The sequence below is a fragment of the Poecile atricapillus genome, chromosome 25, assembly GCF_030490865.1.
Source record: "Poecile atricapillus isolate bPoeAtr1 chromosome 25, bPoeAtr1.hap1, whole genome shotgun sequence".
Taxonomy (NCBI): domain Eukaryota; kingdom Metazoa; phylum Chordata; class Aves; order Passeriformes; family Paridae; genus Poecile; species Poecile atricapillus.
The window spans coordinates 540,611-612,500 of record NC_081273.1 but is presented as its reverse complement, the minus strand read 5'-3'; the positions used below and the strand labels follow the sequence as shown (position 1 = coordinate 612,500).

The 71,890-nt window shown below is 43.0% G+C and overlaps 1 protein-coding gene across 1 annotated transcript; it reads left to right on the top strand.

Moving 5' to 3' along the window:
- Positions 1-14,687: 14,687 nt before the first annotated feature.
- Positions 14,688-47,514, top strand: BARX2 (BARX homeobox 2). The gene is made up of 4 exons (XM_058857040.1): positions 14,688-15,142; positions 43,639-43,936; positions 46,353-46,437; positions 47,214-47,514. Exons 1-4 carry the CDS (start codon positions 14,932-14,934, stop codon positions 47,469-47,471), a joined length of 852 nt encoding a protein of 283 aa, XP_058713023.1. The 5' UTR covers positions 14,688-14,931; the 3' UTR covers positions 47,472-47,514.
- The last annotated feature ends 24,376 nt before the right edge of the window (positions 47,515-71,890 follow it).

Genomic DNA, 71,890 nt, shown 5'->3' with positions numbered 1-71,890 from the left:
TCACCAACCAGAGCAGTCCAAGGACATTAGCACTGAGCCAGTGGATAACTTTATGGTACGTGCCTTGACTCCATGAATGTGCTGCCATTGCTTGGTAGGAGGGTGACTGGAAAAAGGAGAAGAAAAGGCCGGGCTGAGAAGGTTCAAAACACGCAGTCTACACTTTTGTCCATGGAAGGAAGTCGCTGGTGGTTGTTCCATGAGCCTGGGTAGCTCTGTGGATGTTTTTTAAGGAACACAGTGACACCAGTAACACCACAGTGCCGGGTCAGTTACAATGGAATTGGCTCTAAGTACAGCTCAAATGTACTGCTACAAACTGACCTGTCCTCCCAAGCCCTAAATCAGCCTGTGCCCACTCAATGTTTTCCAGTGCTTTTATGAAAATCATACTTTGACTGATGGAAATCGAACAGAACTGAGTCCTCTGTGGACTTAATTGGAGGGAAGACCATTAGTGTCTTCCCCTCTTTCTGGGACACAAGAATGTGATTCATGAGGCTGTTTCTGTCTGTGATGAAGAACTATCCAGAAACATGGATATATGCAGGATAGTCCTGATATTTATGATGGGCAGGAACTGAAGATAAGGCTGGTAATGACTTAGGAACAGAAGAAAGAAATGACCTAGATTTAGGCAAGATGGTTTCTATAACAAGTATAAAATACTCATCCCAGGCTCGTTCCCTATCTATTCCCCAATTTTCTATGGTAGGTCTTGTCCTGGTTTAGGGCAAATTTGGGAGAAAACCTCCAAAGGGCCCCTCCTGGGAAGCAAACCCACGTGGCCCTTTTCTCCCACCCCCCAACCAGTTCTGGAAGAGATTTCTCTGAGAGAAGTGGAAAAAACCTGTTTATTGCACAGGCACAGCACTACCCAGCACAAAAATGAACAATATCAAATTACAAAACCTCTCGCCCTTCAGAAGAGATGACAAACTTCAGAGGGTCTCTTTCCTGTGGGTGTTTGCTCTGTTATCAGTCCCTCTGGCGCTGGAAAATGCCGCTGCCCAGGCTGGGCTCCCGGTAGTCCACGGGTGCAAGCTCCCGGTGCTCCCCCGAGTCCCCAGTCCAGAGCAGGTTCAATCTGTTCAAGGAAAGGGAAAGAAAACAGTCCAGGAAGACCTCTCTGCTCTGGGTAGATGGAAAACCAAGGCCATCTGCCCCTTGTTGTCTGTCTGTGCTGTAGTCAAAACTCCCGATGCGGGGGGAGCAAGTACAGTCTGTGATAACAGACTTGGTGCTTCTTTTCCACTCACTTTTACCCTCAGATGAAGTTTTAAGGATACAGAACCTATTTCTGGGCTAGGTGGATGAATGGGGATACAATTTAACATCACAATCACCCCAGAACACGTCTCTATCCAACACTGTTACTGTGAGCCTATTGCACCTTGAGTGTTTTCATAACTTCTTTGACCAGAAGGATGCAGACTTCGGCTGTGATTTTTATTTGGTTCAGCTGGTGAACCTGTCCTTGGCTTGTCAGGAGACAAGGGGAAATGCTCTATTTAGATGAGCAGAGCTCCTGCAGGGAAGGACTATGACACAAGACATCTGGTTACACTTGGAATGCTGCCGTGAAAATCACTCTTATTTCCCTAGACAAATCTCATCATTCATCTTTGCCTCCAATTCCCCACATGTGAAAAAAAAAAAAAAAAAGATAATGTTTACTGACTGTAGGTGCTGGGAGAATGAATCCACAACTACTTGCAGAGCACTCAAATGCTGTGGAAACAAGCTCAAAGAAAAGCCAACCAATAAAGAGAGTGATGAAGAACACAGGCCAATGTAAAGCATTCCTTGGCTGTGGTACAGCTCAGGTTTAATGACCCATGGTCTCATGCAGTATGAAACAACACCTCAGTTTCTGATAAAACAATAGTTCTATGTTGCATCCTGCATCCAGTGTTCCCACACATGCACAAGGAAAGGCAGTTTTATACACGTTTGCTTTTCAACCTTCAGAAAGATTTAAGGGGGGTTTATTCCAAATCTGCAGCAAAGACTGTGTTTCTTCCTGAAGATTAGTAATTAGATCCTGTGGCAGCACTTAAATATTTTGGTGATGGGTTCTTTAAAAGCATCTTAGATTAGATAGTCAGATAGGAATGCACGATAATAAACTGAGCAGACAGTGCCATGTGCTGAGTTACTTGTTATCACTTCAATCCAGGCTGAATTGTGTGAACACACCAACACTAAAAAGGCAGAAAAGTGGGCTTCTTAAAAGTAATGCTATTTTTTGCTCTCCATAATTGATTATATACACATTACTCTAGAAAAATCCAGAAGATAGGACATGGAATACATCATTTCATCCTTGCCTGTCTTTTGCTGACTTCCTAAAAAATTGCAGCTTTGAGTAAATATGATGATACTCTGAAAGTCTAAATTATGTTCTATTAAAAACTTTATAAATGGGCCCTCCATGAAATAGCAGCTCTGATGGCAGCAAGGCAGGCTATGTTTGAATGGATGTTAGTGGGAGCTCTGCTGCCTCCAAACACAGGATTGGACACTTGTAGAGGGGAACCTGATCCCAGGAAGGGCCTGTGGGATGCCATTCACAGTTATGATTAGAAATGTCCCAGGAGTGTGTGGGGAAGGATGAGTGCACAGCCTGCCTGAGGTATGCCAGCATGGTCTCCAGCTCTCTCCCAAGGAGCCAGATGGCATTGTCTCTTTTTCACAGTGATTTTGATTCGATAAGGTTGCATTTTCCATGTGCTCCACAGTAACAGCTCCCTCTGTCTGGCTGCAAAGGACCTGGGAGAAGGGGAACATCTGACTCCAATCTTTGCTGTGGGGTTCTCTCAGCATTTGCTGCCAATGCCACTCCCCAGTCCCATCCTGCACCATGCTGCAGCACTCCAGCAGCACAGGGACACCAGCCCGGACCTTCTCAGCCTGACAGCCAAATTTCCATCCCATCTTTTTCCAGGCTCTCTGGCAGCTAATGAATCTTTACAAGAGGTTTTCCTTCCTTTTGCAGTGTAATAAATTTAAAGCCTTGAGATCACTGTACAAAGACCTAACAGCACTGCAGCACTAATAATGTTGTTCTCAAGGCTAAATCAGCCAAGGCTGAGTATCATTTCTTTGACTATTCGTCATTATCTCCCTATATGCTTTGATTATTTTTTTCCTTGTCAGGCAGACTTTGTGATTTGTTTGACATACTTACCTTTGAGCTTTATTCAGAATGAGCCCTAACCCAGCTTTGGATTAATTGAAAATATATATTTATAATTTAAATCCAGTTTTTTAAAGAGACTTGCAACTGCAAATTTTGCCAGAAGGTGGAACTGAAGCTCCATCTCCAGCACAGCTGACAGATCCATTAGATTAGAGCCTTTTTACCAAAATCCAATGATCTAAACATCATGTCAGGTATGAAGGGCCTTTTAGTACTCATTTAAAATCATTATGAAAATCATCATTAAAATTAAATTAAATTAAACTTAAATTAAATTCTATTTAATTTTAATATAAATTATTAAATTTTCATTAAAATAATTAAGATTTAATTATTACAGATACTTCCTGAAAGAAGCTTTTTTTGTTCAGTCTTTTGGTACTTCAGTTTCTCAGTAGAGTTTATCAGGCAGAGATGTGACTATTTCTAGTAACAGAACTCAGGGAGCTAGTACTTTTAGCAGAGTGTCAGCACATTTTGCAATGAATTATTGGGTCATATTGTTCAGTGAGAGCTCATTCCAGAGGCATTGATCAAGATGTAGGCTCTGCATGTGAGGTTGTTCCTTTCCAGCTGTATGCAGAGCTCTCCAGAGAGCTGTCAAAGCAGAGAACAGCAACAAAGAAGGTGTGCTGCAACTTTCCTGGGGTCACGGTGCTGGTAAGTGGCACAGCAAGAATTGCATCCCTCTCCTGAAACAGAGTTCTTTGCAGACAGCACTGTGCTTTCCCAGAGTACAGCATTTATTAGTAAATATATAAATTATATATAAAATATAAATATATAAATTAATACATACATTTATTAATTGTTCAGTTTAGCAACAGATTCATTACCCGTCCCTCCTGGATTTTACTTCTCTCTCCCCTCCCTTCACCCACAACTGATTCTGTACCTCTTTTTGGGGAAGAGAACTGCTCAGAGACACTGACAGCCTTAAATGTAATGGAAACATTTGCTAATGAATGAGATCTCGTTATGCACATTACAAGGAAACAGTTAATTGACAGTGGCCACCAGATAAGAGGGTTTAATTAATAAATCTATGTGGCGTCACATACACCACAGGAAGGGATTACAGGGGTTAAAGTGTCTGTCTGGTGGACTTTTATGGAAGAGTTGTGTTGCCTGTCTTTTAACATGAGTAACCCGCGTGTCTGTGACCTAACACTTGCAAAGGGAGGTTCTGAGAACACGGCAACCCGTCTGGGTGTTTGAACATGGCTTGGATGGCATCTGAAGCACACCAAAGGCACATTTGTTTTCTTGCCTCTCCAGCCAGCATCTGGGTTCCTATGCTGCTGTCTATTCTACTGTACACACAGCCCTGAGTTGGACAAACAGACTTCTCAAAGTCAGCAGTCAATGACTGGGTCATTAGTGCTTCAGACAGGCTGTCAGCACCTACTCCCCCTGGGAGCACGTTCCCAAAACAGGGTCTGGATAACTGTATCGATAAAATAACGAAGCTCTGCTCAGCTTCCTCTACTCATACAGTGAATCCATACCCAGTGGGGAACAAGGCTCTGGAGATCCCACTGCAGTCTGTTAGGGAAGATGGATTATTGTCACTCAGACCGGCAAGCTGTTCTCCATGTTTGCAGTGTGATGTGAAAAGGTCACAGGGAGTCCAGGACTTCTGATCAGTCTGGTTTTTGGTAACACTGGAAGGTTCAATGCCAATGAAAGGGGGTGGAACAAGGTGAGCTTTCAGGTTCCTTCCAACCCAAACCATTCTGTGAGTCTGTGATTGTTATCCTCTTCTATTTGCATGCTCATTTTACAGCTGAAAATGTGTGTTTGTGACACACAAAGGGGTAACATTCACAACCACCACCAGCCCAGGAACACTCACCTTTACCCACTCTGCTCCTGCTCAGGTACACATCACCCTCAGAAATCTCTGCAGAGGGATCAGAAAGCAGCAGCTGCCCACATGGACCTTTGTCCAGGAGAGCTGTACTTCTCAGTGTCAGCTGGCCAAGCCCTGTGGAACCAAACAGAACCAGCCCCATTCACCCCAGCCCATGGGCCAGGCAGCACACCTCCTGTTACTTGTGTGTGCAGTGACAAATGGCAAGAGGGGAACAAAGGCTCTCTGCCTGAAGTGGTGCCTCAGACCCAGAGAGCCCTTTGGGACATGGCAGAGTTGTTTGTTCTCCTGCACACAGGAGCATCTCAGAGAAAATCTCATACCAGTTCTGCTCAGAACAAATAGGGACAGAAACCACTTTAATGTGCTCTTTGCCTTCCCGTTAATCAGTTGTGGCTTACCAGTACAACCCCAGTCACCATTCTTTGCCTGAATAAAGATGTCATTTTCCTGCCTTTAGTATAGATATTAAAAATATAAAATAAAAATCACACTAAGTTGAAAGGAGCAACTTTTCTCAAGGATGCAGGTCTTTATTGTTAACCAGTTACTTATTCAGCCAAGAAAACAGTTGGACCATGGAGACCTAGTTAGCTGGTAATTATTCTCAAGCTTTGCCTTATCTGGATCACAAAACAGATCTTAATCCTCTATCAGTAAAATCCCATTGCAGGCAATGGAACAGGAATAATCTGTTAAACTGGATCCTGTTCACATTCCCAATATTCTGGAAGAATGGGTGTTTTCACACTGAGGTCTGCAGACACATCTCACTGCAATTACTTTATTACTATTAATCACTATCAGGCTATGAAGGAGTAGTAATAAGTTGAAAAGAAATATGGCTTAGTATGAAAAATTGTGTATTTTGATTTATTCTCTAGCTGCAGCTGAATAATTTCTTTCTACTCTTCTTAATAGAAGACTTTCCATAAGCCTTGACACTTCTTCCATGTGTTAATGTACATACTTTAATGCTTCTATATTAATATTCTTCCAAACTTAGAACTACAGCTGTGGTAAACCATGATTTTCTTCAATACACAAAGCACAGAATAGAACACAGAGAATAATTAAGTCTAAGAAGTCTCCAAGTGCTCCCCAACCCTTGTAGCTTATAAGGAGATTTCCTGCCTATGTAGCTGATGAAAATGAAATTTCGTGTGAGCCAGAAAGACTTCAGAAACTAAGTCTTAGAACATTCTTTTTTCAGTGCTAAAAAGTACATTCATGGGAAATTTAGAATTGAGGAAAAAGAGCTCTGTATGATAAAGAATGATCTATAATAATTAGCCCTTACTATAAGAGCTCAGACCTTTCTTTTCTTGATGGCATCCTTCTAGGCCAACGTTGTGCAATTATAACCTATAAAAGCTTGTTTTACATTAGCCTTGCCTATTGTAACAGTTAAAACACTTTCTTTTCAATTGCTGAAATTAACATAGAGTTTTAACACAATATAACCAGCAACCATAACTATTACAGCTCTCTTAGACTGTCCTGTCCCCTTCTTACAGTGCAGAAGGCACTCAGCACAGACCCCTAGTTATTGCTTGCAGGTGGAAGTACAAGGACTTGGACATCTTATGAAAGGGGAAGATGAGCTTTCCTTCTGTTTATTTTTTCTGTTTATTTTTTTATCTTTTTTTCTTCTCCTTCCTAGTCTTAGGAAGACTTTCAGAGCTAAACATGAAGTCCTAACTGGGGAAGGAAGGTGTTGCCCCAAAATGAGAGCATAAAATGGAGCTAAGACATGAAGAATTTAGGGTAAAATATTAGTGCAGTTAAGTAGGGACATCTCTGGAATATGAAGAAATGTTGATGGCAGATTGGTGGCAGACAGGGAGCAGGGACAAGCTTTCAGGCTGAGTCTAGAAACCTTTCTTTTCTGTGTTAAGGATACTCTGCAATTGCTGCTGTTGTTTCCTCCAGAAGGAAAGTGGAACTTTATCTATCCCGAGAAATCTTTGAAATGGGTGGAAGGCTAATGAGAACAATTCTGCCTTGCAAACAGATATGATGAGGATCTGTGCAGTCTGGGTTAAGCCCTGAGTGAAAGACACTGCTCAGTTACCAGCTGAAACAGCCCTGAGGCTCCAGCAGCTGTAAAGATCCGTGACAGTATGGATCCATGGCAGTATGGTAATGGTGAGAAGAAAAACAGCTCAGGATCAAGCATAAAGCTGAGACTATGGGCAGAAAAATGGGACAACTGAGTTAAAGGACTTGGGAGTGCTCCTTAAATAAGGAAATCAGACACACTGGACACATAGTAGGACATAGTAGGACAGTTGCTCAGTGTCCTACTCCCCCCTTGAACTGATAACACAGTCAAAGCTCTGGAGCTTAACTATTGGCACCAGGGTCTTAACAGCTATGTGTATTTTAACATCCTAATTACACAGAATGGCAATGGAATTAGAGCTGATTCCTCCCTGTTCCTCACTGGCTGGTTTGTCTGATGCTGAGGCTGGGGTCGAGGCCTGTCTCTGCATAGAGCTGGGATTACCCAAAAATCTCTGTGTTGCAGGGAAGGGAAGTGAGGCAGAGCCTGGAGCTGAAGAGAGGCACAACCTGATGGATTGTGGATTTCTGCGGCTGCCTCAGTGCTGTTAAGCAACCTAGAGTGTAACAGATTTGGTTACAGAGTGACACTGGTGCAGCCAGGTCGTTCTTCAGGCTCAATCCTTTTAGTCCAGGGTTGCTTTGAGGGTTTCAGTGCTCTGAGCAGTTCTGACTGAGCTGGGGATGAAGCCACGGTCAATGCAGAGTGTCCTCTGCAGCATTCCCAATCCCCTGGAGCTGGGTGCTGGCTCCCAGCTGATGTTGAAATACCCAACTGCTGCAACCCAGGCAACAAATACTTCTGGGAATGGCACAGTTCTCCAGCTCTGGTGATGAAATTGATTCCCGAGCTGTTACACAGGGTCTGTGACTTTGTGGAAGGTCGAGGAATGACACAGAGCATCATAAGGAGCCAAACTAGGCACTTTTAACAGGAGAGAGACTCTCTGTGTTTCCAGCCCCAAAACCTGCCTTGGCTGGTTTCCACACACACAGCCTGTCTTCTGCTTGCTCCTCAGCTGGGTAAATTTGGCTGGGACCTCCAGAAAGGACTTCTCACTGTAGCTGAGGTTTTGCTCTTTCCTTGTTTAGAAGGAATTAATCTATTTATAGGCATGATCAGGCCTTCATCTCTGTCCTTCCCTTAGCATTAGGCAATGAAAGTCCTGGCCTTACCTGTGGATGCAGAAATGCTAGAGTTAATTTTGGTATGCTCTGTTATTTACTGAGTCACAGAGCCCCTTTATCTCCCTTTTAGTCCTTGTATTAATTAAGTGCAAGTTCATCTACAGCAGTGAATTGCAGCAGCACTTGTAAGTGAAGAGCAAGTCCTGGGATGTTCCAGCATACTGGGATAACTGGGCATCTGGCTGGCAGCTCCTGAGTCTGCAGCCTGTCAGGAGGGGAAGCTTCAGCAGTTCCTGCAGGACACTCAGCCTCTGGGCTCTCTAGAAATGGGGGTTCTGGTTTCTCTTAGATAACTGTACAAAGATCCATCTGCAGGTTTGGATTGGGGGTCCTGCAGAGCCCAGAATGATGAAGTCTGTCTTGAAACCATTAATAAAGATCAGAACTTGATGGCATTGATAACTCCCTTTGAGCTTCTTGCAGGTTGAGATAGTGGCAGATTGTCAAAATTACTTAATGTCCTGGAACACCACCCATTCCAGTATGAATAGGTTTCTTGTGTACAACTCACATGATCCTGGTGTTTTCCTGGTGTCTCTATGGAGACTGGAGACATTATTCTGATCTACTGGTTGGGGATTGCTGCTGCTTTCAGGTAAATTGTTTTGTAGAAAAAAAGAAAGCAATGATAATCCTCTGAATAATGAATAAAGCATCAGTCACAGAACACCAAAACATCCTGGCTGTTTTGTAGAAGGAGTTGCATATATTTTGATTTTTCCTTTTTAACACACTACCAGCTTGGCAGAGATTTAGCAAGACCTGTGCAAAAAATAATTTACCTTAGGCAAAGCTGGATGAAGCATTCACATGTGGATCCTCATCCAAATGAGGCTGGAGCATGGATTAAAGAGTGGAAGCAGTGTTAGATTTGGGAAGCCTTCCCTGCCAAAAATTGGAGGTGTTTTTTGTAAGATGTTCCAATTCCAAACACTCTCATTCTCATGAGATTACATACTTCCCCTTTACAATTGGCTTTAAACAAGATTGTTGTCTTGGCCATATTAAAATAGTTGTCTCTGTTTTCACTGGCATCCTGGAGAGGACAGAAATGTGGGTAGGAAGAGGATGATGCTTGGGTGCTTCCTTCCCTTTAAATGTGAAATTCACTGGAGAAAGGGGGAAAACACTGTTTATTGTCCCATTAATATTTGGGATGAATAGTAGGGGACCAGGTGCTTCTGTCTTGCCCAAACTGGACTCTTAGGTGGCACAGAATGCTCCTTTGCATTCCTGGTTGCCACTCCCAAACTCCTTAGCCCTAGTTTATCAGTCCAGAATGTAGCTCTTAGCTATAGCCTGGAAAAACAAATCCCACTTGCTGAAAGATGGGCTCTGTTCCTTGGCATAACCTCTGGTGTATGTGGTGTCTGTGCAACTCCCAGAAAATCAGAGCCACCCCATAAATATCTCTCTAACTGCCTTCAATTCTGGCAGTGGCTCTGTCTCAGGATTCAAAGTGACTTATGAATCCTGAGATTCTGCTTTGGTTCCTTGGTGCCCTGTGAAGTGGCACAGCAATGCCCTGGGAGCTTACTCCCACTCCAGTGCAGAGTCTGGTTGGCTTTTGGTAGCAACAGAGTCTAGGGAAGGAGAAGCTGCTCAGGTGGTGTGTGTCCTGCAGAGAGGTAACTGTGAAAAAATTAACACATTGTCTCACCTCCCCTCATGTGCTGTGGGGGAAAAAATGAGGTCACAGAGGAAAATTCTGAGATTTAGATTCTGCTCTGCCTGGAGAGGACATGATGGTGAGTGAGATCTGGCTTCTGTCCCAAGCATTAACAGAGGGAAACTTTGCCTCAGTTTCTCTGCATGTAGATCTGAGGCCATATCTAGGTCTCCTTTTTAAGGCATTTTGCAACTGTGTCATGAACTTTATGGCTTGTGTGTTCTGAGCATGCACTGATAAAAATGGTTATTAGCTGTACTATTACTTTAAATGAGAGCATCTTAACTCATTTGGGGACTGGCCAGTGGCTCCAATCACATGATGAATACTCTTATGCTCTATTTCTAGACGATTAAAAGCTGCCTCTAGGCAAGGGAGATTAGGTTTAGGGCTTGAAGCAGAGCAGGAAATAAAACAAAGGTGTCCCAATTGATAGTTCAGCCTTCAGTATAATTTTTCTGTAGAAAGTAACTCAAACTTTGTTTTACCCTGAGCATGTCAAGGACATCTTTGTAGTGTTGCTACCCTAAGTCCAGGGCTGTCCATTAAGGGACAAAACCAGAGCTAGGAATGGTTTGAAACCACACAAATGCTGCAGCATCACAGTGGGAGGACAGGATGGGAATCAGTTGGACTCAGAGTGAGGTCTGGTGACACTCAGAGAGGTTGCAGACAGATTAAGGTGACAGGGGAAATAATGTAATCAAGGATTTGAAGATGGGCTCCGTAGCCTCGGGGGCTGAAAAAAAAAATTCAAATGAAACTGCTGGACTTGGAGCAGTCATATTCCAGTCACTTAGGCCAGGAGCGAAATTTGGTTGTAAAGATAAGCTGGGAGCAAAGAGCCCCCCTGAAGGTGATGGGGTTTGTGAGCTTGTGTAGTTGCTGCTCTGCAATTTCTGTTTCCTTGGCTGCTCAGAGGTATCATCTTTTCATCTGCAAAGGGGCCAAGGTAAAGTGAAGGGTCAACAAACACTTTGGTTTCTTTTTCATCCTCTGCCTTTACAAGGCTTTCCAGGAGATGGGGAGGAGACCTTGCTCAGAGGTGTCTTTCTCTCAATGAGCATTTCTGTCAGGGGAATGCACAGGACTGAGGGGATCACTTAGCCACCCATCAGATGGTTTTTCCTTCTATATGTACGTGTGGGATGTTTTACACTCTCCCTGGCTTACAAAGAAAATCTTTCTGGGTAACGCCCTTTTCTCTGACATAGGTTAGATCCTAGAAACTCTATTTATGTGAAGCAGATGCTGAGATCTTTTACTCAAAGAGATTTTTATGCACTGAGACCTTTCATGCTGAGAGGACAAAGCCTCTGGATTCCCTGGAGCGAAGCACTGGCTCAAATTGTGCCTTCCTCTTTCTAGCCACACATTTGATTTTTCTACACTGGATCAAGTATCAAGCCCAATATCATGCTGAAAAAGGCACACACTTGAGATCAGAGTGTCGGTGTTTAGCACAATTGATTATGTCTGTACATCTGTTTACATCTGTAGATCTGTTTACAAAGGTGGTTGCATTTCACTGGAAAAGTGACTTTTCTAGTGATCAAAAATGATAATGTCAGGGCCTTGCGAAAGATATCTTTGACTTTTCAATATGGAAACAGGAACTCAGACTGAGAGCCAATGCACTTTCAGACTTTGGCACTTTAGTTCGTCCTGCTCATTCTGTCAAAATAAGCTTGCGTTTTAAATTCTTGTGGAAACTGGTGAGCTGAAAACCCAACAGACAGAATTCTTCTCTTATGGTAAACAATCCCAGTGTGCTTGGCAATGTACAAATACAGCAGCAAGTGATCACAACCAGCTGACTCTGCCTTAAGCAGAGCCACTTGGGTACTGCTTAAATCACAAATTTAGTAATACAGCAGCAACTTAATTCCTCTTGCCTTAATCACTGTCTCTCATAATAATGTTTGTGCTGGGACTAAACAAGTCAACGCGAAGGTGTTTAATCATTTTCCCAAGGTGCACCACACCTGTGGGGCTCTGGCATTGTACACAAAAAACCTGGTAGCACAAACTGACTCCAAATTAAAACCAGTTGTCTCCAGAAACCTCAGTTTAGAGAGTTTGCTGCCATTATCTCTCCTGATTGAACACAACTGCCCTCCTGGACAATCTATTTCCAGTTCTCTGCTGCTGGGCTGACATTCCTGCTTTTCCTTAGAAATGACTTGTTGCTGATTGACAGGCTCACAGCAGTGTTATTTTCCTCCTCAATTCTGACTGAAAAATGCTTTAGTCAGTGAAATGGAGGATCGTGTCCCTTGGATTAATTCCCTCTTTGAAAAGGGCAGAAATCCTGGTCCGTGGCTGCCTGGCTGCCGTTTGTGGCACACACAGACTGCATCCAATCTCCCGGCCTCCAAACCTTCCTGAATGTGCCTTTCACTTCCCAGCCTCCCGTCCGGTCCCAGCTCTCAACCATGAGAGAAACCTCAGGGAGAAGCACTTATCAGTAAGGCCATCCTACATGGGAAGAGTCCTGGGGCTCCAACAGCTGCTCAGGGTTTGAGTCCCCTTGGCAGATGTTTGCTATTCCAGCCACTTCATTAATTTTGAAAACAAAACCCCTGATTATTCCTGACCAAAGCACCCCCTTTTTGATTGACAGCCAGTGTGTGTTTCATCGGCATAACTCACGGTATTGCTCTGGCCACTTGCTTTTAAAAAAATTAATAAAATTAATAAAAAGAAATAAAGTTTCTAGAGATGTGTCAGTGTAGGCTAATCCCACCTGCCAGTTCGTCTGCTTGGGCTCAGGTGAGGACATTACATTTCTAGAGTATGGACTGAGGTGCCAGCCACACACCTCTGGATGGATATTCAGCCTTTCAGATGTGAGAAAGAAACATTTAAAGACAAGCAGAGTCTCTTGTCCTGCTGTCACTTGTGTGCAAGCTCGACGAGCCCACAGTTTGCTTCTCCTCTTGATTTCTGGGCTGGATCAGTCAAGCTCCTGGAATACTCTTCAGGAAACATTCCCCTGTTGTCTTGTGTCAGGTTTTACAAAGGCAAGAAAAGCAGGAAAAATTTGAAGTGGGGGTAGGGGGCTGCAGCTCCTGGCTGGACCCCGAGGAAACACAGAGCAGTAAAATGCCATTTACTGCTGCTTTAGGGCTTAAATCAGTGGTTTGTGCACTGTTGCTTCCAAAGTATTCATTTCAATAATTATCGGCAACTACTAATTGCTGAAGTTAATGTTGCTGGTAATTACTTTGTTTCCTAAAAAAGGTAGAAAAAGTGTCTGAAAAAGATGAAGAAAACGTACTCCTGAAATGTTTTATGTATGAATGAAGAAGTGAGTACTCATAAAACTACATTCATAACGAAGTCAGTTCATCTCAAATATCCGTAGTTTGTTTAGGAATTAAAGCAGCAGTTTAAGTAATTTTAAAAGACTTATAACGTCGTGGAGGAGAGGAGTTCTTGAACTCCTTAGTTGTTATCATTCTAGTTAAATTCCTCATTTAGTTTCTCAAAATAAAAATAAATAAAACCATTTCCAACCAATTTATTTTGAATAAGAATGTCATCCCAATGGTTTGAAATGAACACTTTGCTTTACCTTTAATATAATTTGCTGTGCTATGTTTTAAAAAAAATGGAATGAAGTTTTAAGAGAAAAGTTCAATGGATATATCAAAAGTCTGATATATATTTGTATCTGCCTTCCAGTTTTGACAATGTGTAGACAATTGTCTTATTCTGATTTTGAGTCTCTATAAATGAGCAATTGTATTGCTGAAGTTAAATGAAACTTTGGATTGAAAAAAGAAGTTGTGCTTTTACAAAAGAGCTTAAAGACAGTTCACAGTGTTTTGAATGCTTTTTAAAAATACAGTTAAAAAAATAAAAGTTGTTCAAATTGTTGATGAGAGTTTGAAATGGTTGTTGCCTTTTGCATAAACAGATTGAGCTTTCTGTTACTAAAATAAGTTTGCTGCCATTTGGATTGCCAAAGCATGAGAACCGAAGGATGGCTGATAATTTTTTGCAGATTATATTTAAATCCTTGTGTGAAACCTGCAAATAATATTTTTTAGGGGGTGGTAAATTTCTATAATGAGCCTTTCTTTACCCATTTAAAGCTAGCGAGCTGGCTGTGGGTTCTGGAAAACCTGCAGCAACCAGTTAGTCCGGAGTATTCCTCCTGATACACCTTTCCCTGAGTAGGGTGTTCTGGTGATTCCGGTCGGAGGCCGCGGAGATGAGAAATACAACTCAGCCCACAGCCTGATAGGAAAACTTCCAGTGAGGAATCCTCCAGCACCCGTCAGCAGAAGGGGCTGAAAGCTCGTGTTTGCAAAAATGCAGCTGAACTAAGCAGGGATCTGCCAGAAAATAATCTCAGACTTGGGTACGAGGTAATGCTGCTCCGGAGGAAAAGAACTTCTACTCGCTGCTCCTGCAAGGCACCTATAAACAGGATTTTTTTTTTCCCCTCTGCCACTCTCCAGCACTTTGCGGCTTGGGAATGGGTTTCACACTGCTCGGGAAAAGCTGTCGGGGCCGGGAACGCGGCGCTCTGCTCCGGCAGCCCGCATTTTAACTTTGTTAGATAATTACAATCTAGAGAAGAGGAGGAGGGGGAGGGAGAAAAAAAAAAAAAAAAAAAAAAAAAAAAAAAAAAAAAAAGAAGAAGAAGAAGAAGCCACACACCCCAGTATCTTAAAATAGCGAGCAGGGAGGGGAAAGGAGCGGCGGATCCTCCCAGCCCGGCGCAGGGTAACAATGGTGCTGGCGGGGAGCAGCGGGCGCCCTGATTGACAGCCCGAGCCTCCTAAAAAAGCTGCGGAGCAATGGGAGAGATGCTTATCGGCGGCTTTATATAGCGGGGAGGCAGCGGGGCGAGCACAGCGGGGACAGGCCCGGGGAGCCCATGCGAGCCGGGCGCGGCTCTGGCCGCCCCGCAGGGCTCCCGCCATGCACGGCCAGCCCCAGCCCCAGCCCGGCCCGCAGCCCCCGCCGCGGCTGCCCGTGCCCGGCCGGCCCAAGGCAGGCAGGAGGCGCTACAAGACCTTCATGATCGATGAGATCCTCTCCAAGGAGACCTGCGACTACTTCGAGAAACTTTCCCTGTACTCCGTCTGCCCGTCGCTCCTGGTCCGGCCCAAGCCGCTGCACTCCTGCGCCGGTAAGCCTGAGCCCGGCGGGGCCCGCAGCGAGGATGCGGCGGGGCCGGGGGTCTGCGGCGAGCGGCCGCTGCTTTCTCGCTGCATCCCCCCACGCCCTGCCCGAGCGAATCCCGGCTTTCACACTCCATCCCCACTCCCTGCGATTGTTGTGAGCTGGGAGCAGGAACTGGCAGCTGTGGGTTACTGTCAGCCCTTAGGTACTGGCAGTGTGTAGTGCTGGGTTCAGCCGAGTCGTCGTCGCGGTGTACACTGGAGCCCAGCTAAAACCAGTGCTAATGATAACGAGTTAAGGAGCCCAGATAGAACCAGTGCTAATGATAACGAGTTAAGGAGCCCAGATAGAACCAGTGCTAATGATAACGAGTTAAGGAGCCCAGATAGAACCAGTGCTAATGATAACGAGTTAAGGAGCCCAGATAGAACCAGTGCTAATGATAACGAGTTAAGGAGCCCAGATAGAACCAGTGCTAATGATAACGAGTTAAGGAGCCCATATGTAACCAGTGCTAATGATAACGAGTTAAGGAGCTCTACGGAGTCCAGCTCCTCTAGAAATCGTCCTTCATCTTACGCTCATTGAAACCTTCAGTGTTTTTTCCATTATGTCTGTGTGAGTACAAAGAAATTACTAGAAATATTGTGAAAAGGAGAAAGAATCTATAGAGGCACTTTTTTCTACCTTAAATTCTCTTTTTCTTTGAAAGAACGTAGGTTATTTCTAACAGCAAAGATGGGAAGATACTTGTAAAGATTTTGCAGACACCACAAATAAATACACACAAGCGGCTCTGCCCTGCACAGGCAGCACGATGAGCAATCAGGGCTTGACCATGGGCATTATAAAATTTCACAAGCAGACTGGTCTAATGTGGGCGTTTAAAAATCCACATTAAAAGTAAAAATAGTATTCTTAGAATACATTACAGATTTTAAAATTTATTTTTAAAACTCCCCTTTTCTGATGAAGCAGGCAGTTTTCCAGATTTCTGTTCTTCCCATAAGGCCGTATACTTCTAATGCTGATACATATTGTATCAAGAGAAATTAGATGATGAAACTGCAACTTAAAAATACAATCTTCAAAAATCTTAGCTATTGAAAAATATTTGTAAAGGAGTAATTACCAATAAAAATAATACCTATTTCAAGGTCACAGAATTCTATTTTTCCTCCTTCTCTTTGCTGGAAAAAGTTAATTTTGCCCTTGTATTAGGTTGTGTTTAAAACTTCAAGGCTTGTTGTTTGGCTTAGGTTTGCTGGTTTAGTTTGTGGGTTTTTATTGCTGAATATACATAAGAAGGATCTTTTCAGCTCTTAGCAGACCTGTGCTGATAGAAAAGTTGCTGTTAGGGTACTCTAAGAGTTTGACAAGTAGAGTAAATCCTTGCTCCAAGCATAAATCTTCCTTCAACCTCACTATTTATTTTGTAAATACTAGTTATTAAAGATCCAGGAGGGATTAGGAGGCTGGATCAGAATTAAGACCCATGATGACCAGCTTTTGGGAAGAAGTTGCATGAACAATGTGATCTTCCGTCAACATTTATTTCTTCCAGCCAATTTGTGCTTGACATCCCTTGCCTTCCCTAACTAATTACTGACATATTTTATATAAGAACTAGTTGTTAATCAAGATATTGCTGACAAGGGAATTTTTGAGAGCTGATCCCTCGCTACTGCGTAGTGAAATTCAGTGCTTGGCCAAAACATCCTGAAGGGGTTTGGTGTGTGACAGTGACGCATGGAGCACCCGATTCTGCCTGCAGACCTCAATCCACCAGGACAAGGAAAGAGGCTTTTCTCTCTAACTGTACAGGAGGAGGAAGAATTAGAAAAGCACCCAAAAGGAGTAGTAACATGGATATTATCAGTGCTCAGAAGCATGTACAACTACCTCAGCATAAAAAAATATGTCTGAATGTCACTTAATAGATCCTTGGGATTTTGGATGGGTGAGGTGCTTCCTAGCAGCTGGTTTGACTCTGGAAAAAAAGAGAAAGATTTTTAAAATACATAGTTCTGGGTCAAGTATAGCTAGCAGTGTCATTGCAAGAGTGACATATATTCAGTAAATAATCATTAATAATCCTCATATGATTCAGCAGTGGATTGAGAGTAATGCTAGTGAGTCTCTTGTGGTCACTCTTCAATTAAAGCCTTATTTCTCTTTGTGCCCAGGATCTTTAATGAATTTGCCCTCAAGGTTGTGTTTCTAGCCCAAGCCCTGGCTTGTCCCTATGTCAGGCCAGGTTGTGAATATCTGCTTCTAATGGACTAAGCTGTATGAAATTGAAGCACTTGTGAAGTACAGAGAGAGATTTGCTTGTGGAATTAAAATCATAGGGGGAACTGCTACCAAAGTCCACACTTCCAAACTGCTAGATTCTAAGGTGTTACAGGTGCAATTCAAGTCTTGCGTGTATTAGGAAATTGGAATTTTGTTTTTTATGAGAGGAAACTATTGGCTAAGAAATGTACAATACCACAAAAGATATCTAAATGTGAAAGAATTTGAAAAATATCCAATATAAATCTGTAAATAAACTAAACTAAAATAAAAAAACAAACGCACAAAGACATACAGAGTGAAAATAAACTAAAAAAACCCTCCCAAACTACCTGGGGGCTAAACGCTGTAGAAATACAGCATTATATATGTGCTATATTTTTATATACTAAAACTATATGGCATTTAACTTACTGCCTGAGTTTCCTTTGCCTCCAGAGTTAATCAGGAAGGGAGTGAGCATGATCTCACGATCTAAGAAAATTAGTCTTAAACCACAGAGATTTGTTACTGTACCATCATAGCTGCGGACTTGGGAGCATTTGTAACAGTGATGAGTAACGAGTTACTCCAGCTGAACATCTCAGTGGCTTTTTCTCAAGGCAGGAGTCAGGGTTTGTAGACATTTTCATGGGCTAAAGAGTTAATATTTCTTTCATCTTGGGTGAAGTCAGAGAAGGCCGATATGTCTTTATAATTCATTTGGAGCTGAAGGACATAAGATGCTGTACGTGTGCAGCGTACGTACAGCAATATCCCCGGTTAAGTGAAGAGCGATCAGAAAACTTCGCTAACTCAATAGAAAAGAGTTTTTCTTTTGGCTGTGATCGAGTGTATCTGAATTGGAACAAAACAGATTTATCAAATAGTGGCAGAAGAGGTGGAAGAAGCATTTGGGACTTTTCTGCTGCATCTTGAGATTAAAGATTGACATTTTAGTTGTGGGGAGCATTTGTGAGGTCTAATGCAAAGCTCACCAATGTCGCCGGGGAGATTCCCACTGAAGAGAGCTTGGAATAAGCCCCAACCAAAATTATTATTTTTTTTTTTTAAAGAAAACTGCAATGCCCTGTGAAAATGTTCCATTATTAGTTTAAGGTTTGGTATATGAACATGTATTGTGGTGTTTATTGAGCCAATAAACCAAGGCTGAACCAATACCAAATCTGTAACAAAATGCTAGTGTGGGTTCAGAGCCATTATAATTAAAATTTTAAAGACTAGAAATATTTTCAGATGGTGATTAATGCCATTTTGATGTATGACATTTTGGGCTGTGATGGCTGAGCGAAAATACTATTTATCTTGTTTCATGACACTTATATTTTTATTGGCTTTTCCTATCACAATAAATTAATTAATTTGTAAAAGTAACGATACACTGTTCATGTACTTGGTTTGTTACAGTGATTGCTGCTGGTTCCTTTTTGACTGAGCAGAGTCCTATAGGAATCACTTTTGAAATTGCCTTTATATAATTTTTCAGTTAAAAATATTTGTAGCATGCCTACTCTGATTCTAGTTTGTTTCCTCTATTTTTTATTACCTTGGTTTAGAGATAGATTTAAAATCCAGTTGCCTTATTGTTAGTTTTGGGCACTTTGATAAAGAATCAAAGAACACTGTCAGTGTGCAGTATTACAAGGCCAAATTAGAAAAGTTCCTTATTTATCAAAGGAACTCAAATAGTTTGAAAATGAAAACTAGGCTGGGGTGTGTGGAGAAGAGTTGGGTGCGATCTCTGGTCTTAGTGGAATATTTGACATTGTGTGTTAGTAATCAGTAATACTGGTATTTAAAAAGGATGGACTTTTTAAACTCCCCATGTGAATTGAGATGGCTGGATTAAAAAGAATCGCGTTGCTTCCAATTGCAGAGTTCAGTTATTTCAGCAAAGTTGGTAATGCAAATCGTTAATTGTCTGTGCCGTGTACTCATTTGTACCAGGCCCTATTCCAGAGCTCATAAAAAATCCCTCAAATTTTAATGTATCTTAGTGGTTTATAATTTAAATCCTAATGAGCAGCAGAGTAATAATTTATGTTTATGCCAACATTTTTTACTAGTCCATATCTCAGGTAGGGCTGTGCTGGTTCCTCTTTAATTGCTACATCAGAACAACACCTCGCAAGGCAGAAATATACCTTGGATCAGTGTGGCCTTGCTTATTTTCTGAGAGAATTTTCTGCTAAGATATAAAATATTTACCTAGGTTTTAGGGGAGTTGTGCTGAAAAGGATTCTATTGCTTTGTGTACATTTAAAAGCGCCACAACTTCAGGAAGTGAATGCAATCTTATATTTCTCCACTTGTTTTTTTGCTTTTTTGAAAATTTACTACTCTGCTTGCTGGTCTGTGCAAAAAGTTTCCTTTGAAGAACATTAATAATAATTATTATTTGCTCTCTTGAGATTATTATTTGTATTTTTAATTTGGTGATTGGATTTTTTAGTTTGTTTGAATTTGTGGGGGGGTGGGTTAAGTTCAAGACAATCAGGATTTGTGTGTGGTTGGGATTTTAGTGAAGGCAGGTATCAAGTATAGAATTGTTCAAATCTTGAATTGTTCTCTTCCAGTTCCATTTCTGTCTTCTGTTGTTTTATCTTAGGATGCAGTTGGGAGCTGGTTATTCTGAAGAGGTCTTATGAACTGTCATTTGCCTCATATAAATATTTTCTGGATTAAACTCAGCAGTACCTACAGATGCTGGGGCCTTAGGGGAATCATTTCTTGGGAGATAAAGTATGAGATTTGGTCCTTCTGCTCCTCACCCAGTTTCTTCAGCCTTTTTTGGAAACCACGGTGAGAAAATAGATTTATTGTGACTTAAAATAGCTCAGGTTTTATGTGCAACCTCACAACAAGATTCCTTCTGATTATCTTATTCCTTCTGCTTATCTTCCAAAAGGCCTCATTATGAGCAAGGCTTGTTTTTGCTGTGGAACATTACTTAAAATTGGAGTGGGAGCCATTTGTTTTGCTCAAATATTTGCTGAATCTTCTCCTTTAAACTGAACAGATTTTGTTATGGAATTCCTGGGGGAAGGCAGAACGCTTGGGAAAGGAAAATGGAATCCGTGTAGTGCGTGTGTTCCAGCACAGGGAAAAATGAGATGCCATCCATTCATCATGTTTCCAGTGTGGAACATGACAGCTGGATAAATCCCATTGAATAAAGCTGATGTGGGGTGGTGGGGGCACCTTCTGCCAGGCTCACTTGGCCTTGAGTGCGTCCCACATTCCCCGAGCCTGGCATCTGCAGCTGGGGCTGCATTGTCATCCCCAGGACACTGCTGGGAATGCAATGGCATCCCAGGCAATAGTAGCAGGTCTTGGAAAGGGTTCTGCTCCTGTGCTGTGTGAAGTGAGTGCTCAGGAGATCTACATGTCTTAAATGGCTTCGGAGTCCATGAAAAACCTGTGTCCCAAAATGTTGAGGGAAGCAGGCCAGAATGAATCTGTGTGTTTATATAATAGGTGCCAACCTAAATTGCAAAGATGAAAATGTCTCCGTGTGGAAATCTGCATTTCTGCAAGATTGTTTGGGATTTTTGCTGATTATTTGTGCAAACATATGAAGAAGAAGGGAAAAAAAGCTGCTTTGAAAACTGCCTTTATTTATTTGGTTGAGTATACAAAGATTAGTAGAATTCTATAGTTGAGTAGTAAAAAGTGAAGGCAATATTAGAAAGGAATTCTATTAATCCTGAGAAATATGAAGTGCTTCCTCTGTAGATGTCTTTGATCCAGTATTAGTGAAGCTATTGAATATGTTTAATAGACATTAAGATAGTTCAGAGATGACATTTCTGACTAGAAATGGCAGAAGGTGCAGTCACAGTTACACTGCTGTCTCTGAAAACCCAGAAAAGTCAGGATTTCCTGTCGGAACTGTCTCTCTGCTCCTGTAGTGAGATTTATTCAGCTGCAACTTCGGGAAAATCTGAGTTCTCTCAAATTCCCCGTAACTCCTGGTCTATTTTAGATCTACAAGGGAATGCCTGTCTGTGGATGAGGAGCACTTTATCAGCTGAGGTAAATGAAACAAATCTATGGACTGAAAGTGGATTCCTCCATAATTGCTGTAGATTGGGCACAACAGTTAATTTTAAAGAGCCTAGTGTTTTTAAGGGTAGCCATTTTGGGTTTTAAATGTTTTTATGTTTTTAGCAGAAAATCTAGGTCAGAAATGCCAAAAGTGTCATATAGGGGATAATAATGGGCTGGATGATGATAAATGGATACTTGGAGAAGTGCCTGTAAACTTCTCTGTTGGATTATATGCAGTACTAGATGTGGCATTCCAGAAGGAAACCCAGATTCGAATATGGATTTGAAAGCAGATCTCAGGACTGAGCAGAGAAATCTGTCTCTGAATAAATTTCAGTGGTAGATATTAAAATATCTGTAACAAAGACTAACTTTTGATGTCTTATCTCAGTACTGTTAATAGTGAATAAAAGGAATTAATGGCAAAACTACAGTGAACATACCAGAAGATCACACCCCAGTGATTGCAATAAAACCTACTGTGGCAAGTAATCAGCATTGTGGTTGTGGTTGGGCATGAATAAGCATTGTGGAGGAATGCTATAATAGGAGGCATTAATGAATCTGGGATTCCACTGGGAAAATTGACACCTACGCTTCATTTTCTAAAGCCTCACAGCTGGCACTGAAGCACTGTTTAAATCCATCTGCACAGTGAGTTAGGTTTAAATGAAGCACTTTTGTTAAAAGTGTCCTCAATTTGGCCGCTGCTCATGGAGACGGCGCAGTGCAGACCGAGTGCCATTATTATTTTGAGAACTTTTATTTAACTTGCTTCTGTAGAATGCAGGAAAAGACCATCTCATCCTGTAGAATCAATGACCCCCAGCATTGCTGCCTTCAGAGCAAGCTGGGTATGAGCAAGGGCAAAAATCCTTGCTGGGGAAGGTGAGGAAAAGGAGTCGAGAGTGTTTAGAGCTGATGCATTGTGTTGAGCTCCTATCACCCCAGCAGGCCCGGGGAGCAGGGCAGGGCAGTAACTAAGGAGACTTTGTATTTTTTCTTCTATTGTGTTAACAGTATATTCCTTTCCCATCTGAGTGTGGTGACAGACAGCTCTCTGGATCACAACTCTGGCAGTGTATGGATCGGGGCACTGATCCACCTTCAGGGTGGATTTTCTGCTGATAGGAGCGCTGTGAGCAGCTTTGGGTGATGGAACAAAATCTGTGCTTTTCCAGCTACCTCCAAGGCATTTTCCTGCCCTCGGTGCAGGCCTGTAGGGAAGGCAGATTTGCATGGAATGCACACAGTGGATGGCAGAGACAGAATTGATCATCATATCAGGAACTGAGCTCTGGAGGTACTTGATCAGTGCAGTGGCTCGAGTTTTTTCTAAATCCAATGCTGTGTTGGAGAAAAGCTCTGCTCTGGTTGCTCAAATGATTTAATTGCTTGATTCTGCTGATCTGTTTCTTCTGCTCAGCCCTTGATAACTTGTCCAGTGTCAGAAGTGACTGCGGCCCTGCTTGGAGCCAGTGGAAAACTGGGTTTGCATTTGCAGGCCATGTACAAAATCTCATCATATCCAAGTGAAAATAGAAGAAGTCAGAAAAATTAATGGTTTGGATTGTTGGTAGATTGAAGAAATAATCGTTATGTGTCCTTTTCAGTTCAGAGCAAAGCAAAATGTTATAATTTAACTTGACAAGGGAGAGGTTTAAAAAGTATGTGTACGTGCAAAATCAGTCCAGAAAAAATACTCAATAAGGAGTAAAATACTGAAAACTTACCTTCTAAAGGCTGAAGCAAAACTTTGTGGCACTTTCCTTTTATGAGACATTCGGCAAAACAATGAAGTCACTTTCAGTAGTGCAAAATTTGATTTATTTTTCTTTTTCTTTTATTATTCTTTTATTTTTCTTTTTCAAGAAGAGAAAGTAACACCCAAATATTTTCAGTCATTTCTATGTAAGAATTGCTCCAACTGGATTGCAGAACCCAGAACATGTTCAAGAGCTTCACTTGATAGGAAATAACAGTTCCTTGGAAAATTTGGGACCTATTTTGTGATCTCAGTTGTATTTGTGTAAAGTTTGTCATAGAATAGGATCACAAGGACAGCTTAATGGAAGCTGAACAGTAGATGTCTGATGTTATCCATTATTTCTTGGGTTCCCAGGATTGTAGGATAACTTAGCTGAGAGATTTCTAGTCCAGAATTCCCAAAGTTACACTTTAATTACATCTTTAAAAATACAGAGATTTGGTATTAGGACGTGTCTAAGACAGTAATACTTAATATTTTCCATTTTATAGTATTTTCCCTTTTCCTCTCATGCACCTTTCTTCTTGGCTAGAACACAGCTCAGAACACCCAGATACCAGCTGCAGGTATTTCAGATGTTTGGGAACAGGTGAGATCCATTTAAGTAACTGAAGAGAAGGGTGAAGAACAGTCTTTCAAAAAAAACCTCTATCTGAACATGGACCCCTGCACTCATATTCAAAATCTTCGGACTGAAGGTAACACATCCAGAATACTTAAGCTCTGTCTAAAACTCAGAACCTGAAAGAACCTTAACAGACAAATCTGCTTTGTTTTCCATTTTGCTCTTAAAAAAATCACACACTTTTTTTTTTTTTAAAATGAATAAATGAAAGAAAAAAAACAGATTTCCAGAACGTCCCATACAACAAAATTGCAATTCCTTTTGGATATGTGATAACAGAAAATTTGCAAATATATGGTCTTTTCTCCAAGCAACAACCTTTCAGTGATCTTAACCTTTCAGTGTTTAAATATGTATGTTCAGGTCATATCTTGTAAATTTTTTGACATGCCAGTGGTTTCTATTCCTATATTTTGTTGTCTGACTCCAACAGGATGACTCATGCAGAGAAGGGGTTGAATTGGAAGTATTTATATTTGCCCTGTATTTTGGATAATCTTACTACTCATTTTTAGGATTTTCATCAGAATAAGACAGCTTTCCATGTAGTCACTAAATCATCTTTAAACACTTGGCCACCATTTGCCTTTGGATATTTCTTTTAGTGAATATTTTGCAAGTCACAGAGCAGTTAATGGCTACTTTTCCTGCCAGTGAATTTTATTTTTTTTTTAACTGGGATTTATTTTACCTTACAGGGGTTGAATTTCATCTGCATTAAATTTTAATAGACATCTTGAGAACAAATGTTGAAGCAACAAGTTCCTGTACCTTTGAGTGTGCAGGTGCCTATTGCCACATTCAGTGTAGAGCAGCCTACGTAGAGCCATTAAAAAACAGAGCTTTGTTGTGTAAGCACAGGAGGGTTGAAGCTTTAATAAAAACATGTCCTTTCCTCTTAGAAGACAGAGAAATGTGCCTGATATGTTTGTGGTTATTTAAACAGGGTATTCTATGACAGATTAACCTGTCATATTTGAAATAAAATTATCAGTGGTGGTACTTTATTATGGAAAATGTCTCATTGCATGTTGCACATAACATGATATGCCTTATGGAAGGCCTATTTCTCTGGATGGTGTTTAATCCTTTGGCTCAAAGAGGAAAAATATGACAAGGCCCCCTGAAATAGAAACCAGTAATGTAATCATTGATAGAATAAAATGGTGAGACGTCTGAAGCAAATGGGATTTTTTTCGCCAGAAATATTTGCAAGTGTTTGTGAATGCATTTCACTTCACCCTTCTGCCTGTTATGTTCCAAGCCTCCTCTTGACAGTTTTGGTAACAGTTCATTTTGTTCCTGTTGTGACTAAGCCATGGAGGAGCTGGTATTTGGAGGTTCCTGTGGATAGTACCAGGAGGTCTGGGCCTCAGCTGTGTTGTGCTCTTGGCTTTCCTCGAGCAGGTCTGGTTTAGGTGGCTGCATATGGTGAAATTCTCCACTGAGGGTTAGGAAGCCGTGCCAGAAATTAAAAGGGTTGGTTTCACCTTGTTGCAATAAATTACAGAGCAATCATAAATGATAGGAAGGAGTTTGATGAAGTGGGTGAGGAACAATTGATGGATTACTTTAGTTAAAATTACTTAGAGCCCAGTCCAACTCCCACTGAAGTCAATTAAATCACAGCTGGATCAGGGCCAAAATGAGTCAAATTCAATTATGCCTTAACTGTAAACATTTTAAAGCGCATTACTGTAAGGCAGTTCAGCACTTGAATTACATTAAAACAAAAGCATTTATGAAATCCCAACTGATTTGATTTTATTTGTACAGCCCTATTAAAAGCCTTTTTCTTGTGGCTGTGACAGAGACCTCTTTGGCTGGTGCCTAATCCCCAGAGCACCTGTGTGTTATGAAGAGATGTCACAGCCATTGATACTGTAGATGAATTTATCCATCACAGACTTGCTGCTGAAGTGATTGCATCAGAAGAGGCAGCAAAGATGACTGAAAGGAGATTGTAGAAATCCCGCTGCTGTTTCATCTAATTGTCAAGATTTAGAGAGCTTACTTGTGTAAGTATCAGCTCATAAATTAACGAAACTTTTACATGAGCTAATCCCAAAAACTGGAATGGTTATGGATATTCATCTGTTTTTCAGCTGAACAAAAGTATAGCATCCAAAATATTATTTAAAAATAAATAATCTACATGATAAAAGGGTAGATTTATAAATAAGTTCAAGTATGGCGGTATTTTCACACAATTGGGCAGGTTATCTTTTAAATTGTAATTCACAGGCTTCCTTTTCTTAAAGGAATTTAGGTATTTTTAATACATTTTGGATTGATTATTTTCATTCTGTCCTCAGAATTTTTCCTCCCTATCCATTTTCCAGCAGAGCCAGGGAGCAGCTCCAAGTGCAGATGTAGGGTTTCCTGGCTTGCATTTGTCTGAGTGTCATGGGGGGTCAGAGCTCCACATCCCGAGTGCCATCCCATCAAAACCTTGTGTTATGGCAAGCTGTGCAGACAGCAGGGAATGTCTGTTCACTGGGATCATTCTCATTTCTGGCTGAACTAAATTTGTCTCTGCACAGACGATCTCCCAGTCCATGCCAAGTGCTGGAAGTACTTCCGCAGGTGTGGGATCGGTCTGGTTTGGTTTCTCTCTTTGCAGCGGGTGTGCTAAAATGAAAGATAAGGGCTGATCCTGGTTTTAATGGCATGACATCACTGTGGCTCTGTGAGAGGTTCTTTGTGGAGGATGGAGGTGCTGGACATGTGTGGAAATGACTTGACTGCATGCTCAGCTGGCATGGGAGTGTTAGAGTGTCTTATTGATGTGTATCTGTCTCCATGGACTGGGCCTTGGTCTGGAAAACTCAGTTTGGCAAATCATTTCCTTTTCTTTTGTGCTGTCACAGTTTTGTAATTGTTTTGGCCTTTCTGTTTTCCTTGTTTTCTATTATTAGAAGGATCAATTAATAGCTTCCACTGTCACATTCTACAGAGTTGGCAACTATGAAATAGAAATTTGGCCTTTGGAGAAGGGGAAAAATTATACCCATCCAGCAGCTTTAATCAGGAAAAAGGGACAGAGCTGTGATAAACGTTAGTACAGGACTTCTGTGGCACATACTCTACCATGGAAAAATACTGTCCCTTTTTTTCCCCTGTCACTGAGCAAAGCGACTGCCATGAGAGCAGTGAGACACTTTGATGGCAGCTGGTGACTCTGTGGCTTTAACATGTTTGAAAAAGATGATTTCTGTGATCCAGGCCTTATTTCTTCCTTTTCAATATTAGCACAATTAGTCATTATGCAACTTGTAAAAATGCATTAAAGTCGGTTGGCAGCTTTTTAAAACCTGAGCATTGCTGTTCCCTCCTCACAGACGCTGCTCAGCACAGCCTTGGCTCACCACCGAGCTCAGCTTTGGGGCTGCCTTTGAAAAAGCAAACACATCAAGAAAACTCTCACCTGCTGGTGGTTTTCATCTCTGAATTTCCACCCACAAAATAAAACTGGTGCTTTCCTGTAGTAAATTACAGGATATAAAATTCTTTTGGGAGTGAAGGATACTGGGAAGCCTTTCATTCATCATAGTGTCTTGACAGTGACTTTGGTTAAAGAAAACCTTTCCTTTAGAAGAAATATCTTGGAAAAACTCCTGATAGTTCTACTTGTAGCAAGTAGAGCCAGTGCTGAATTTCTGCGTACCTCAGGTGTGATTTTGCCCTGTGCAGGGCTGGGAGTTGGACTTGGTGATCCTTGTGAGTCCCTTTTAACTCAAGCTATTTTTGATTTTAGCTCCTTGCTGATGATTTGCTGGGATGTATTCCTCTCTACTCTGTACCAGTCATGCCTCTGAAGGGTTGACTTACATATGGAGTAAATTATAATGGAATTGCTGCCACCACCCATTGCTGCAATGTTAATTAACTGAAAAATCCACCCAGAAGAAAGTTAAGTGTTCATTTCCAGTACCTGGTGTGTAGCTTTAGTATAATTTAAAATGTGACGGACTATTAATTTGTCTTTTCAAAATGTTTGTTTTCCCCCAAGCCAATCATGGGTCATTTGCCTCCAGTAATTGATACCAACATTGGAAGTACTTGTCCAGTTGATGACAAACTTAAGTGTTTGACAAATTACCAACTCTGGTTAACCTGGGGCCAGTTTATACCTCAGGAGAAAATTCAAATACACACCTCATCTAGTTTTTCTCCGCAAGAATTTTCTTCATTTGGGTGTTTCACTTGTTACAACTATCAGTAAATAGTGGGGCTTAGATGTTTTTGCCTGCTGCATAGATGTCCAAACACTGCTTTTCTCGGTACATTGATTTCCCTTCTGTCCCCACTTATTTTCTCCTTGAAGTCAATAGAAGTTTTGGGTGTGTGGAAAAAGAAAAGGAATTGCATCAGTCTGCAAATAAATGAATGCTCAGCAGAAAATGGTCATTTATCTGGCAGCTTGGGACACACCGTGTTGGTAGCAGGGATAACTGAGTGCAGTTGGCTTTTGCAGAGTCCGGGGAATGGCTGAGAGGTTTGCAGGCAGTGCTTTGTGCTTGGGCCATCCCTACTGGGCTTTGTCCTTGAATTCATATGTGACATGGACCCAGCTGAATTCCTCATTCTTCCCGTTTTTTAAAGAAAAATGGTGATTCATTGCACATTAGTGTCAAGTATTTTAAAATCCTTTGCTAAGAAATGAAGAGAAACCCAAAGTCATGTGGTCAGTGGGGCTGTGTATGTTTAACTGTGCTCTTCATGAGTACTAATTACGTACAAGTAAAATCCTGTTTTTTTCCCAGCAGAGGGAATTCTGTAGGAAGGGACTTCCCCACAAATCACTTTAAGATAGGTGTTAAGACAAAACCGTGTTTATTACTTTGCAAGAATTTCAACTCTTTCATCACAATTTTTTATCCATCGTTTGTCTCTTAGTGGATTTTTACACTTAGTCCATGCCCCATAGGGTTGTTCAGTTTGCTCTTTTGCTATCTTCCTTCCCTTACCTCCCCTTGAGCTCTTTGTTCCCTCAGCACAAACTGCACCTGAGAATGTTTGAGTTCAAGTCGAACTTTTGAACCCATGATGTCAGGTTGGTTTGGAATTAGGCAAAACCAGTTTGCCCATCCCTCACTGCAAAAGGGTTAATCCTCTAAACTATTGAGAGACAAGGGCAGGGAATTGTGAAAGGAGCCCCTGTTTTATAAGCATTTATATTGCCAGTGCTTGAATGCCCATAATAAGCAGGTTGTGCTGTGATTAATGACTGTTTTACATGCTGACAATGGATGATGTGTCTCATTGGAGAAGCCATTTATTTTTATTCAGGCTTCTCACCCCAGCAGCACTGAAAATTAGATGTTAACGTCCTGGTGGGAGTGTGTTTCATTCGCAGCAATTTAATGAAAGGTGACCCACAGAGAGTAGAAAATAATTTAAATTTGCCTTTTCCTTGCCTCCTTTTAATGTGTGAGAAGACAGCTTACAAAATTATTTTTTCATACCGGATTTTTCTTTTCCCTTCAAGATTCTTACTTTGTTCCCTCTGAACTGGAAACAAGTAGGAATGTGTTGTCATTCTGAAACTTTATGCATTTGGAAGGGGCAAGCTATTCAAATGCTTTAAACTTTGTTTTCTTAATTTTTTTTTTAAAATAAAGGACTAAATGAATTTGAAATCTTTAGGTATTTGAGCCAATTTTTGTATCAGATTATAAGTTTCTGATTTTGCTGCAGTTTCAATTGCATTTTTCCCTCCTCTTTGTCAGTTTGTAGGTGTAAAGAATGTGGTGGTAGAGTGTTTACAGTGGTTGGAATACACAGAGTAAACACAGAACTCACCTTTTTATTAACCAACTATATGTTTCTATTCATATGGATTCAGCATTGCATCCAGTGTCAAGGCTTTAACTTCTGTAGAATGGCTTAAAGTAAGGAAGAAAGACTTTTAAAAGCACTTTTTATTAATTGGAGAAAATCTATTTCAAGGCAATGAAATGGGATGCAGTGTTCAACCAAATCTTTTGAAAGCTCTACATAAAGTGAAAGTCCTTGGATTTCCTTCCCAGCAGATCTCCTGGGATGGAAACAGAAACAACTGAGGGCATGGCATCAATACTTCAACAAAGAGGAAAAGATGAGTTGGATGTTTAAAAAAAAAAATTAAAATTGAAACAGTTTTCATATGTGGTTCACCAAATGTGAGTTATAGGCTCTTTTGGGTCTCAGAATTTAAAAGCTCCCTCAGAACTATCACACCATTGCTGAGCAGAGCAAAGCAATTCCTGTGATGGGTCAGCAGTGTTGGGTGTTTTCATCAGAGAGCAGTAATTGCCAATAATTGCCTAAGTTCTCTGGACAGATTAATAATATTCCAAGTGGGATACAGCCCCCTATTTCTGAGCTTAATCAAAACACTGACAATGTAAAGATCTTGTCTGTTTGCATGTGGAAAAGCCAAATCTAAGATGCACTTCTTCCCAGCAGTGCCAAATCAGAGTCTGGTAGTGGTGAGATTTGGGAGATACATAAAATATTCCCAGCAGAATTATTTAGATCAGCATCATGTTAAAATTGGCAGGGATGGCTGATCCTGGGCAGAATGTCTTTCTTCGGTGAGGAGAACATTTTAAAAATTGATCTTAAAAACCTATTTTTGTTGGAAAAGCCGCACACTGCATCTGTGCCTGTTATTGGAGGAGTTCCTGTGGAAACATTGCTGCTTGCACAAGAGCAGGACACAAGTATTCCTTCAAAATTAACATATATTTTAATAGCACATTAAGGAATTTCATAATTGTGTGACACAAAAGAGAGTTTTCAACACAGCACTAATGCACTAATGCAATGTATTAATGGGCAATGTCTGCAGAGAGCTGGGAGATAGCAACACCTCTGCCTTCCCTCAGCAGCCATGCTGTTGAGTCCTTTCATATCACTGGTGTGGCTGGGGTTATCACCCTTGTTTTGCATGTGGGGAAAACAGAAGTCCAGTAGGATTCAGAGTGTTGGCTAAGATTGAACATTAAGGCAGTGCCAGAGATGGAAATACTGTGCCTGAAGTCCTATTTCCCCAAAATCTACACCTAAGTGAACGCAACTTTGTTATTTTGGTGCTTTTATGGGGCAAAGTAAAGTCAGTGGGAATGTGACAATATTCCCATCAGGCTGGAGCTGTTTCTTATGGTAGTGGGAATTATACAACCACCTACATGTGAAGGGAAAAAAGGGCTGTGTTGTTTTTTACCTCTTTTATAACTGGCTTTGGAAGCCCCAGCATCCCTGTGGAGCACAGCAATGCCACATTTCCCAGTGACAGGGGCTATAGGAAACTCTGAGGTGAATCCATGAGTTGATGAAACCAGAGGTGGGTGATTGTTGCCGCTGGATATGAAATAGATCACACGGACACAGCTCGAGGTGTGGTGAAAGGAAGAGCAGAGTTTATTTTTCCTCCCAGGATTTACAGGTTTCTGACCATGGCCAGGGATTGGATGGTCAGGATAACACTTTCTCACTGCACTGGCCATGAGAGATGCCCATCACAAGACGTGGAACAGAAGGAATGTATACCTATCTCTCTGTTTACAGTTACTGTCCTGGGAAAGTCTTAGAAAACTATGTCAGCAAGCTCAGAAGCTGAGTTTTCAGGGAGACAGGTGATAACCAAAGCTTTGACTTCAAATCTTAGCTTGAGGGAGGCTTTTCCACCTGAATCTCTAAGTTTCCCACCTAAATCCCTAAATCAGAGCATTTCTAGGGGCATGTTTGTAGTTCTAGATTGGAGCTGTTTGCAACAACACTTGTCCTTCTAACATTTCTGTCCATAAGGGCATTAATTCACAATTAAGGCTGAATTTGAGCACTGTAGAAACCTAATTCCATCATTATGGAATTAGGGCCTTACCTCTACCCAAAGTCTAATCCCTAATTAGGGACTTACCTCTACCCAAAGTCTAATCTAAATTTGTCTGGGGATGTGAAAACAGTGTTTCCTTGACTGACTTCCTGTCAGAACAGAAAAAAATCACACAGACTAATGTTGGACATGAGCGAGGGCTTGCATTTGTTGATCATTGAATCATGGAAATCCAGAATGGTTTTGGGTTGGAATCTCATCCAGTTCCAGCCTGGGCAGGGACACCTTCTGCTATCCCAGGTTGCTCCAAACCCCATTGAACCTGGCTTTGAACCCTTCCAGGGATGGGGCAGCCTCAGCTCCTCTGAGCAGGAGGAGGTCAGGACAGCTGGAGCTCACCAGCTGGAATCTCTGGCTCATCCTTCTGTCAGTGCTGTGGTATGGACTGCCTGGTATCTGGGAAAACCTTGCCATCACTTTTCTGGCACGTACCTGGTTTCATGCCTCCGATGTGTTTTGCAACTCTGATATTTTTCTCATGGAACTGCTTATTGGTTACACACTGGGTGTGTCCTTTTGGGGACTGCCCATCTTTGAGACACATTTCATCTTATATTTTGAGATGAGATTAATTTCTGTAAGAGTAAAACTCGCTTTGTGTTTCAGCTGAAAAACCCCAATATGCTACTGGCCCTGGAATGAGCACTCTGGGTCTTGGCTCCCATCAATCAGTTTGCTGGGAGACTGGGGTATAACTGGTGGAAGCATCCACCTCCCCATGCCCATATGGGACACTCATGGCTGCAGGTAGAGGATGAGATGGAGCCATGACTGATAGTTCTTTCAACATCTTCAGCTCATGACTGACTTTATATAACACAGAGAAGTCCTGAAGTCAAGGAAGCTGCTTCAGGAATGAAGTTGCCAGGACTGATTTTTATGTTGTAGAATGGTTGGCAATGAAAAGTTTCTGTAACCTGGAAATCCAGCTGTGAATTTTTCCCCATCCAAAAAGTGAAAACTTAGTTGTCCTCAATTCATTCTTTTTCGGTCAAGATTGGATCTGTGAGGTGACATGTGTGTGCTGTTATTTGATGTGAAGATAAAAATAACCATGCTCTGTGCTTATGGAAGCTATAACATAGTCAGCTTATTAAAAAAAAGGATCAGGTTTGGAAGAAATCCTCTTCCAGGGTGCTCTAGATTCTGTTAACAGGGTTTCAGCTTCCTAGAATAACACTGGGATCTCCATTATGCTCATCATTGTTCCCTGTGCATATCTCCTCCTTACCCCAGCCACCAGAGCTGGGTTAAGACCACTGAACTAATTGGCAACCACAAAGGATAGGCAGGCTGTGAACAAAACCTGCTCATGTATCATTTGCATCCTTCTAAATTGCATTGTTTGTGCAGCTGTTCAGCCAAATTGTCCACAGAGTTTATTTTTGTCCATAGAGGAAATAGAGACGGGTTTTCTCTGTGTTAGGGCAGATGCAAAATCAAATAATCATATATGCAGCTCAGAGAGATTAAGCTCTCTGCTAAATGTGTCCAGATGGGGGCAAAATTGTTAATAGAGCAACCCTTGAAATTATTAGCCACAGCTATAAGAGGCAGAGGCTTTGCCAAGATGTGACAGGTCTGTTTCAGGTTAACACTGGCACTTGCTGAAGTCCCCCTTTCATTTCAGTGGGGAGGAAAAGAGCGGGACGTCTGTGTATTTTAAACACTGATCCAGTATTCTCCTGAGAAGGAAAAAGTGTTTTCCAAAAGATCCATCAGGCAAAATTTACAGAGTCTGGTGTTGAGAAACAATTGCACTCTCTTTCTTCCCATGTGTCACTCAGCAGTGTGTTTTAGAGCCTTGGGGCAGGAAGAGGTAGTGATATTTATGGCAGACTTTCTGCTGAAGCTCACACAAGGGTGGGTTTGAGAAACCTAAAGAGTGCTTTTGTGTGCATGGCCAGTCAGCTGGCCAAGGCTGGCTTTTGCTTGTGGATGCTGTGATAATAACTAACAGAGAAGGAAGTGAGGGATGATTGATTTATGCAATCATGGCATTGTATGTTTGAACTTGGCCAGAAACTGTGAAATCCTGAGAGAAGGCAGAATCATTTGTCAGATGTGTGAGGATATAAGAATAGCCATAATGTGTTGGCCCAAGGTCCATATAGACAAGACTCAAAGCTTGGGCAGTGGCCAGGGAGAGATGCTCAGGGAGCAGAACAGCACAGGACTTATCCTTCTATCAAACTCCACCCTCTCAGCTAGGACGAGCTGTTTATCCATCGGAGTCCAAATCTTGCTCCTTGACCAGTGACACCATCTGGGCAGAGGAATCTATTTGGCCTCTCCCAGTGTCCCATGATGTCTGCTCATGTCTGTCATTGGTAAATTGTTTCAACTGAAGCTGAGATATTGTGAGAGTTCTGGGGTCTCAATGCAGTGTTCCCCTTCCATCCCCAACAACCAAGACCAGGAATTTCCTGTAAATCCACTCCTCAGAGCTGTTCCATTCTCTCAACCTTTGACTGCTCCACCTGTGAAGTTTGGGTCCAGTGGGTGATGAGCTCTAGTGCTGAGCCTTTTCCTCAGTGATGGAGGGAACTCTTGGCTGAAGTATTTAACATGACTCAATTCAAAAGAGTTTCAAGCTGGTTGGTTTAGTGGACCTAAAGTGTCCTTTGCTACAGATCTGGGCAGGAAGCTGGCAGATTGTATCCCAGAACTTCCTTGCACTGCCTGAGTATTGTTTATGGAGATGTGCTGGTGTTTATTTCTCTGGGATTGATGTGGCCTGGGCTTAGAACTCCCTCTGAGTCCAAGCAATAAGGGTCTGGAATGGAGGTTCACTTTCAAACCTGCCTTCCCTTGGGAGCTGTTTGAAGTCACAATGGCCTTGGGCCTATGTATCCAATAAATATTAAGGCAGATCTTGTGTTCAGAGAACCTCCCTTCCCACTGAGTAGGATTTAAAGGAATCATCAGCTAAAGATGAAGAATCCCAGAGTCCCTTTTGTAAAGCCTTAGGCAATGAACAGGACCTCTCTGAGTCATGCTCAGTTTGGCTGGAGGGGGCAGGTTTGAGTCAAGGGGGACCCCCATCAAAAAGGCAGGTTGTCATTTGAGTACATGAAGCAGAATAATTCAAAGTACAGAAGTGGTGTCTGTTGTGATTCATTCTCTACTGATGAAGCCACAGTGCCATTACATTTGCCACAAAGGATTTCTTGATTGCTGGCCAAGTAGATTCTTTAAATGCTTCTTTAAAACAAAATAAATCTTCTTTATATATAAATTTTCCTCTTCAGTGGGGATCTGACAGGGTCCTGGCACACTACTCTGCTTGACTGACAGCCTGGAAGAAAGGCTGCTCTGTGCAGGGACAGCAGCCTTTAGCACCAGGTGGTGCTGGATTGTGTCTTTTCAGCAGTTGGGAATAAACTCACTGGCCAAACATTGTTATCCCAGGATATCCCAGTGATCACCCCAGGATAGCACAGCCAGGAGTTTCCACTCCAGCTTCAAGGTGTATTACCATCCCCCCCCCCGTATGGCCCTGAACAAAGCCAGTTTGTCAGAATGGTGATTGCCAGCCCTGCCAGAAGATCTTTGGTGCCATCCTTCAGGGATTTGGCATCCCTGGAGACACTAGGGAATAATCCAACATTCACCTAGTTGCTCTAGGTGAATGTTGGATTATATTAAAAACACAATGAATAGTTGCCCCACGTAGAGCCCTGTCCAAGGCAAGGTGTTCTACATCTGCCTGTGGCAGGAGTGAGACAGGTCTCAGTCAGGGAGGTTCCTCAGCTGTTCAAGGCCAATTTCTTACTGTGTGCAGGGTCGTAAACACACAAAAACCACAATATGAATATCAAATGTCATTAATAGGTAAGGATTAATTATTTTTCTGTTGGTTTTTGTAGAGGCCTACAGCATGCACAATTTTCATCATTCAAACTTACTAATTGGTGTTATTATTGAGAAGTTGTACAGCAATGTGTTGATAAATCACTGATGGGGACAGATTTATAACAGAAAATCTGGATCCTACAGCTCCAAGAGCTGAGAAAATTTCTCCTGTGGCTTTGAAATTGGGCTGAACTCAGCCACAGCTCCAAGTATCCCAGACCACAGAGAACAGAAGCTGGAGCTGTGTCCAGCTCCAGTCATTCCTGGGGAGTTGTACTGGGATTTGCAGAGTGACAGATGCTCTGGGGAGGATTATCTTTTGAGTCAACCACCACCACCATCAGTGATTTTGTTTGCAACAGATTTAGCTGAAAACCTTCTCCCCCACAAAAAAGTGATGGAAGAGAAAAGGGACGGTTCTCAATGATCTTGAAAGTCTCTTCCAATCTAGTGATTCTGTTTTAGGGATTCTTCTCAGGGAAGGTTAAACATGACTCCAGGTTTTCTCCCACCTGAAAATCTGAGGTCAAAAATTTCTATTTGGTCAGATGCCAATTTTTTCTTCCATTCCCACTTGACTCATACAGAGGTATAAACTCCTGAAGAACTGGCTTTCAGACAGAATGCCTAAAAAAAGGATTTTGACTGTGCTAAAATTAGCTGCACTAATTTCCTTTCTTTTGTTTTGTCTTCTGTTTTCTTTCTGTGGGCACATGTGGGTGAAATCCTGGCTCCACTGAAACTGATGGGCATTTTGCCATGGACATCAGTTAGGTCTGGATTTTTCCACAATGAAGAGTAGCCATTTGCTATATTTTTTGCTGTGTTGCTGAGTTGCATTTAATGTTTGCAAGACTTGTTGTCCTTGTCAGATTAATAGGGTTCATTGAAGCAACAGAAGAATCTAGTGTCAATGTACCTGCAGTCTTTAGTTGAGGAGCAGTTGAACTTTACTGCAAGGAGCCTCACTGGTGCTATTTTAGAGTACCAGTGGTTTCTGTTAGTGTTCCAGCTCTGCACTTAAGATTTCAGGGTTGATTGCTCTGCTTTCCTGTTGCTTCCGTGACGCTATTCCGATGGAAATTTTGTCTCTGTCCATTTGATCCGAGTCTTGGGACTATTTTTGGAAGCTTTCAAAATGTCCCAGAAGTGTCCTTCACCTCTGCTCTTGTGCAGAGACTTTAGCTCTAGCTTAGCTACAACTGATTTCCACACGTATCCAAAGAAAGAGAGCAGGTAGAAAAAGAAACCAAACCAAGACAATTCTCCTCTCCCAAAACAGGGTTAACTCTGTCACTGAGCTTTGAGGTGCTGGAGAAGAAGAATGACAACAGAGAGTGTTTTCAAACACTCCAGTTCCAGGATCCCCATTTAATATGTAAGAGTCACAGAAAAATCTGCTTATAGAGCTGAGCTATGGCACTTGTAAAGGCCCAGAGGATTATCTGCAGGTTTTCCAGCTCTTCCAATACTGAAAGAGGTATGGGAAATGGAAAAGAGTATCTGAGGGCTGTGTTACAGAAAGACTAGAAAGGATGAGAAGAGAATCAATGCCTGAACTGGTTGATACAGAGGGTTTCTGACAAATAACTTGTCTCCAGCTTTCTGGCCAAGCCTTGTTTGAGAGGGGTGCTAAAACAACTAATTCCATACTTAGGTACCACCTCTAGGTTCAATTGCCTTGCTCAGGCACAGCTTAGGGAGTCTTTGTTGCCATGCCTGGACTTCCAGCTCTGAAGGACTGTCTGTGCCAGAATGTTCCAAGGGCTGCTCCATGCATATACATGGACTCACTGTTGGGAAGTGCCAAACTGTCAGCACAGTGATCGCACCCTCATTAGCCCACTTCTGCCCAGGCCATAATTGGCTCAGGAGCAGCCATCCCCTGGCATGGCTCTGCTGCTTCCCATTCTGGAGACAGCAGAAGGATCTGTTCCCACCATGCTGCATAGCAGAAGCATCACCCAGGTAATTTTTTAAACTTGGGATTCAAGTGTTCATGACAGTGCTCAGTGGGCCAGGCACCTTGGAAAGGGCTGGATCAAGGAAGTCTGATAGACCTGGCAATTCCCCTCAACCCTCTCCTATGCACATGTTCCTGAGAGGAAGTGAATTTTTCAGGGATATGCAAAACCTGTTGCTGTTCTTCCCTTTCCTCTTGCCTTTATGTCCGTATCAGGGTGCTTGGTGGAGCACAGCATTGGTCTTGGGAAGAACCTGATGCCTTCTAACAGTTAATAAGACAGAGTCTTCCATGTCTGGGGAACTTCTCAATGCCTGAGCCTGATATAGATGGAGCAGGGAAGGTTTAAATCTGATGTCATAAAAAATAGATGAGATAAGGTCTAACCTGAGTGCAAGAATTACTTTCCTGCCCTCAGTGGGACTTCTAATGGACAAGAGAGGTGCTGCAGGTCCATGTGCTGCCTGAGGAAGCTCAGCAGAGGAGCAGAGCCCTTGTACAAGGGTCAGATTTTGTCTCTAGTCAGCTTTTGGAAGGTTTGGTAACCATAAGGCAGAGTCCCACTCTGACTGAGGGGATGTTGTGTGTGGTGCAGTGCACACTGGTTACCTGGCTGTTGTCTTTAAGCACTTGGCTCCTGGGCCACATCGACATCCTGGATTGTACCAGATCCCTGCTCAGCTCTGGATGCAGTGGTAAAGTCTAGCTGAGATCCATGGAATTGGTATGGTTGGAAAATCTCTGCTTTTTGGGATCTATGGTGAAAAAAGTCGATGTAATGTCCTCCCCACTAAAGAAACTATGTGTGGTTCAACTAATTTTCAACGTTTCCGTGCTTCTTTTGTTTTCCTTGCTTCACTCAGGGTTTTCTTATTCCTGTCAGGAGACTGCCTGCTCCTTCAGCAAAATCCAGTTCTTTCCTAAATGAACTCAAGTCCTTTTTGGTTCCCTTTGTTCTGACACTCAGGAGATGAGAGATTTATAGACCTTCCTGAGTCGTAAATTAATTTTCTTTTATTATTTACCTTTTGCTGCAGCCCATTATGAGTGAGAATCATTCTGCCTCTGAGCAGGGCTGACCTGCCAAGAGGAGCTAATCCATAAATCTTTCCTTCCTTTTTCTTTCTTGCTTTCCAAAATAACATTTGGAAACTGAGTTTGCCTGGGAGGAAAACTGTTCTTCCATTGCCGGCAGTCAAACTGTGCAACTAATTAGTGCTTTCCCTTTTCTCTTTCTTCTGCTCTGTGTCTGCTGGGGTTGAAATTAAGCCAAGGAGGAGAGGAGGAGGGGGTATATAAAGGGAAAATATTTCTTTCAGGTATTTATTTTTAATTACAACTTCTGCAAAGTGATCTGATGCAGTGGTGGTGTATCCACTGTGTCTTAGGTAGCGGTCAGAAGTTTAAAAGAAATTTATTAGAAACATCCCAGAAGATGAGTGGAGAGGGCTTCAGGTTGGTCTTCTTGATGTAACATCTTCTCGCTGCTGAAAAGAAAAACAAATGACAGAAAAATCTTTGGATACATCAAACCATGATACATTTTTTGCAGAAATATCTGACATATAATTAGGAAACTGGAGTCAAGGGCTCTCCTAGATCTGTGTGGCTTGCGTAAGCCAATTCATGCCAAGGTGATGTGGACAGTGCATACTGCAGATCTGTTATTCACTGTACAGTGGCTGCCAGTGCAGATTTAAATAGCAAAGCAAAATGTTTTCAGATCGTTCAAAATGCTCTGGAGATCCAATGTCTTTTATTTTTAGCCCTTGGTTAGTTTTAGCAAGAGTGGCCAGATGTTTTTGGGGTGGACAGAAATCAGAGCTTTCTTGCTGCTTGAAACTGAGATTATTCAAATCCTTAAAAAAGAACTACAGGAAAAAATCTGTTGTTTAGGCAGCACTCCTTCAGTTGTGCATGGTATGAAGTATGGGATTATACTTATTCCCAAATATTTAAGAAGTATTCAGAAGCAGAATGAGCCTGAAAATACCCTAGGCTTTGAGGTGATTGATTATTCTAATAGATAAAACTGTGACTTTTCTGCAGAAAACCACATAGTAAGAGACCACTGTCCCTGTGAAGAGCAGTGAGACCTCCTGAGCCCTAAACCACTGGTGGTTTCACCACTGGAGTGTGGGGCCTCTTGACAGTTTTAGATGGAAATAGTAAAATGCTTTAGGTGTGTTTCTAGGGTAACAAATTCCTTATTTTCTGGTTTATGTGGGCAGCTTTTGGGTTTTCATGTACAAAAGAGCGGTGGGTCAGAAAAAGTGCTCACACAACAATGCAGGTGAGAACGTGTTCAGTGGAACCATTGTGAAAGGCAGGTATGGAAAGAAAGAGCTCTTCACTCCCATTCATCCCAGTTCAGGAGACAGAGCATGTCACAACAGTGCTGAGCAGACAAGAGCTGCTTGCCAGCATTTAATTTGTTGAAGATTAGGAAATTATTCTATTCTTACAATACCATGTCAGTCTAGAAGTACCTTTGAACTCTGGGGGATGTGAAGTTTAGATCTCACCTCAGATTTCGTGGTGCTTGGAAAGCAAGGCTTCATTAGGGTGAGTAGTGTACGGATAGTTTAAGGGGAGTCATGTTAACAGTGTACCTAGAGAATATGGACTGGCTCAGCTTCAGCTGCTTTGAACTTTGAGATAGCTGGTCCAGAGCAGGACACTAAACTTGGGCTTTTTTCTCCAGGAACTGAAAGCTGGCTCATGCAATGTAGGGGTCGGTTATTTCTGGTTTGCTCTGTATGCAAGGGGCTGCTAAAGCATTGCCCCCTTTCTGACCTGTAGATTTCCCAAAAAAAAATACCTGCAGCCTTGACCCCCATGTCGTTCCTAGATGCCATCCTTATTCTTTACGCCATGCCACAAACATCCTGTGTCCTCACATTCTAAGGCTGGGGGCACAAAGCAGACCAGTCTTGTGTAAGCTCAGCTGATCATGATGCTTTCATTATTTACAGTGGCTTCTAAAAGCAGTGTCACAACTGTTAGTGTCAAACTATAAACAAAGGTTACTTTTACGAGCACAAATAATAAACATACTCAACACTTAGTGTCAGCAGTCTCACAAATCTGTTCAGCACCTGGAACTAGAATCAGCTTGGCAGTTGTGAACCATGATTTGCGCAGAAGCAGGACCGTGGTTTCAGAAGGGCCATAAATAAATTTGTGTCCTGACGTGGGCACCAAAAATAAGCATGTGCTGAGCTTTTCTGTTTGACCAGGGCACAGCTGCTGGCTGTTGAGAATTTTGGAAAATGTATCCCCTCATTCAGGTGCTCAGCAACTCCAGACCCAAACAACTTCAGTGTCATCTGCTTCTCTAATAACCACTGTTGTACCCTGCAAAAATAGCCAAGGCCTTGCTGCTGATCTTGAAAAGGAGTTCCTTTAATCCTCATCTTTCTCTGTTTGATGAAGGTAGATCTTAAGCTCTGGGACAATTGTCACCATCCTCCCCTCCTTCAAGCACTCCCATGTGCTGCTGCCATGCCATATAGGAAAGCAAATATCCCTGGTTGCTCTGATATCAAATAACTTTGCTGACCTCCATTGAAGAGAGTTCATTGTAAAAATCCTTTCATCCAGAGGTGTTAGTCACCTGGAGCATTGCAGGGGTTTCTGAGCTCTGGCGATTTATTATTCATGAGTAAATTTGTGCTTTATGAAGAGCCCTGCTGGAAGTACATGAAGGTACAAAATTATTGGTTTATCAATGATCTGGTGCCAAAAGCCAGCCATGAGCGAGGACAGGAATGGGCTTTGGGAGGATGAACCTGTAGAGGAGCAGGAGCTCTGTGATGGGTAGGGTTGAACCAGGACCCTATAGCAGTGGGATAAGGGGATGTAGAAAGACTGGATCCACTCCTTTCTGGAGTAAGCTTAAGGTTAAGTCTCCTTATTCAGAACAGGGTAGAACTGGGATCCAAGGAGCCTCTTGGACTCTGAATGACCAAGAGCAGTTGTGTACTTGGGCTTAGTCCCAGGACTGCTGCAAATGAAGACATCAACACATGATGTCCTCATGAATCTCATGGCACACCCAGGAACACCTCTCGTGGTGGAGGTGGCCTCAATGTTCCTTGCATAGGACTCTAGAAATGGAGACACCCTTTGAGGAGGCAAGAAGGGATGATTTTTGGGCAGATTTGGATGAAAGAGAAAAAAATCATCTGTTCTACAGGTAGGTCAGGAAGTTCTTGTCAGCAAGAGTCAGAAATGAACAGTAGTGGGTTGTCAGGAGGACACAGGTTCTGGGAGCAGTATCTGCTTCTGTGTAGCTGGGTGATGTCAGAGGGTGCATAAATACCAGCACAGATCTAATGTGTAAAGCAATGGACAGAGGTGTAAAGCACAGGACAGTGGTGTAAGGCAAAGGACAGCACATTCTGTCCTAATTTATGATCTTTGAACAGCCACTAAAGTTGTAAATTAAGGCAGACTTTTCACCAGGTTACTCAGTAGATCAGCACAGTCCTCAGCTAGAAAAATCCACAGAAAGAAAAGGTAAATGAAGCTTGACACAAGTTAAAGGTTGGCTTGGCAATTCTGATCTCATCTCTCAAGTGCTTCTGTGGTGGTTTAAGTGAAAAGCTTTACATATAATGAAAATATTTTGATTTTTAGTGTTGCAGAGGTGTGAAGGAGAAAGCAAGACTGAAGCCCAAGTCTGCCTAAGCCCTGGTCTATATTTACAGCTGTCCTTATGTCCCAGTCTGTTGGGATTTAGGATTTTGACTAGTTTCCCAAGCTTGCTTTGTAAGTGGCTGGATTTTGCACAACTTGCTGTGGTTGAGGAGAGAAGCAACTATCAACAACCTGTGATGTTCTTTGATGTAGCCAGCTCACCTAGGACCTGGTTCCTGTGATCACAACCCTACAGCTGGGGAGAGGGCTGAGAAATACGGGTCATTAGCAGGCCAGGCTGGCAACTCCTTTCTTCCGCTGTGTGGAGTTACTCACCCCAACACACTAATTGAGGTCTAGAGATCATTATTTTCATTAGTGGTGATTCATGCAAAGGGTTTCACAATCAGGCCCGCTGGTGTAATATGTTCCTTTCCACAGTCCCATTTATCTAAAGATCTCCGAATACTTTGTGTACATTAAATTTTAATCCATGTTTTACCACCAGCGATGTAGGTAAGGAAGATTGTTTCCATCTTGCAAATGAGGTAAAATGAGGTACAGAGCAAGAAAGTGACTTGCCCAAGACTCTGCAGGTTGTATATCTTACAGTGAGTTTATGTTTCCCGTATGTAGCTCAATTTCCCTGCCCAAACTTTAAAGGAACATTCGATTTCCTGGGGCTAAGGCTGAGCAGGAATTTGCTATAGCTGTAAATCAGAAGGCCTGACATGGATCAGAACTTCTTCCAATGTTTGGGAATGTTTGGATTTGTCATCCCAGGACAGTCCTGACCTGAAAAGATTGGAGCAGAACTGGTTTGTTTTTAGGGTTGGTATCAACTGGTTGGTGTGAGATGCAGAGTTCAGTCAGTGAAGAACTCTTGGGATGTATTCATCATCATCTTCCTGCATGGTCAGCAGGATCAGTGTGGGCAGTGGAGGATGAAAGTGGTTCTGATGCAGTTGCCTACTAGGGGATGGAATAAGTTGCGAACTGGACTCTGTTGTCTATTACCTGCAAGGGGAGGGGAAGTGACTATCTCAAGTGAACCCTGTTCTAGTTTCCCAGAGAAACAAAGTTGGGAACAGAATTGGGATATATTTCATCTTTTGCTTGGAGTTTAATCCTGTGGTAATTAGACAGATGATTTCAATTGTTACAATAGCTCCTAAAAAAGGAGTGAAAAGGCAGTCTTTCGTTTCCCTGGCCTAGGGTTAGGGTTCCCCAGCCCAAGAAAAGTCGTGCAATGTGGGAGAAAGAAGAGGTCCAAAGAGGGGAATATTCTTGCCCGTGGTCCTTTAACAAGCAAATGGCAGAGCCAGGAAAGCTGTTCCTGTCTCTCTCCTCTCCCCAGCCCTCCCATTACTCAAACACGTCAGCACTGAACTGACCTTCATCCACCTCTGCTTCCTCCCTGCCAGGCTCCCCTTCTCTACGGGCGTATCCTCTCATCTCCGTCATCACCCGGCAGCCGCCCGTGCTACCCCAGCTGGTCCCGGCTGCTGGCAGCTCCCGGCTGCTGCCGCCCCAGCCCTGCCTGGGGGCCGTGGGCACGGAAGTTTCCCCCAGTGAGGCCCAGGGCAGCAGCGAGTCTGAGGCAGAGCAGCCCCCACCGCGCTCGAAGAAGCCACGCCGGAGCAGGACCATCTTCACCGAGATCCAGCTCATGGGCCTGGAGAAGAAATTCCAGAAGCAGAAGTACCTCTCCACCCCTGACAGGTAGGTTGGTTGCTCACACCAGGAATAGGGATGAGCAAAAGGGATGCTCCAGCCCTGCTCAACTGTTCCACATTGAACATTCCCTGGCTAGGGGGTGCTGCCTCTGGCTCCACTGAGTTGCCTCTACCATTGGCTGCAGCCATGGTTAAGTAACCTGAAGCAAATTCAAGGCTACTTTTCCTGGTATCAAAGGTGATACGAATAGATCATATCAGTGTAAATGTCAGATGATGATACACATGCTTGGGAGCAGGTCTCCAGGCTCAGAGATCTCCTCAAAGAAGAAGGATCTCTGCCTTTCCCACTCCTGCTGCACACTTGAAGAAGGATGGAGCCTGTCTCCCCCTGGGATCTGCTGGTTCATGGCTGTGTGTTCATGGTACCTTCAGCTGCTCCTGAGCTGGCTTTCACCTCACACCTTCGGCAGCAGTTCAGTGGGAAGGTGGTGGCCTGTCCATAGGTTTGGAAAGCAGAGCCTGGAGTTGAAAGCTGCCTTGCAAAGGCACAGGCAAGTTCTTAGGCACTACTTGGTACCACACGGGCAAACCAAACTAAGAGAGATTTCAGCTTTTTTAAGGGCTTTGAATCTTACTCTGCAAATTTAAATTATGGAAAAATGATCCATCCAATTCCTAGGAAGTTTGTAAACATGGAGAAGGTTTGAAAAATATCAATCCCATCACTCCACAGAGGGCAGTGTCCCAGTATTTACATTGATTCTGAAGATGGCCTTTTCTGCTCCTACTGCCTGTCACCAAATTGCCGCAAGATCAAAACACCTGCCTGTAGCCAACCTGCCTCATGGAGTTTTGGAATTTCTGCTGTGCCTGCACTGCCTCCCCATAGCCTTCATATCACCAGGTGGTTGACCCTTTGCTGTAGCACTCAAGGCTGGTAATTAATAATCTTACATGACTGTTCCTTGACTCCATTGAGGCTGATGAGCAATTCCTGCCCATGTACCGTTTCCCCTCTGTTTGTTTCCTTGGGTTTCTAGGCAGTGCTGGTTGCACTGTGGTATGTGGCAATAGATGGCAGCTGGTTGCAGGTAATCCAAGTGTTACCAGACATGTGCACCAAGGCGTGAATGGTTGACTAAGCCAAGCTTCTCTCTCTGTCAACTCCTGGCTGGAAACATGGCAAAGCAGTGGATTGTGGTCCATGTTCACTTCTGCAGCTTTTGGCCTGGATCGAGATTGTAGTGCTGGGAGGGCAGCTGAAACCCCTGGTTTATCCATAGTGTGGGAGGACATCATATCAGGGTAATGACTCTGATATGTTCTACTCTTAACAGTAATGGTGTCTTAGATCAATGGCTTCAGATGTGATGTAGTGGCAGAACAAGCCTGCAGGTGCAGAGTGAATCCAGAGTGGGGGAGAAGCATGAATCATTGAGTGTGAGGTGGAGCACAGAGGAATGGTGTGGGGTATGTGGGTGTTTACAAATATAAGTCTGGTTGCCCAAGGAGCCCAGCTGTAACAAAGGTTTTATTATGAAAAACTTGGCCTTGACAGAAGGGTTCTGCCATCCAAAGGCAAGGAGATATCTGCCAAAAAGTCACAGAATGCAAAATACTGTGGAATGTGGCTCTGAGTTGGAGCTGTCTCACCTGCAGGACTTGCATGACTCCGAGGGGCACTTTCCTGGCATGGCTGAGGATTTCCAGCTCCATCCCTTGTGCAACTCCATTACAAAACTGCCAGATGCGTGGTGCTATCACCTGTGGGAAAGGATCAGGAGCTACTCTAAGCTGCATTTGCTTCATATCCTGGGCTTTAATATAAAAATAATGAATGGGTTCACATGAACTTGCATGAGTTGGAGATTTGTGGAGGATGAATCAGGATTATGGGCTGTCTGCCACATATACCCTGCAGCTAAACATACAAAAAAGAAATCCACTTAGAAGCTTAAATTGCCTAAATAGCAGAATGTATATGAAATTAATAGATTTAGATGTACTACTACTCCATGAGAAATGGGAAAGGGCCACAATCCCCATTCTGAAGGTAGTGAAGGAGAAATATGATTCAAAGAATAGCTGATGCTGTGTGTCTGTTCCTACATGTTTATTTCAGACCAGTGACCTGTTTTTCACGGATATGATGTACCAGTAGCTCCTAATTCATGGACAAACATGGAGCATCAGCAGTTGGAGTGCAGCAGGTTCATGTCTCGAAGAGGGCAGACAAACCCTGCCACTTCTAGAAAAGAGAGCTTGCAAACACCTGCATCTTCCATAGGAGCATCTGTCTTTGCATCCTAAATTCACGGGCTTTATCACTTTGGTGTATCTGTTGAGACAACTGATCAGAGACACTGTGAATGCTCAAACAGTGTTGGACTGCCTAGACCTGGCACCTGAGCTCCTCTTGGCTTCTGTAAACTCACTTTGTTGTGTGGTTTGTCTCCCAGGCTCGACTTAGCCCAATCCTTGGGGCTGACTCAACTGCAGGTGAAGACGTGGTACCAGAACCGTAGGATGAAGTGGAAGAAAATGGTGAGTGGGTCTTTGTCATTTTTCCATCACTTTTAAAAACTGATTGCAAAGAACAGATTTGGAAGCTGAACATAGTGGAGTGACTTGTGTCTATTTATACCAAACTTTGTTTTATTCCTGATCAGTTTTCACAGAGATGGTATTTTATTTTTTTTTTAAAGTGTTCATACTTCAGCATATGTGGTGAGCTAGAGGGGACCAAAGGCAGTAGGAGGAGAACAAAGCAAATGGTTGAAACAAATGAGGATAGAACTGAGGGAAGAACCAAAATACCTCCTTCTGCATTTTTGGCATTCGTGTGATCTCAGTGCTTCTGGGATTGGTCTTGTGCATAAACAAAAAAGACTGTTGCTCTGTGGAAACTCAGAGCAGTTTTGAGAGCTGATGTCATTAATTTTTGCTTCTCATATCTTCCTTTCACCTTTCACTTATTCTCATCTTCCTGGTCCTTTTCCAGTTAAAATGCTTTTTTATAAAGGACAGACACAAAATAAATGCTGGTGGGAGCATGATGCTGTGACATTCTCTAGTGGAGGTGTCCATGTTTTCTGATTTGGGAGAGGAGGTGCAGTTCTAGGCTGTTCCTTTGGATGTGTGTGGCACCTGCAGAAGTTACTGTCACTTCTAACAAATTTGGCATTAGCTTGGATGTAGATCCTTGGCTGGGGTGTCTTGTTGCTGCAGGAATGGTGTGAAGAGAGGGATTTAGGCATAGGAACAGGGTGTCTGAGACCAGCAGAGTTCAGAATCCTTAACAGTTCATCTCTTTGCTCCAGGTGTTGAAGGGTGGACAGGAAGCTCCAACGAAGCCCAAAGGCCGTCCAAAGAAAAACTCCATTCCCACCTCAGAGGAGATTGAAGCAGAGGAGAAAATGAACAGCCAGGCTCAGAGTCAGGCATGGGAGGGATCTCAAGCCAATGAGGAGCCAAAACTAACAGAGGAGAACCCAGAAGTCCTGTTGGAGACAGAGAAGTCTCCAGAACATATACCAGAGCCTTCCTCAGAGGTGACTACACCATTACCATTAAGTTAAAAGGGAAAGAAAGAAGGGGAAAAGAAGAAAAAAAAAAAAAAGAGAAAAATCAAAGCCAAATATATATATGTATATATATATTTAAATATGTATGTAACGGTGTGTGTGTACATATATACACACATACATACATACATACATATATGTATGTAGACCTTGTGTATAAATCTAAAGATTGGTCACTTTGTGCCTTTGGGAATCAGCCATCATGAGCCAGGTGGAACAAACACATCCTGTGGGAATGGTGTCAGCCTGTTCCTCTGGCAGGTGCCTGAGCCTTCCTGAAGAGAGGGTCAGGGCCGGGACATGTTTCCAGGGAAAACCACGCCTAGAACCCCAAGACAGCTCTTTGAGAAGCCTGGGGCTCTCCCAAGCAGTGGGAGGCAAGTGTGTGGCTGTGTTGGAGGGTCAGTGTGTTCCCTTGGCTTAATCCCTGCCTCGTGTGGTTGCAGTGGACAAAGAGCTTGGCCTGGGCTCAGATCAGGGATAGCTGAGGAATGGGAGCTCTGACAGCAAGCACCATTTCCTCGTGTAACCAGCACTTAATTCTGTTAGGGATGGGCCTGACTTAAATAATTTTAGGAAATGGCCTGGTTTTGCTTTGGCCCAGTTAAGATCAAAGCTTCCAAAGGGAGATCCATACCTGGGTCAGCTCCAATTGCCTCTACTTGGGTAGTTTGTGTCTGTGAATTTGCAGTGATGTGGGATAAAACCTGGGATGAGATGAGCATTTGGATATAAGTCTGCTCCAAAAGCTTTTGGGTGCTTGGATCTGGGACTTTTGCTTTGGGCCCACTTCTGATTTTTGTAGGGATTTTTTAAATGAATTGTTAAATGTTTTCAGGGTTTGGGGAAAATGATGGTTTTCCAAAGTTGCTGCAGGAAGTTGGCATTTGTTTAAGATATGTGCCAAGAAAAGACGTGCATCATGTTTCATAGAGTCTTGTTAAGGGTGCATTTTGCCCAAAGGCTGCAAGAGATGTATTAAGATAACCTTTATTTTTTAATTAAAAATAAAATACATAAATCAAACAGTTGTTGCTATTGTTTCTCTTCCACAGATTCTCATTTCAGAATATCAGGCAGGGGCTTTTCTGGAATAGGTTTTTCTATTCCAACAAAATCTGGAGGAAATGGAAATCATCAGATTTTCCTTAACATCACTGCAGAACAATCTCCGTGTAAATTATTTGTAGCACTTGCCAAGGGAGTTGAGGGTGTTGTAAATGCCACCTTGTCACTGGATGAATGTGTCAGAACAAGGGCACTATCTTCTGTCACCTCCTCCAGTTTTGGACACACATTTAGTGGCTCTTTGTGGCCCTGTAAAGATATTTTCTGAATATCCCTTTTTTGGGGATGGCAAGGATTCACACACAGATCTCAAATGATTTATCCAAGCAGTGTTGAGTGGGGAGAAATGGACTCTTTTTCCCCAGTTTCTTGCTCAGAGGTGTTTGGAAGTGTCTGATTCCAGCTCTGCAATAGCTCTGTGTTGCATCGGGTAACATAAAATAGGTATTTGGTAAAGGATTAGTGCAGTTTATTTTTATGGTTCAGTGTCCCAGCTTGGCAAGATTTGCCATGCATCAAACCTGTTTTTGTTCCCCATCCAGTCAGTGACTGAAGATGTCTTTAAAACTTGAAAATGGCTTTCGGAAAGGTAAAAAATAAATAAACCATACAAGCAACAGTGATGTTTGTGGGACATCCTGTCCTAGAACAGTGCTAATGTTATAAGATGTGGGCAACTCCTTGAAGAAATGAATCTGTATAATCCTGCCTGGGGACTGATCTTTGAAATGGCTTAATAGAGAAATACTTTCCAAGTAATCCTCTCTGTGCTTCTCACTGTGTGTGTTTACAGTGTGTGAGACAGAGACTGCAGTTTCATGTGGTGAAACTCCAGCTTTAGCCAAGCCAGGGTGGGACATGCTCCACTCCCTGTGTGTCCAGTACACAATAATCAACTTGGAAAAGGCAGCCACTAGTTTAAGTGCATCTACAGGTTTGCTCCTAAACCTAAACCAAATTTACCAGAGCTGGGCAACACTCATTTGCAAGGAACTTAGAAGACACCTGGTATTTGTTACCTTTTAGTTCTTCTTTTTCTGTGTCACAGTGAGCTAGAAATGGGATGAAACATTTCCCTCTTGCCTTTTCTGTTGGAAATACAGGCTGTGAACTACAAAGTGTTTCCTTTGCTGTTAAATGCATCAAAATTTAGTTGTCTTTGAGCATTTTTCTTTCCACAGAACCCTGACATGCTCATGACAGCCCCAGTGAGAGGCAAAGGTGGCGAGGCAGGATTTTACTGCTTGTCTGGAGCTGATACAATGTCTGAGTTGCACATTCTTTATCTGTGGATGTCTTTTTTTTTTCCTCTTCTTTCCAGAATTGTGCTGTAGTTCAACTGTATCTACTGGACTAGAAATAACATTTAATTTAAAAAGACCTATGGCCTGTTTAGACAGGAATTAGATTAGATGGTCTATGAAATCTGTAATCAACCTCTATTGTTCTTGGATAGTGGCATCAACACTCTTATCTCCACAGAAAATGTTTCCACAAGTCTCAAATGCCATAGTACTCAGGGAGAGTGAAGAGAGCAATTGAGTGGAAATCGTTTGTCTAATAATGAGTTTCACCATCAGGTTGCATAAAAACTTCGAGTTTCCACTCAGTTGATTTGTAAGCCTGAAGAGCTGATTAAATCAAATTTTGTGTGCAGATGATTCTAGAAACAAAAAGCTGACTGTCAGGGAAGGCATCAAAGATATTTCAACTTGTCTGAGTCAAAGTGAAATATTTTGTAATGAATCTGTTTTCTTCCAGGCCGCATTGGACAGAGCTTGGAGCAACCTGGGACAGTGGAAGGTGTCCCTGCTCATGGCACAGGGTGGGACTGAATGAGGTCTAGGGCCCCTTCCACCCCAGACCATCCTGGGACTTTTTAACTAAAAAAAAACAGAGATTTACTGTAAACACAGCATTTGGAAAGTTCAGTATTTTCCTCAACCAAAAGGTTTTTCATAAAATGGATAATGCTGATGCATTTGCTGGGTTTTTTCACAGTTGGTACCCAGTGGATTTGTCAAATTTGAAGAATTCTGATAGATTCACATAACAGGGTGGGAAAATAAATGTGGAAACAGGAAAAAACATCACTTTCTTGCCCTGAGATAGGAAGTGGAGTGTGGTGTTTCTTTGCTGTTCAATGAAATTGATAAATATGAGAATACAAAATTTACAAAAATCTTAATGATAGGTTTCTAAGTCCCAAGGAAAGCAAAGTTGGCCATTTTCCCACAAAGGGTAAAGTAAATTTTACAAAATGGCATTTCCCACTTCCTAGATGAAAGTAATTTTTCTGACTCAGCCCTACTTCAAAGTGGGAACAGTTCCAGTGATTTTTTGGATTATTTTTTCCCCTTGTTAATCCCATTCTAATTATTTATGAGTCAGTCTGGGTAAAAATGCAATTCTCTTGCTGTCTGGGCTAGTTTTTCATGAGTCCACAAGACACTGAAGATGTTTCTATTCCTCTTTTTGCTGAGGAGAAATCTTAACATCTTATTTTTCAACATGACTATTTAAGTGGAGAATTAGCTCTTGAAGCACTTTCTGCTGCTGCTCACACTGAATGACTTTCACTGATAATCCCTGGAGTGATCATGGAAAGCACATTCAGAATGTGTTTGGATGGAGGGAAAACACATGAAGAAATGGGGAAATCCAGTCTGCAACTGGAGTAAAAGTAAAAATTCTACTAGAACTAAACGTAGGGATCCCAGCTGCTGTTGGGAGACAAGTGATCTTTTCCTCTTGCTTTAAGGTTTTTTTCTGCTTTGGGCTTATTTTTGGTATGGTCACTGAAATGCCAAGAATTGAGTGACTCTTCCACTGGCTTTGGGCTGAGCTGAGTTGGGTTTGAAGGCTGGGCTGGGATTTAGCCCTTAACAGGGGCTGTGGGCTGAAAGTCGTTTGTCTTGTGCTCCTAAAACCCAGGAAAAACAGCACAAGCCTGAGGATAAACACAGGGAACTGCTCCCTGAGGGCATCTGCAGTCTCATCCTCACCCCCAATGACAGCAAAGGGGTCCCAGGGCCCATTGGGCCAGCCCTGGATATGGTTTTATTCCTTTAAAAGACTGTTGTGCCTCTCAGGATCTGCTGTCCCAGGACTGCTGGTTGCTCATCCCAGAAATCTGCCCAGAGACAAGAGCCCTTGGGATTGAGCTCTCATGATGTTCAGGGGTATTTGGCTTCCAGTCTTGACAGAAAGGAACAAGCCCTGATGTCAAAATCCCAACTCCCCTTCAGGGATGGGAAGTGCTCATATCCAGAGTTCTGGCTGGGACCCATCTTTTATTGTACCCACTCCTCAGATAATTTTGCAAAGCACTGAGCTCATCCTGCACGATGCTTCCCCCAGGTCCCAGCAAGGATGAATAAGGAAAGAAAAAAGTCTGTATTCATTTAACTTCAGACCAGTGCAAAGAAATTTGGTGTTTGAGAGGGTTTTCAGTTTTCCCCCTCTCAAACATCTTTCCTCAGCAGCAAAATGGAAAAGGACAGTACACAAGAATGGACTGGAAAAAAAAGAGGAGAGAAGAAGGAATTGAAAGCAAAAACAATGGAGAAGAGCTTAACTGCATCAACATACATGAAAAAAAAAAAAACCCAGGAAGAAATATAATCATGGTAAAAAGCCAACCTCTTTTTTTTAGACAGATGAAACACTAGTTCTGTAAAGAGATATTTTTCTGTGGTTTACCTATATATGCAAGGATGATGAAGGTTAGGTTTTTAATGTTTCCTTTTTTGCACTATAAATTAAAATATAGCTGGATAAAGAGCAGTTCTTGGATTAGATTTAAACTACAATACAGGATTTGGGCCCAAGTCTCAACAAAGGCAGAGGTTTGGTGAAATCTAGATCCTGTAGAATCTTAGATGTTGGGCATGAATATCCTGTAAGAACCTCCCTCCTCTTTCTTCCCAAGGCCTGGTACTGACAGGTAGGATCTCTCAGGTTTTCTTGTAAACTGAAGAATAGGTGGTTTGGGAGCATTGATCTTTGGAGCACAGTAGCTTTCCATGATTATCTTGTAGCTGCAATTTAAATCTCTTAAATGAGTGACATTTAAATTACTACCTAAAAACTGGCAAACAACTCTCCCCACCCCCCCCAGCTTGTCCCTTAGCTTGTGTCTGGGAATCCACAACTGGAAACAAGCTTTAGACCTTGGAGTTGTGGAGTTAAAGTCCATGAGGGTGATTTTTAATGCAGGGATTTCAATCCTAAAATCTAAATATGTTTTTCCCTGGCAGAAATAGATTGTCTGGTTGTTGTTTTTGTTTAAACCAGACACCCTGTGGTTTCTACGCTTTCCCCACTTCCAGTCCCTTCCTGTATTATAAATTTACCTCCTTGAAAGTAGTATCCCAGTGCAGTGGAATTAGTTTTGAGCAGTCACTGCTCGAAAGAAAGCCTCTGGATCTGCTGGGATCCATGGTTAAAGTGATCCTGTCCCAAAGGAAGAAGTGTGAGCAGCTGCCAATGGACAGGGAACCAATCCAGGCTGCTCTGACAGGTCCCTTCACTGCTGGAAATACTGGAACTTCTATTTTGTCAAATAATTGAGAGTAATAGAAAGTGTTACTCACTAGGAGAAGTTCCTGAAATCACAGTCAGCCTGCCTTCCTGCACGCAGGTGGGAGTGGGGACCTTTCCCTCCAGAGATTACTGAGGAACAGATTTATCAAAGTAAAATTTCAGGAGGCAAAATTTCCTGGGGAAGAAGGTGGCGGAGGCTGCTGAGCACTAACAAAAGCAGAGGAAGTGATGGTACCCCTTGGGCAAATGCTTCTAATATTTGCATAAACCAAAGGAACCAAACCCTTGTAGAGAAAACAATAGTGAAATATTTCAGGCCTTCTGTGCTTCCCACACGGACCATTAATGCCCTCCCTAAGCAGGAGACAGCCTTCTCAGGTGGAAAAGGTTCTGATTTCCTGGACACTGTAGACTTCACCTTTCTCATCACACTCAAAGCCAACTCTCACTTAAGCTGAAGTAAAACCTTCATCAGTTATATCAGAGCTGCAGTACCCAATTCTGATGCTTGATCCTTGCAGATCACAATGAGTTCAGGCAGGTTTGGTGAAGAGAACAAGGGACCCTGAAGCCCTGAAAGGTGTCACAGAGAGAGGATTAAGTTAAAGCAGGTCTGAGAACTGTCTGAAATCAGTGAAGGTCCTGCTATTTATGTGAGAAGGAGCTCACTGTGAGAAAGCTTTCAGCAGCATCCTGTCCTGTCCAGCTTGGGTGGCTGTTCCAGCAGCGTCACCGTGAAATTACAGTGCTATAGTAGTACTCTTACTTACACTTAGTCTTACAAAAGTAAAAGGAAAAAAGAGGAGTAAACTGTCATGAAAACAGCAGGGCTCCATCCTTGAGACTGCCAGGTATGAACCCTGCAGATTTTTGTGGCTTTCAAGAAATTTTTACGAAGCCAACATTGAGGAAGGGAGGTTCTTTGTAAAGCTAGGTCACACAGCTCCCTGTGGCATTTTCCTGGTGCCTCTGGAAAATTCACAGTCTCCTATAGGTCTGGTAGTTCAATGAGGAGCAAACAAGCTGAAAGTGGTGGATTAAAAGTGATAAATGCACAAGTAGGTCACAGGTTGGGAGTTCTTGCTCACGGTGATTCTGCTGAGAGATGGCACCAGATCAGTGAGGAGACACTTCTCCTCATCATCCATCCCTGTACTTGACACGTCAGTGTGTGTGCAAGCTTTAGTGCTTTGGGTCCAGGGTCCTGCCAGGAGGGATGGGAATTTCCATCTTCTTATGGACCATTGGATTGCCCATAATTCTGTCTCTTCCCAACCTTCCCACCCTGGACACTTCCTGAGCAGTATTGCTCCCACAGGAGGTCCATTGGGCTTTGGCAGCTGGGGAATTGCACCTCCTGGGATTCCCAGAGCTGTAATCCACCAGTGCTGCTGGGTTTAGAGTAGCAGATACCCGACTGTGCCTTCAAACCACAGGCTGCCACACCAGGGCTATTTTCCACATCCAGAGCAATTGCTCTCTTTTTCCTGTGCTGTGTCCATCCTTGGATTGGTGTGGGAGGATTGGAGGAATGTGCCTGCAGTCTCAGAGGATTGATCCTTGCCAAACAAGGGATGCATAGTATCAGCTCTCTGGAAACCTCAAAGAGAACAAAGCTCTAGAGTCTGGGCCACCTAAGGAGGGAGAGCAGCTTTACTGGGATTTGCCCAGAGAAGCTGCTTCATGGTGAAAAATTAACAGCAGCTAATCCATAACGCCACCTGCTCCTCCACACGGAGATATTTCTACTCTTTGGGTGGGGAGTGGGACTCAGAAACTATTTCCTTTCCTGTCCATGCTTTTTCATTACTGGAAAGACAATGGCGTTTTCCCCCCGTGTTTCATTTTATGTTATGTAGGATAATGATGCTGATAGTAATCCCTGATAATGGGATTATTAACTCCCAGACTGGGAGTTATCTGCCTTGTTCTCCCTGTGCCTCACTGAATATTTACCCCTGAGGTAATAATTAGATCTGTTCCTGCAGTGAAAAGTCACCATCTTGCACAGTGAGATGAAGATGTCAGAGAACAGACAGAGGATGGCTTGGCGTTTGTTCCAGGCTCTTGCCAGGAGAGAGGGAACAGCTCATTTCTGAAGCATCAGCCAGTCCTTTACCTGCTAAATCTGAGCTTCATTGTTCCACTTCCTCACGTCCTGCCCCTCTTGTTTTGCCATGTTACCACCCTGGGATGAGCAAAAGTGAGCTTGATTCTTCCCTTGATAGGAACTGATTGGAAGCTGTGGAACAGTCTCCCTCCAGCCCTTCCTGAGGAATGCTCAATCCCTGGCTCCCAGCCCTGGGCTGGATTAGGCCAAGCATGCTGACCTTTTGGGTTCAGCACAGAGCCCATCTGCTCTGGCAGCACTCTGGGAGCCTGAGGCAGCAGAGTGAGATTTTCGTGATTTCTCATCACCTTGGGCACCTTGTGTGGGACATGGGCCTCGAACAAGGGCCAAGATAAGGCTTTAAAGTCTCAATTTGAGACATTTTGGCAGAAACACTGATTTTGAAGCAGCAGATAATGCTTCCTCTGAAGGTATTGAGCTCCTTGGAGGGTGTCACACCTTCTTGCAGCCCTGGTCCCCCAAAATCAGGAGTTAGTGCACATCCAGCCCCTGGTATGAAAAGGCAGAATGCTTTTCTTTCTTTCAGAAACCCAAAGCTTTCTACATTTTAACTCTTTTTAAAGATCTGCTCTTAGCAAAGAAACTGAGTTCTAGTTGAGCACAATAAATCTGGAGCAGGTGAACAGGGGAGTATTGCCAAGCCATTGACGCTCCCTAAGTGGCTCCCAGCCAGGTGTCCTCTTCAGAGGATCTTATTTTTGATCAGTTTCGTTTCCTGGCTGTTCTTCCTAACAGTTTACATTGATTAAACTCAGTATTGTTACAATAACAATAGAACAGGAAATGGATGCTTGTAAAATGGAACACAAATATTCCCCTTTTACCTGTGCAGGTTCTGTGCAGGTAGTGCTGAGGGTGCCTTCTCAAGCTGGTATCATGACAGGAGATAAAAGTCAGGGTTAGCAGGGTTGTTTGGGTTACAAGACTGAGTTATTGCACTTCCATGTTTGTTCATACTTTCATAAATATTTCTGTCTTTGTTTAAAAACGAATGGAGGGGTTTTAGGTTTCTACTCCTCTTGGAAAGCTGCTGCAGAGGCCAGTTCCTGGGGCAGCCCTTCATTAAATTTTCTGTCTAGGCCTCTGTGTGTCCCATCTCATGGTCTTTTCTTTTTCCCAGCAATATCCACTGCCACAGGCAGTTCTCCCTCTCTGCTGCTTTTCTCCTTGGGTATTTAAAGCTGGGGATCAGATGTCCATGCAATCTTCATCCTGTCAGGCTCTTGGAGGCTTGTCCCATGAGATAATAGTCTTCCCAGGATCACTCCCATATCCTTTTGCTGTTTCTGTTCCAGGCTGGATTTATCTTTCTTGAACACAGGTGATGGAAACCATACACACTGCTGGAGTGAAGTTCCTACAGAAGTATCTCCTCTTCCCCAGATATCTCGTCTGGCTCATTTTGGAGTTAAAATGGTGGGGTTTTTCAAGGTGGGCTACATGATTTTGGTAGCCTGAGATGTCATTTATCATTCAGTGATTACCACATGGTTTGCTTCTGCCATATCTCATTTCTCAATCTCCTGTTTTCCTACAGGTTGTACAATTCCTTTGGTAATGGCAATCTGACTCAGCTTTTTGTTATCATCAAATTCTGATGGCTCAACTCTGGTTTTACTGCCCAGGGTTTTAATTAAAGACATATAAAATTAATCTCAGTTGGAATCCTGAACAACTATGTTAATAAACTTCCTTGAACCCACTTGCCTCTCTCTGAACACGTTTTCCTTTTATCTCCAACCACCTCTGGGACCCTCTTGTACAAGCCCTGCATTTGTTAGTGAAGATACTACTTCTCTTTGCAGAAGTGGAGAATTCATACAAATTGCTGGTGAATGACATTTCCCTTGTCTAGAAAATCCATTATCTTATTGAAAAGAGATTAGCCACAGCAAAATTTTTTCACATTATCCCATTTCCCTGTATCTCTTCTGCTTTATTTTCCTAAGCTGTTAAAATCTGTTTAATCAAATTTTTTCCCCAATTCTTAAATATAGGTGACAATTTTTCATGCTAAGTTGGTTTATTAAAACCTTTGCTCTGGGGTTTCTGTGATAAATCATCTTGTTTGTGACATGAGATTAATTTCTTACAGGATTGTCATAGTTCCAAATATTCTGCCTGAATTTCCGTCCTTGAGTCCTGCTTTCAACAATTTGAGGATTTGCATTCATTTCCCTATATAGAGTCAGGGTTACCATTTCATAAAGGCAAATCTTGCTTTCCATGAACACCTACACAGAGAGATGGATCTGCACTCTTCACAGCAAGTTTATTTTACCAAATACAGAGCACCCAGACATCAGCCCAGCCCTGTTTCTTCTGAGAATTCAAAGGTTAGGCAAACAGGGAGGGAAATGGGAGCAATGCTTCTCAATACCATTCCAAACAGTTTTAATGACAATGGCCTTCCATACCTGCCAGTGGGCCTTTTAATTTTTTTTTCTTTTTAGCTCTCTGCCATTGTTAATATTTTTTTTTTCCCCTCTTGTCCTATCTGTTTATTTTTGTTGCAGATTTATTAGGTTCACAGTTAAGTGCCATTTAGCTTTGCAGAACTGTCATCGCCAGCACTTTATGAATGGGATCATTCACTGACAAACTATTTAAACACTAAAAGGGGGGAAAATTTACTGCTCCAGGTCAATGAAGAAGCCAAAATCAACTGAAACTCAGCAGTGTTTCTCCTTGAATACAGGAATATGACGAAGGTGTTCAGAGTTTTCTTTAATGTATTCTCATCCTTAATTTATCCTCACACGTCAAACAGAATGTCACTCTGTTTTGCAGTGCGACTTTTCCTAAAACAATGCCTTTTTTTCCTGACAGTTTGCAAGAGCCCAGAGATCTAAAAATACAGCTAAACAGGCAGTCACACACCTGCTAATAAAGGCTATGGATAAGCTGTGACCAGTCATGCAGTCACTGACAACAAATTCCAGACAGGGAAGTGTTTTTGATAAAAAGTGAGGAAAGTTCTGTGGATCAAATGCAATCCTGTATGTGGGAGCCTGGGAGTAGGTCTCCTTTTATAATATGGAAAAAAAAAATCTTACTATATTTTAATATTTCAGGCCCACAGCTCCCACAGGTGCAGGTGTGTTCTTTCTTTGGCCAGTAGAGATTCACAAGAATCCTCATTGTCAGGGTGGGGAGGCCCTGGGTCAGGGTGCCCAGAGAAACTGTGGCTGCCCCATCCCTGGCAGTGTCCAAGGCCAGGCTGGATGGGGCTTGGAGCAGCCTGGTCTAGTGTCCCTGACCATGGCAGTGGGGTGAAATTATTTCCTTGCTTTAATTCCCTTCTAAGACAAACCATTCTGGGATTCTGTGATTCTGTATCAGAGCTGGACTTTTCCCTTGGTCGCCTGTTTCACCCATGGAGCCTGGCATTAATTCTATGGGTCAGAATGGTTGTTACAAGTGGATATCTCTGCCCTCATTCAGTTTCCTAGCCCAGAAAAGTCCTGCAGGAAGTTGTACTTGCTGTATTTTCCTTGTTCCTCTTGCAAGGGAATTGTCTCCCTTTTTTTTTTTTTCAGCCTTGCAATGTACATAACCTTCAAACAATGGTGCAAGGTTGTCTGTTTGTTTATGTGATTTCATGTGTTTAATCATGTCTTTCCCATCCTAATCTTTCGGAGTTGTCTTTAATTCCTAGGGAGGGTGGAAATATATATTTATACGTGTGTGTGTGTGTGTGGCTATAGGTTTGCAGAAGGGCTGGATGAGCTCCAGGAGTGCAGCCAGTGGGGACTGTGGGGTGTTGAGTGAGGGACCAAGGTGGCCTCAGCTTTCTTGGCTCTCATGTCTCTCATGTTCTGACCCTCTGAATTCCACTGTTTTGTTCTCAAGTGAAATTTTCCTCTCCACCTGATCCCAGGATATCACCAGGCTTACAGCTCATTATACATGGGGGGATCAAGTTGTATTGTAAAGCTGGCAAAAGTGACAATTTTATATATTTTTCTGTCCAGCAGTTCCACATTGCTGTGGAAGCTTTTTGACGTATCCACTCAGATTTGGAATTAATCCTCCTGCACTTGGAATATTTGCATGTAGGTATTTGAGAGATTTAAATGGACACCACTAACCCCTATGGGGTTTTGTTTCTTAACATACCTTAGAAACTCTATCTGTGGAAGAAGATGAGACACAAAGGATTCTTTTTTTGTAGCAATCTGCTTTTATTTTACTCTCTTTACAGGGTGAAATCAAGAAAACAAGAACTCCATGGCTATGATTTTAATGCTTTGACAACTTTAATTAATGCAGAACTTTTAAGTTAGGGGAAGTGCCCATTTTACAGATCATGGAAACTAAAGGCACAAAGAGATGAAACACAATTCTCAAAATAACAAAGACAAAAGTGACAGGAGTGCAAACCCCAGGGATCCTCTCTGAGAGCAGTAAGAGTATGGACATGAGTTCAGCTGCTCTTAAGAAATGTATTTTTATTCCTTTGAGAGGCTTTCAAACTGGAGTTTCTCTTAAATTCTCCCAAATTTATGTGCTTTTGGTGCACTGGGAAATATTATAACAACCTTTATTTTGACCACCTGCAATTCAGCAGGTGCAGGATGGGAGCAAGCTGGAGAATTCAGGTCTGGGGGTCATGACACCCCACAGCTGAGTGGAGTTTGCTGTTAGGGGTGAGCTGGGGAAGGCACCCAGAGCTGAGTGTCAATAAAATCACCCAAGTGCTCCTATAGGATTGTTCTTCAGTGCTAGAGAGGTTCAGCTTGAAACCACCAGCTCTTAGTGTCTGAAGTCAGATCTCTACCCCAGTGAAGCCTTGATCAGCTTTGCTGTGCAGTTTTGGTCTGAGCCACTTCAGACATCGCAGGTCCCACCGCTATTTGCTGTAACTCACCTCCAGAGCACTTGTCAGTCATGTTCTTTAGCCCAAAGAGCCAATACCAGTGGATTTCACTAGGATTTAATGTCATATTTTCTTGATGGAAGTTGATAATGATTTACATAATTTTGTTTCTCCTCCAGTTTTGGTTGGCAGTTGTTTCACTTTGTCAAATTTTTGTTGCTTTTATGGTATGCAAAAAATGAGCCCTTCCAGGACTGACAAATCAAAAGCAAGGAAATGAACTTTTTTTCCACTTTTACTTTTTTAAATCAAAGCAGATATTTTAATTCTCATTTTGATAGTCTGTTGGCCAACGCTACACAACAGCATCTTGAAACATTTCTTTCTTTGAATGGACTTCATCCTATCTGACTTGGACCATCTTAAAGTTTGTTGCTGATCATCTCCTTCCATCTGTGGCCAGTGTGGAGAATGACACAATTTATCCTGTCTCCTGCAGAGGGGAATCATTCTCTGGAGACAGACTAACTGTATATAGAGTTAAGATCCTTTTCCTAATCTCCTTCATGTTTCTAGTTAACAGCTGAAGCCATCAGACCTTGATTTGTGTGGAAATTGATAATCACAGGGCATTTTTAGCAAAAGCAGATGTCTTAGACTTTGTTTTTAGCTGAAGACTGACAAAGAATGTTGTAGGGGAAGGTGTCCCTACCCATGGCAGGGCACTCAATGAGAGGGTTTTAAGGTCACTCCCAACCCAAACCATTCTGTGGAAATGGAGAACATGGAGTCGTTTAGAAAAGTGTCTGACTCCAATGTGTCCAGCCTGTGTCACACTGGCTGCCAAGGGGAATATGAGGAGCAGTTCAGACAGATGCAGAGCAATCTTTCCTCCTTTTCCTGAACTCCAGCAGCTGGTTTAACCCTCGTACGTGACACTGTATCTGCCTTCCAAATGCTCCTTACTCCTGGCTGTAATGACCCCAGGTATCATTATCCACAGAAATTACACTTTGGTTCTTGGGTTTCAGAAGCATCGTGTGGCAGGGAGTACTGTGGCCTCATTAGGCTCTCAGTGCATCCTCCCTCCGTCCTTCTGTGCTGATCCACTTCTTGCTCATTGAGGATGGGGACAAGGACGTGCCCTGGGCCTGGGACTCCACTGTGCCTCCAGGTCACAGTCCTGCTCTCCTTCCCTCACCAGGCACTGTGTCCTTGTGCTGTCAGTGGGTGAAAGGAGAATTGAACCCACCATTGCTGTAAGTGCTAGGGTTTATAATGAATAAAAATCAATTATCCAGACTTTTTTTTTTTTTTTTCCTCCCAGGTGCTCTTAGTACTCTATTGTATTTACAGATGTCACAGTAAAAATGGGTGATCTCACTGAGCAGGCTGTTAGTGGTGATGTTATGCTGAGCTTCTGTTCTTAACTTGGGGAAAGAGCAGAGAAAACGAAGTTGCTTACTGAGGTAATAATCGTCTCCTGTTAGAGCCATTCCATTTGGAAATACTCCCCCATGCTCAGGCTCAGGGGGTTTGAATGGAGGCAGCATGAATGTGGCTGAGGCTGTACAAAACCTTTTGTCACAGGGCTGTGCCACATCCCCTCCAAGAAGGGCACCTGTACAGTCAGGGAGTTCATCAGCTCTTGGGCTCCAGTCAGAAACAAAGAGCTGCAACTGCAGCCTCTGGATAATCGTGTCTTTGAGGACAGGTTTTTTCCCTAATGAACATTATACGTTTTCCTTTTTTTTTGCATTAAAATTTGAAATGACATGCATCTCATTTTTAAATCTACTGGATTTTCCCTAATGGAGAGGAGGGATAATGGAGACATCAGGGGAGATATTTTAACAGCGTGACTAATTGAGCATGGAGAGTGTGCCCAGGGTATGGTGGAGTTTCCATTACTGGAAATATTGATACCCAGGGTAAATGTCTCTTCTTAAGAGACTTCCTTTAGTTAAAATTAATTATATTCTTATATTCTAAGGAAGATGAAAGGAGGGTATCACAATGGTTCCCCCTCATGGTGTTACATTTCCTCCTAGTCTGGCACTGATGGGATAACAATGAGTCTTTAGGAAAAAGATGGGCTAACTCCCAGGAGTTGATGGATGCTCAGCTGGATCTGTGGCCAGTCCCAAGTCCCCAGGTGCATGCAGTAGGGGATCCACAATTCCTGTTTCCTGCAGAATAGCCTGGAATTGCTGTGCTGAGAGAGGCTTAATCCTGTATTAGCATCGCGCTTTTTTGGGGCATGCCTCCCTGGCAATCTCACTTTATAAATTGAGGCAGCAGGATTGCCAAAATCACAGGCAAGGAGCATTTTGGGCCTGTGACATGGTATCACCATATGTAAATCTACCAAGGATGAGGAATGGATGGCACAGAGCTCCTCTTGTCAGCCCCAAGCACGGCACATCTCCATTAGGTTTTCGGGATCAGCAGGAGGAAAAGAGGGAATGGACAGACATCTGTAGGTAAGGCAGACTGGAATGATGGAAAATGCAGAGCAGGCAGCATCTGTTATTATTGGGGTTTGTATATCACCCCATATTGATGTTTCCAGAAACAAAACCAGATTAATTTATCATTTCATTATCTTACAACACCCAGTTTCCAGCATTCCAGATTCCAAGGCCTGGAGTTTACAACTGGAACACTGACAGGTTTATGATGCTCATTATCCCTGCTGGTCAGAGCACAGTCCTAATAATGCCAAGGCTGCAGGTTCAATCCCAGTATGGGCTATTTGCTTAAGAGTTGGATTTGATGATCCTTGTGGGCTCCCTTCCAGTTCAGAATATTCTGTGCTTCAAATTTCTTCAGGAAGCAGGAATGTTTATCCAAGTGTAAGTCTGATAGGGAGTGCATATCTGGGGGCGGGGCTGTTGTTTTCTGGTTTGTTTGGGTTTTTTTTAATTAAGTTGGTAATCTGCATTCCATTGGGGCAGGAAAAGGGAACAGCCCCTCATTCTTTTTACCTGTTGAAGTAACTTGAAATTTTTGCTTAGCTAGAATTCCTGGGTTCAAGAGCAATACAGTACAGGAACCAAGAGATGTAGTCAACTTGTATTTTCAGTTGACATAAATCAGTGGGGAACCATTTATACCTCCTGAGCATCTGGCTGGGGATTACGTGTCATCTTCTGTCCTCCCTGTGAGAGGCTCATCCCATGAACAAGGAATAGCCTTGACCTGGAGTTGTTCCCAGGAAAGGTCAGCATCAAACACAGCAGCTCCTGAAGAGCCACCAAGGGTGGGAATTTGCAGCTCTTGATGCGACATCCATGGGAAGTTCTTTATCTTTCTGTTTTGGAGAAGGAGGGAGAGAAGAGAGTGCTCCAGCAGTGGAGGCAGCAATGCCGTGGGATTCCCATGCTGAGGGACAGGGCTGGAAATCATTGTGTGGAGAGTATAACCTACTAGAAAGGCTAGTGCTGGGGAACAATGGGACCTGGAATTGCAGATAAACACTGGGAAAGTCCCATGAATCACAAACCCATGAATTGAATTGTTACAAACATTTTGGAGTGGGAAAAGAAGAGTCTTACCTGGTGAAGCCTGGCCTTGGCCGAAGAAGCTGTTCCCATCTATTATCTTTTGAGACAGACAAAGGGTGAAAGAAAAAGGGAAGAGAAGATAGAAACCACATATAAACAATAATTAATGCTCTCCAGGCTTCTTCTTCTTGGTCATGTTAAACCTTTAATCCCTGGGATTTAAGAGTACTGTGGCTTTTTATTAATCTTTAGATAATAAATGTGTAAAGAGAGTGCTGGAGAAAGCCTTTGCATCCAGCTCTTTCAGCGTAACACCCTCCATCCCACTGAAATGCTGGTGCCTTGGTGTGCCTTCACTTAAGCTTACCTTCCCTGTGCTTTAAACCCTTTCCTTTCCCGTTAGCAGCAGGTTGAATGTCCATAGTCCATCATGTCACCTCCATGGAAAGGTACTAATTCAGGGAATGTATGATATCTCCTTCATCCACACATAGAGAATATGTGAATCAGTAAGGTTGGAAAAGCTCATTGAGACCAACCATCCTGACACTCTTCCAAAATCAGTGGTACTCCCCAGTGTAGGTAGCACAAGAGCCCCAGAAGTGTCCCTGCCACGCAGGTGAAGCACTTGGCGACTGCTGGCAGGGAGAGCTGGAATGGATTTCTTCTCCAGCAATTACTGCTGCTCCTTGGCAAAGGGAGATGCTCCCTCGCTTGAACCCTTGAGGTTAAGCCGCATCATTCCTGAGTGCCATCCAGCACTTAAAGGTGCTGTCAAGAAGATGACACAAGAATTTGTTAAGAAACAAATGTTTCCCCTCACCCCCTGTTGTCCCTCAGGGCTCAGAGGCACCCAGGCTCAGGAAGTGGTAATGAGAGGGAAGGAATTAAATCACATTCCAGCTGCCCCAGAGCCAGCACTGGGAACTGGCTCCTGCCTCTATCTGAGCTGTGTCCTCCATGGGGAAGAGGGGGAAGGCAAAACCTCCGGGCACTTTTTCTGACTGTATCAACGTGTTTAACTGCAATTATTGTAATTTATGGGACCCCAAGAATCTCCAGTGTTTATTCCTTAACTCAGTTTTGCAGATGAGTGGCTGAGACTTAACCTCCCAGTGTTTCCCAACCTGACTCACTCTTGCAAGACAAAGGTAATATCAAGATAATAACAGTTTTAAGAGATAGAAAATAGCACATTTCCATGGATATTTCTAAGAGATGAGCATGCAAGAAGTGTTCATCCCATCAACAAGTAGGAGAGGGCCTGGGGAGGATGCTCAGCCTGAAAGGGTCTCCTCTTTCAGAAGCTTTGCTCTTTTTTTCACGTGCAGAGCAAACCTGAGCAAAATTCATTTTGTCCAGCAAATAATGATAGTTTGGGGTTAAGATTTATGGCATGGCTGTTAGTGTCTTGATGGCAGATATGCAAGGCTATTTAGCTGTTGCCAAAGGTGGAAATTCATAAAGATGATGGAAGACTTTCTCCCCAGACAGCACAAAAGGTCATTTTTTTTTTTACTGAAGATCTCGTCAAGCCAGTAATGCTGTCAATTTTTCTTTCCTCCCCTTTCCCTTGGAAGATGTGGTGTACATGACTCTGCTTCTCTGGTTTTGTGAGTTAGCAAGGGTGCAGGAAAAGTACTTCTCATTTGTTTTCTCTCCCCCTCTATTTGTATTTCTCCCCTGACATCTCTCACTCAGCTTCAAAGCCTCCAGTCTAAGCACCTTTGTACCACTTTGCTCTCAGCTCCTTCCCAGGTTCCTTCCCATCCAACTACTTCACACCACTCTGAAATTTTTAGGTGGTTTTTGCCCCATTGCTTGCTTAGTCCACAGGTTCCCTTCAAAAACAGGCACAGTATTTCTGCCAGGAAAAAATCCTAAAGTGGGTATTTCAGTGTCAGATAACAACAGTTTTAATAAAAGGAATATTAATTGTAGTAGTAATGATAATAATAAATAAACTTCACAGGAAATTGGGTGTTTTGGCTGAATTTTTCCCCCTATCTGGGGTCTCAGGTGGAGCCTTGATAGGCCATGCCACATCCTGCCTGCCCAGAATTCCCCACTCACAGAGCCTGTCCCCAGATGTGAGCAGAGATAAACATGGGAATGAGCAAAATACAGAGGTGGCCCAGCCAAGCAAAATAAGGGAAGAAAAATCCCTGACAATCATTTTTGTTTTGGAAAAAACTGTTTGAAAACACGCACTGAAGAGCAAGAAAGCAAGATGGAGCTGATGCTTGGCAGCTCCTGGCATGGTGATGGGAGCACACATGGCCTCAGGATTTCAGCAAGGTCCCTGCATGTCAGGTGGAATTTTTCTGCTCATCTTTCATCACTGAGGATGCACATTGGCTTCCCAAAAAAATGATCTCCTGAAAGATAAGTGGCCTCTAGGAAAGGGGCTTAGCTCCATGCCTCAACCGGACCCTGCACCCACTTCCAGGAAAAGTGAGACTCACAGCAGCAAAATCAAAAAATCAGAAGCTCCCCCCTTTCCAATCTTCTTCTGCTCCAGCAGAAGAGAAGTAGAGGGATGGCACAGCCAACACTGGATGCTGGTGATGCCCCTCTGTCAAAACTTAACCCACCAAATACCAAATATCTCCAGCTGTGAGGTGTTGTGTCCTCTCTTTTCACAGGGGCTCCTTGTGGCTTTCAAGCTCATTTAATCCATTAAATAATTGGAATTGCTTCATTAGTAGGCAAGAGAGAGCAAATTAGGGGTTTCTTAACCTTTTCCCACAGCCATTGGACGTATAGTGGCTTATCTGGGCAGAAACAACATCAGTCTGGGTGGGCTGGAAAGTGCAGCCATGTCAAGTGTGTGCTCTAGCACAGAGGAGTTGGTGTGGGGTACTTGATCACACCATCCCAAAACCCCTCTGTGAGGTGAGCTGGGAACAGTGAATGGATTCTTCTTGAGCAGTTTTTTGGAAACTGCAGTCAGAATGTGCTGTGGAAGATGGGAGAGGTTGGAGAAGCAACCCAATAACAATAACCCAATAACAACCTCAGGTAAGACCTTTTTAAGCAGAATTATTTCAGGTTCCAGCCCCAGTGCTTCAAGTATCATGTTAGAATTATCTTTAAAGAAAAAAATGGAAGAATTACGCACTTAGTGAGGAGAAAAAAAGGGATTGATTGGTAAAACCTAATTTTGCTTCGATTCCATGAGCAACTGAATTGCCCTTGCATGGAATATATTCCACAGAGTTTTCTGTGCAGTGTCTGTGTCAGAAGATGCCATGATGGCACTAATTTGGTATCAGGAGTGATGGACCACTGCAGGTTTCTTGTTCTAGAGAACTGGGTAAAGCAGAAGGAGAGAAGGAAGCCTGGAAAAATGACTCCTGCAAAGCCATGCTCCAAAAGAGGGCTCCAAGACATGACCACCCCCAGGTTTGGTCAGGTGCCTGGAGCATGGGATCAGGAGGAGAGGACACAGTTCTTTGTTGTGTGGGTGGTCCCCACATGGAGAAGGAATAAGGTAAATACAGCATCAGCTGCCCACGCCATGTCCTTCTTGATCATAGCTTTCCTGCCAGGGAGAGGGGACGGGAAGAAGCTCTTGAAGGATCTCTCCTTTGCCTCACCACTTCCCCCTCTGGTGTGATGGACATTCATTTTCCAACCAAACTTTTGGGACAACCATGTCTTTGTGTCTCTTCCCTCAAACCTGCACACCAAACCTCTATTCTTCAGAGGCCAGGTGGGAGCCAGAAAGATCTTCCCTGAGGCATGGAAACCCTGAGTAGATCTCTAGCCCAGCCTGCTCCTGGATGCTTTCTGATAAAATGTTTTAATAAAAGATCTGTCAATCACATATTATCATTAAAGGAAAAAGGAATGAAAAGTAATTAGGACCCTGAGGCCAAAGGGGTAATGTAAAAAAACCCCAAATCTACAACCCAACCAACAACACAGGGATTGAGAGACCCTAAGCTTGAAGCTGAGCTTCAGAATCTGTCTGTGAATTATTTTCTTGTCCAAAAACCAGAAGGGTCCATGATTCATAGCCTGGTCCTGCTCTACAACAGCAGTTGGTAGGAGGTTGATTCAGGTGTTAAATCCTTTCTCTGTCCTCCACCATCGGGTTTGAGCTGGGAATGGAGCAGTGGGAGGAGAGCCAGGAATGAGTAAAGCATCCCGAGTTGGAGCTGATCATAGCCCAGAGCTGTTGTTCCCACTCGGGCAGTGGTCCCACGACACGAGGCCTCTGCCATTCTATTTGCTGTATGTTGAGAATAGGTATTTATCCAGAAGTCCTTGGCTCTAAGAGTCATGGGATCTCCTGAGCGCCTTGTTTCCTGGGAGAAGTGAAGTCAATCAATCAGAATGTTTCTACCTCTTGCAGTAGGTGGGAAAATCTGGAAAAGTGCTGTCTATGAATGAAGAACTTAGGAGACAACCTTTATTGTGTTCAAGTTCTGGTCGCTTTAAAGCTGATCTCATTCTCTGTGGCAATGAGTCACAAGGGGTTGAATTTGTGTGGGTGGCAATTAAAAAATTTCCTCTGAGTAAGGAGAGCGGGGTTTGGCAAGTGGGCTCTTGGTGCTTTCTCCTCTCCTCCCACACTGGGACAGCATTGCTCCCAGAAGTGGCTGAGTGAATCATTTCTCCTTTTAATGGCACTTCTGCATCTCCATTGCCCATCCCCAGCTAATTATTGCTTAAAACCCATTTTGCAGAACCCTTCAAAAATGATTTTTTGCAAAAGGTTTTCCAGTAGGAGAGGAGTTTGCAGGCTGGGGGGGCAAGGTGGGGGGTGTTATTCTCACCTTCCCTCTTGGCCAGGAGCATCTCCTCCATCCATGCAGTTGATTCAATGGTGAGAGAAAGAAAATTCTGCTGGGGTAGTTAATCAAAATTCAGGGCTCATGTGGGTTCTGTATCTGTCCTCACTGCACCTCAGGCAGTTCCACTATCAGTTCATAATGTGCCTCATCCTGTGAAATACAAACTTGGGTGGAGCTTCCCTTTTCACCCTTTTGATTGTTCATCTGGAATCCCAGAGGACTGGAAATGAAACACATTGGCTTAAAATGATGTTCCCCAGATCAGTAACTGTATCCTGGGAGGATTCCCTGGGGCAGTTTTCCACCAGGTGGGAAGAGGGATGTGCCTCTCTGCTGCGCTGACCCCTGTGAAGGCAAGCACATGCTTGAGTCACTCACCTTTATTTGTGTGATTGAGTGTAATAAATCACGCTTGTCTTTCCCAGGCTCCCCCATGCAATCCGGACACTTTTCCATCCCATTTTAAAGCCTGGAGCTGAGCTCCCATCAGCCTGCACTGCCTGGGGGCTCATTTTACCTGTTGATAGACATCTGCATTGGCAGCACTCACCCCTGGCTGAAGGTGAAGGTTCCACCTTCTGCCTCACTGAGAGGTGCAAAAGGGAAAGGACTTGTCCTTTGAGAAAAAAACAGACTCTACTCAGCTTCTTGGAAAGTAATTTGTATTGACAAATAGAAACATTAAAGCAGGTCATTTATTCCTTGAAGAAATCAATGTATTGGGTAAAATTCCCACTGTTAGTAGGAAGGTGTTTATGGTTAAAATGCTTTTGCTTTATCATTCCAGCCCATTTGCTGTGAAAGAAAATTCAAATTAATCATTCCATCTCATCCTCAAAGACTCTATTTATGTTTCTGTCTGGCCCAGCTTGGTGGAAGACCACCATTTTAGGTGCTGTCTGACAAAACAACCAACAACATGGCTGGGAATCCCCAAAAATTGTGTAACTCCATCCTTCCAGGACACAGAAGTTGTCTGGTTTTGGTTATTTATCAGATTAGCTATTCTGGAATACTTTGGTAGGAACATTTGCATTCTAAAAGAAGTGTCTTTTTCTCCTTTATATTAACACAACCTGAAAGACAATTTCTCCATACCAACACTGGGCAACTCCTCACCAAGGTGGTTACACACCATCATGCATAGTAATATTTCCTTCTGGGGCTGGATCTTATACTCCAAGATTTCCAGATCCCTGATAGTTCGCAGCACCCTCAGTGACATGATTAAGTCTTGGTTACTCTCCTTCATAGAGAAGAGAGAAATTGGTTCAGCAGCCCAGGGCTTTGCTACAAGAGACCCAAAAGCAAAGAATCATGGAATTATTTAGTTGGAAAAATCTCTGGGATCATCAAGCCCAACCATTCCCCAGCACTGCCAATCCTACCACTAAATGATGCCCCCCAAGTGCCACATCCACACAGCTTTAATTCACTCCAAGGATGGTGAGTCCACCATTGCCCTGGGCAGCTGTGCCAGGGCTGGACAGCCCTTCTGGGAAAGAAATGTTTCCTAAGATGTTACCTGAATCTTTCCTGGCACAACTTCAGGCCGTTTCCTCTTGTCCTAAACCATCATGTTTGGTCTGTGTGACAGCTGTGCCATTCCATCTGTTCCTGCAGACGTGTCCATGGCCTGTTTGGGGTCTCAGGGTAGGGGGTGAGTGAAGAGCAATGATTTCCCCACCCCTCTGAGTTCCTCACCTGTGCCAGGTGATGTCTCGCCTGGTGCCACATGTAAATACAGGCACAAAACAGATGTAGGAGGTTGCCTGCTCTGACTGAGCACAGAGCTTTGTTGTGGTGTCTGTTGCTATAAACATGATTCGCACAAGTACGTGACATTGTAAAAGCTCCTGAAAGATTTCATCTGATTGGTTTTGGCTCAAAGCCCTTTATTCACACAGAAATGCCAGGTAGAAAGACAATATGTGTGCATCCATGTGTGTATTTTCAACTTCCTAAAGGCCATCAAATTGGAAAGGGAGTGAGTTTGCTTTACTCAAGGGTTGAAGACAAGGTTACCCAGGAAAGCCCTTCCTCTTAAAAAAATACAAATTATAAATGTTGCTTCTCCCTGTACAGATTTTCGAGTGATCTGTAACAATCTCTTGTACCTCTGAGGTATTTTGACTCTAAAATATTAGTTCGTAACAAATCTTGAGTTGTCAGAACTAAAGGATTGTACAAAATAGTTTCAAGGTTACATAAACAGAGTAGCAGGGAAACAATTAGGTAATATGTATTCATCTGGACAGCAAAGATGTTTATTTTTTAAATAAATTTTCCACCTGAATACTGGCCCTCTTTGCTTTGGGAAATGTTGATTTAATGGGATTGAAATACTTTATGTCAGGAAGAGGAGGGCAAATGGCAGAGGAGGGAGGAGAGGAGCTGGGGCAGCAATTGCAAAAGGTGTGTTCAAGGAGGTTTTTAATGAGAAGGAGCTGAGCACGGGTAGGAGCAGGGAAGAAGAAGGGATATAAATCAGGGTGTGCTTGGACTAGGGGGAAATAATAGGGAAAAATGAAGCAGAGAAGGTAAGTGAGAGCCACTGAAGGTAAAGGGAAGGTGAGGAGCTGGAAAGATCACCTAAAAGGAAAATCCAGGACAGATATGGGTCAAAAGAATAGAATATGAGAATAAATATGAAAGGGATTGGGAATGGGTTCTTCTATGAAAGGTTCAGGGAATGGACTTTGTGCTGGAGTGGGGAATGGATTACTTCAGCACATGGGTCCTTTAGAGACAGTAGATGGTGGAGTGACAAGGAAGAGAAGATTTATCTGCAGTGGTGAGGGGAACCCATTCCCTCTGTCCTGGCTGGATTTAGGACCCAACACCTGTGTGAAGGGGAAGGATACAGGGTATCCATGCAGCTGGGTGTAGAACAGACAGAGTTATGACACGGGTTGTGCCTCACTAGCTCCCAGGGCTCCCAGGGAAGGAAAGGGGTGGGTGAAAATCAGAAGGAGCAAATTGCTATTTGCAATGTGAGATGGAGGAGTCTACACTTGAAGGAGTAGTTGGAGTTTGGGGTGAGAGAGCTCTGCACTTAAAATTGCTGTGCTGGAAGGAGGGGACTGGAAGGAGGTGGAAATAGGAGCAGGAGAGAATGTGAGTGTGAGAACATAGAGCCTGTGGTGAGGACAAGGGGGGAAAAGAGAAGGAGAGGGACAAACAGGAGGACTGTGATGGGACAAAGCTGGTAAGAGGACACCTGGCAAAATTCTCCATCCTTCGAGGCTATCTGCAATAACCTTCTCTTCCTGGAACAGGAAATCTTATTGCACCAGGGCATATGCCAGAGCGAGCTGCCTTTCTCCCCAAATGTGAACATTATCCTGATAAAGTGGCTGGGATCAACAACAGGAGGTGCCTCTCACAGTGCCCCTTCTGAGCCAAGGCTCCAGCTGCTTTCTTTGTTTTTTATTTTTCAGGACATTTTTTTCCCCAGCTGCAAATCTGCATTCATTAAATCAGTGTCAGCACAGCTTCCTATATGCTTACAGGAGTTGTGTATTCACACTGACCCTAAATCA

Excerpts from the sequence above, each read along its gene's own strand:
- BARX2 (XM_058857040.1), top strand. The coding sequence starts at position 14,932 with ATGCACGGCCAGCCCCAGCCCCAGCCCGGCCCGCAGCCCCCGCCGCGG. Across the intron at positions 15,143-43,638 it reads GCCGCTGCACTCCTGCGCCG|GCTCCCCTTCTCTACGGGCG; the intron begins GTAAGCCTGAGC and ends CCTCCCTGCCAG. Across the intron at positions 46,438-47,213 it reads GGATGAAGTGGAAGAAAATG|GTGTTGAAGGGTGGACAGGA; the intron begins GTGAGTGGGTCT and ends TCTTTGCTCCAG.